The 72,089-nt window shown below is 38.2% G+C and overlaps 1 protein-coding gene across 1 annotated transcript; it reads right to left on the bottom strand.

Moving 5' to 3' along the window:
* Positions 1-3,575: 3,575 nt before the first annotated feature.
* Positions 3,576-31,218, bottom strand: LOC120530658. The gene is made up of 8 exons (XM_039755082.1): positions 31,200-31,218; positions 30,801-31,103; positions 28,651-28,938; positions 16,193-16,234; positions 12,162-12,200; positions 5,949-6,059; positions 5,787-5,858; positions 3,576-4,280 (listed from the first exon to the last, which is right to left on the bottom strand). Exons 1-8 carry the CDS (start codon positions 31,216-31,218, stop codon positions 4,108-4,110), a joined length of 1,047 nt encoding a protein of 348 aa, XP_039611016.1. The 3' UTR covers positions 3,576-4,107.
* Positions 31,219-72,089: the final 40,871 nt, after the last annotated feature.

Here is a 72,089-nt window from a genome sequence, read left to right on the forward strand (position 1 = left end):
GTTGTCTGCTGCCCCTCTATACTTCTTCATCCTCTGTGGAACCACCTAGGAAGGACAGCTCTGTTCTGTTTTTTTTTTTTTTTTTTTTCAAATTTTATTTTAAAAGGCAGAACATTACCATGGCACACTACTCAATCAAACAAATTAATAACAGATACAATCATTTACTTCAAAGTCAATACAGAGAAAACATGAGAAAAATAAATAAATACAAAGGGGAAAAATTGAGCCCCACTGTTGTAAGATCTGAACGATTCGTAGCACAGGCCCTGGGATGTCAGATAGCAACAGAAACTGATCTGAACACGTGAGCAATCAAACGCTTGGCACAATACATAGAGCTTGACATCAAAGAAACATTAATATGTCTTAAAGGCATTTCCTCTAATCATTATTGTTTTTTTAATTTCATCTTGATGTAGATCCTCATGTTGTTTTTGCAACACAGCACAGTAACGGTTTCTGTCAGTTTTTGACCACACTCATAGTAAAAGTTTCTTTTGTTGCAGGTTTACTGTAAAAGACACCACTATTCATTTCCTGTTTGCTTTAGCGGTTTAAAATAGAAATGTGACCTCCTTTTTGAAACCTTTGTTGTGTGTAAAAATGCAGAGAGAAACATTTCTGTTTTCTATTATTCATGATCATTCTGTTGTGTTTTACCTTGGAGTAAAAATTGTCCCTTTCCAGTCCATGGAGGTGCTCTGTAGAATTGTTCTTGTCTGCCACAAAGTAATCATGCTCCTTAGAATGCCTGATCCGTGATTAATTTGAAGTTTATTATCATTCAAGATGTACATAATTTAAAGACACTCACTATAGTACAATACCAACAGATCAAAAAAAGACAATACAACATATGAAGAATGAAACAAATAAGAGACAATCATATTGTTGTTGAATGTTGTCCTCAGTTTGTTTCAACTGTGCACATCTGGTCGTTTAACTGAGGCCAAATAATCTAAATGTATGGCTCAATAAAAGGTACATTTAGTAATTTCTAAGAATACCTATTAGTAGTAGTATAAAAACCCTATCTATAATGCCAAGTATTTTACTGCTTACAACAATGCAGAAGTAACTTAGTGAGGCCGATTGTGCATTATGCATTGGTTAAGAACAAAACACTTCTGAGTAACAAGCAAACATGACATTTTGTCAGACTTTGTGTAAATTGTCAGACTTCTATAGGTGTTAAAGCAGGCATACGACGGTCAAGCATCTAGTTGCAATACTGTGTTTGCTTGGAAGCAGTGATACAAAGAAGGAAGAGAAGCTCACTATATGGCAAAATGTTAAAAATGTGATGCTGTCATGTTGCTCAGAAGTACACATTTTTCACTTAGCTTATATACTGAGCGCACGCTTCTTTTAACTTCGTGAGCATTTGCGACTGACCAAATGCTTGGCCCCACAGATATATGATTTCATGTAACGTGCATCCACAAATTGCATAAAAGCGCAGCCATGTCACACAGTGACCACTCTTATGACATACTGACTGAACCCCAGAATTCAGCTTCTTTTCTGTCCTGCAGTTTATCTAACATGGGATCCTCTCACAGTTCTTTGAACTTATATAGGAGAGATCAGGTAGAATGTAGCTGGTTTTTTCTTTTCTTTTAGGTTTTTTAATTTTTTTTTTAGTATAAACATAAGTATAATTATACAGTATATAGGCACACACATCCATGTAGAATCATGAATCACCCAGTCTGCACTTATTTAGATTATGGAAGAAACAGCCCACAACCAGCCATCTATGAAAAGAAATAGCTAAAATGTTGTTTTTGCAGTAAGTTAATATGATTGTCACATCAGGTAATGACATTTTCATCTTAACTACTAGGGGACTTCACGTCTCTGCCACTCACATATGTGGATTTCACTTTCACCAAACACCAAATCTTTTAATTCTCGTGGATAGGCCTCTTCATTGGAAAGAAACACTACTTTTGCCTGATGGCAACACGAATTAGACGATCTACAAGTCTCTGACTTAACGTTTTTAAAGCTGAACAATATCTAAATATTTCTGTTATATCACCTATGTCCATATATTCAGTCTCTTTTCTCTGTTCCATTATTTCACAGAGTAATAATTTCCATTTGTTAGCGCTAATGCGATCTTTACTATGATTTTTTTTGAGGCTTTCGCATTTTAGTACTTTCATTAATGCCGTTCTACTTTGTCTTCTACTCTTTGTCTTTTCTTCTTCTACTGTTTGTCTTTTATTTCTGCCCCCACTTGGACCTGTTAGGTTTTCACTTCATCTCTTGGCACAAAGTCTCGCCTCGCAGGACTGGCAATTATCTCTCTGAAAAAGTCTTGTCTCGTCCCAAGATTTTTTTATATAATAGATAATATATCTACATATTCAAATATCTGTCATTTTCTATACTCTCTGAAGCTGTTTCTGTATAATGTATTCCTATTAAATGGATTGCATGCATATCTCTCTATTATTAAAAAAAAAAAAAAATCCTGGAAAGGAAAAACAGAGCGACAAGACGTGATCTTCTCATAAGTTCTTGGAAGACATTTAAAAGACCCGCGAGACAAATAAAGACTGGCCACTGAGTGTCTCGCGGGGAATGTAAACATGAGACTTGGTGCCAAGAGATTGTCCCAGGGCCATCTCGCGGGGATGTGGAACATGAGATTCTTACAAGACACGCCATTCTTATCAAATAAGAGCACAGACAGCCAGCAAAACACTCAGTCATGTAAAGGCACGTAGCACACACAGATCCTGTGCTCTCGGCAAAGAAGAAAGAGCAGCGCGGAGAAAGAGCTTTGGAGAGAAAAAAAAAACAGATAAGAGATTATGAAAGTAGTGGAATCTGAAAGGCTCAAACAAACGATGGCGTGATACATATGCAGAGAAAGGTACAGAATATGAAAGCAGTAAAATTAGAAAGTATTGTAGCGTCCCAGCCAAGCTGAGCCCTTTTTTGTTTTAAGTGACTGTTAGGTCTGATTGAGGGAGGGTGGAGTACAGCACGGAAGACTGATAGCGGGGTATTGATTGATGTGGTAAGGGGGAGGCGAGACCCGGTGGAAGAGGGGTTGGAGAGGGTGCTAGAAAATTGTGTTTGGGGTTACGAAGTTGGAGATTGTTCAAGTTGAACTTTTGTGACACTTTATTACGTCAGTCACTACAGTATCAAAAAAAAGATAGTAAATATTGCATTAACACAAACAAAAGGTAATTAATCATTAGAACCAGGTGTAATCGAAAAAATAGCAGGACAAATCGAGGTCAGAAATAAAAGGCAAAGAGTGGAAAACAAAGTCTTTTTCACCTTCGGATCATTCAATGCACAAAATGTGGATTTACACAATAATGGACAATTTGCTATGAGAATCTGTGGTCCCGCACCACAGCAACGATTCCAAAGAAGAAAGAAAAGCTTTTAAAATTGTATATCCAAATTAACCAAACTAAGGGGTTGGCGAGCAAAACAAGCAGGGGGCAGAGCCCCCTAGTATGTAAGATAACTAACTTGATCAAATTTAATATGGAGACATTCAAGCAATTTTCAAGTTTAATGCATATATAAACCCCCTGAGTTTACTTTTTTTCCCCTTTTTGTCTTTATATTCAATACAAATCTGCATCTATTAAAAAAAGGGGAGAGAAAGCAAAAGATTACTACCCTAGTGACTTGGCATGAGTGCAGTGCCATAACTGTGAAATGGAACGTACCCTGGTAGTCCTAAACATCATTGCCTGCACTGTTCAATGTGATATGGCAACAAAGGAGCAGAATATTACTATTTTAGAGATTAATTGACTTTAGGCTGTTGAGGAAATAGATGAGACTTCAGTCACACAGGCCAGCCCTCAGAGTGCCCAGGATGGATTTCAAAAATAAGGAAAAAGGTTTTAACTGAACTGCTGCAGACTCTTCCTTTTTTTCTTGAGTTGATCATTGTCCGTTTGGATGGGTTAGGTTTGCTTGATCATCTGCATTCAAATGTGTTTTTAACCATTCCTATAAAAACAACCCAAAGTTACAAAGAGCACAAGGAGCAGAAATAAAAATAATGAAGTTCAGGAGCCAATTGTGGTGCTCGTGAGGTGGAATAAAATGACAGCAGCATTATTTGTCATTAAAAAGCTTTACAGTTAAAGCATATGGGACCAATATATGTGTCTCCATCCTAGGAAGGTAAATGGCAGGTTTTACCTGATTAGCATAAATGAGCTCCTCTTCCACATGATAGTCAATGCTTCTCGTGTTACAGTAAAGTTCCTTATTGCACCTTTTATTACCTAGGATTAAATACAGAAATTTGAAAAAAAAAAACCAAAAAAGGATGTTTCTAAAGATTCAAGATGACACCTGCTAGCTACAGTAATATTTTTATTTCTCTGATTTTTCAACTATAGTTTGATACCTGTAAATGGCTTTTTCCTTTGATTAAGTAGATAACCTTTTAACTTGCTTATTCCAGTTAAGGGCAGCCTATACCAGCAGAACATGGCTCAAGGACAGAAACAACCATAGACATGATGCCAGTCCATCACAGGGCCCACACTTACATTGACTCACTAATCAACCAGCATGCAGGTCTTTAGAATTTTGAAGGAAAACTCACAACCAGTTTTGGGACTTTACCCAGGTTGTTGGATCTGTCAGGCAGCAGTACTTCTATGAGTAATATATTGCAGGAATAGCTAAAACATTTTACAAAATGTTTATAAAAGTTTTCTGCTGCAAATTAACATTTATTTTACATCATGTAAAGATATCTTCATTATAATATCTTGTCTTCAATTATCAATCCATTTTCTGTACCGCACAAGTTACTTTTTCCGTCTAAATATTACATATTATATAACTCTGTGACCCTTCACTTGATAAGCGGTTTTATAAAATGGATGGATAGATGAATATTTTATTTCAATCAAATGAATCACATGCATATAAATAAGACAATTAACTTGATACAATTTAATATAGTGCAGGAAATTAATAACAAATAATTGTTGACTTGACAAGTTGCATACCAGTTAGCACTGCTGCATGACAGTTCCGGGACTTGGGTTTGATTCCCATCCTGCTCAATTTTCGTGCAAACGTTGTGTGTCCTTGTTGTGTTTGTCTGTGACTTATCCATGTACTCTGCTGTTCTCATACATCCCATATGCCAAAGACATGCAGGAAAGGTTGATTAGTGTCACTAAACTGGCTCAGCATGTGTGAGTGTGTATCATTTGACAGACAGGCAATATGACAACTTGGTTCTTTGTCTTAATTCCATTCCTGTCAGGATCAGCTTTACTTCCTTTTAACCTTGCAATGGAAAAAGTAGGTTGATGGACAACATATTTGCACAACTATTTTAATAAAACATACTATTGTTTCACCTTTTGAATCAAAGTGTACTTTAACTTTAAACTCACACTCTGGCTTACAGCTATTCAATATATACGTAAAATCAACCTTTGCACTTGGCAAACCTAAAATGTCTGCTTTATTGAAAAAGACTGTGTAACCCTTCTTTCAGCTCCTATAGAATTCCACCAATGAAATGACTACCTTATGAATTCTGACTCGGCCTCCATTTCACTGTCTATTACCATTTTTGCTCATTATGGTAATGATAAAGTATATAACCTAATTGGTTTGTAATTGTTGCCACAGGCAGAAACAAAGTAACTGGTTGCACTGGCAAGTCCCTCTTTGTTTTTCAGGGTTCCCAGTAAGGTCAAACCAGCATATATTTTGCAAGTGCTCCCAGTGCTTGTTTTCACTTTGCAAATATTGTCACTTACATTTGTTGGAAGTGACAGCAATTCTTCTCCTTCCTGCAGCAGCAGCAACAATGGCAGCGTCACTATATTCAACTAAAACAGAAAAAAGTGTGTTCTAATTAAAGCAGTCTGTGTCACCAAACATTCTTGTAAAGTTTGCAATCAAAAATAAAATTCATTTACTGCTGTCAGGCCAGGTGTTTACTGGATGTGCAAAATGACGATATTGAAATAGGCCTCCAATCGCTAACAGAATGGCTGCAATACCTAGTCCAATTCCGACAGCCAAAGGAACTGCAGCAAGAAAAGAAGAGTAAATTATTAACATTTCTAAGTGGTTTGATTTGTATGTTTAACAATGAAAATCCGATGAGTTTAGTAAAACTACAGGTCCTTTTCAAAAGGAGATACCTGCTATGTTCTATCATGTCTGACCTCTCCATCTCCTGTCTGGTCTATCTAGCTCAAGAGTTCCCAAAGTGGTCGATATCGACCCCCTGGGGTCGATTTGAACTTTCTAGGGGTCGATTGTTTCAATAAAAAAATTGGGGGGTCGACGACAGCAAAAATAGACCCCCTTACTACTGCTATTTGTTTGTTACTTCAAAATAACTATGATTCCAATAGGTACCTAATTATGAAGCAAAATAATTCAAAAAAACACTTTTTTGATAAAAACACATTACATACCAAACTTGCGAACAAAAAGCTAAAATGTGTAATTAAAAGAATCACACGTACGAATGCATGAAAATACATGTAGTACAAACATGTCTGTGCATTGTCTTATCGAACGTATCAAAGCAAGTGCGGACATGGTGGGACGAGACGACGGATATTCGATATTAGCAAAATCTATCAGTCTTGTAGGTCATGCTTTCATAAAACACTATAAATTGGTTCATTTGATGTGACATGTACTTATTTGTGATTTGAACTTTGAATTATTTATAAATAATTATTCATTGAGGAGCAGTACTACGAAAAAGAAAATCGGAGGACACAGTTTATTTGAGTTTGAACAAAAATCTTCTGTTTCAAGTAAGTACATACTTTATTGTTTGTTTTGTTTTTTTATCACAGGAGCTGTCGAAATTGTTTGTTAATAAAAGTTTTTATTTCTTCAGATGATATGACTGAACCAAAAAAGAAATGCAGTCAGTACAGCTTGGACTATTTGTATTTATTTTGAATTTACATATTTATTTCATAAATGTCAAAAATGTAAAAAAAAAAACTCTGCTCATATTTTTTTGCTTTAATTTTCATTAGTGCAGGTTTCGATATTAAATGTTGCACAAGATAATGCCATATTCTGTAGTACTTTTATCTTTTTCAATCATTAATTACAAGTGATTAAAATGAAAAGTTTGATATCTCATGAAATATTTAATATCGAGTGCTGTACAAATTTATTAATTTGAGTAAGTAAAGTAAATGACTAGGGGGTTGACAGTTTTCAAAGTTTTTGGTAAAGGGGTCTGCGGCTGAAAAAAGTTTGGGAACTCTTGATCTAGCTCATCCTGTTCTCCAAACTCCACCCTGCTCTAAATGTGCTTATCACAGGATGAGCGGACTCTAATTGTAATCGTGCTGAATTCAGTTAGAGCTGTCATTTGGACATGTTTTCCACTCTTACTACAAGTGCCAAATGGCATCACAAGTGCAGATATTGGGTGAGAAATGCAGGTGCAAGTCTTGTCATCCACATGTGCAGAAGTCTGCCTATTCTGCTGGCTGTCAAAGTATTTCATTCTTTTTGAGTTATGCCTATTTAAGAAAGAGGAAAACCATCAATTGCTTCAGTGGTGAGCTAGACCTCTATCTGAATAGAAACGTTTCCAAAACTAGAACAAACCACTGCTATTGTGAAATATCTGTTTCACATTCCAGCTTGGACACCAGAAGTAGGAAAAGATGAGTTTTAATTTATGAACAAGGTTTAGAAAATGGCAAAGGTAAACACAAATCAGTCTTCTCTATCTGTGTTTGTAGTTGAAATGTAGTGATAGACTATTTTTCAACAAATTTCCTGCAATAAACATAAAACTGCAGTTTATTAATAACTTAAGGCTAATAAAAGATGGATTTTTGCAGACACATGTAGGTGCAGGAAATCAACAAAACACAAAAATATAAGATACAAATTAGCTTGGTTTTATTTCCTATAGAGGAAAACTTCCCAAAGGAAGCATTACTCATTTAGGACTGCTTTCATAAGAGATCTGGCCATTTAGTCAGCAAAATGAATCAGTCCTTGTTTAATTTCAAAGTTGTCAGCGTCCATGCATTGATTTTTGTCACAGCACATCTGCGAGGATGTTTGAGTGCTTGTATGTGTACTACAACTGTTTCAACTGTTTGAACCTGCTGCTTGCCTGACGTTGTTCAGAACTAATGAGACGTTTTTGTTTCTTCTGTTGATTTTTTATCTGTCTCATTTAGAAGAAGAAATTTATAAAAGATAAAGACTTGTTGTTCATTTACAATAATACTAATAACCAGAAATATGCAGGGTCATACATTTGCTGGCTTTACCCTAACTACAAAGTTATAAGCAATACAGTCTCCGCATCAAATTGCAAACTAGCAGTGTGCTTTTGGTTTGATTCATGTTGTGTCAAGTGATGAAGACGATGACTTGCCCTCATGTTTTCAGGGTTAATGGACAGTTTTTCTGTGATTTGCAAGGGATGATGTGGAGGGCCATTTTGCTTCCCCCCCCCACCTCTCTCAAGCTGATTTTCTCCCTCCTGGCTTTGGTCACACCCTGTGGTTGCTGTGAGGTTTCACATGCAGTGGTCTTCTTTTCTATTATGAAAATATGCAGGAAGTCAATGGTAAGACTACTCCTTCCTTCAGTGAGATGGATGTGTTGCTTTAAGTATGGCCTTGCTTGCTTGTGGACTTTGCTCTCCTTTAGAAAGGCTGTATTCCATGCAGCACCAACATCTAGCTCCATTATGGATGGTCTTCCACTCTCATGGTCCAGCACTAGGTTAGCCTTTGGACTTACAGGATTGTTCCAGCTTGTGCTAAGGCCACTCACTAGGCAGAAGCAGTTGTGCTATACAACAGAAGTTGAAGCCAAGTGGAGTGCAGGCAGTAAGCAGGTTCATAAGTGCTTAGACTACGTTATAAAGAACAGAGTGGACATTTTGCCATTGGTTTCATGGCTGCACATAAGCCCAACTGTTGCTTTATAATTGGTGCAAATTTTGTCCATCAAGTTTTCCAAAGGTTGAATTATGATCATTTTGCTCACTGAAAACAGTGGTAAATTATGCAAACCAAAGACATCTGTAAAGCTGTGACCGGTGCCATTCAGCTATATTGTTGCAGTCTTATTAGATTCAGAGCTTTAAAGAAAGGTCCAGTGTAGCATCTGCAAAACTCCTTCTTTAGCTTAAGTTAAGGGATAAGTGTCAGGGAAGGGTGCAAAAATGCATGTCTCATGTTCTCTGCCAAAGAAAAGAACGCAATACCTCTTAGTCCTACACTGTCAAGTACACATATGATATGAATACATACTCATTGTTATCTGTGAATGCAAGCAAGTTATTTGTTTAATATACTGTATGAATTAATTGAAAAGATAACATGAAAAGGTGTAAGGATGGCCATACGCTGTACGCTTTTTTTTTTTTTTTTCAAATGAGGACAACTGCTAATAATGTGTTCTTCTAAATACATTCATAAATTGTTCAGCATAACCCGATTTTCATTTTGCAATTCAATAAACTGAGTAAAAACGATAAGCCACAGAAACAAAGGTGACAGGATAAACCAACTAGTCCAGTCTGAAGTGTTTGATCCTACCAAATAATATCATGCTGAACACCAAGAGCCCTGCTCTACAGTCTGTCTCACCTTTTGATATTTTCTGGTGTTCTTACAGTTCTTAATGGTCTAACTAACATGTACTTCACACTTCCAGTAGTTTTTAAAGTAGTTCAATATATTTGAAATAGTGTTACAAGAAGGAATTCTTCCTCATCAAGGCATGCAAACATGATTTTGTGTTAAGTTTCAGATTTGGATTCACTGTATGCCTTTACTGCGGTGGGCTGGCGCCCTGTCTGGGATTTGTTTCTTGGCTGGGATTGGCTCCAAAAGACCCCCGTGACCCTGTAATTAGGATATAGCGGGTTGGATAATGGATGGATAAATGTATGCCTTTACAGTGAACACACAATGAGGCACCAACCAGTTGTTTATGGCCGCTGAAAGTGCATTTAGCATACAGCACTGCCATGATACTGCATTTAGACCCAACATGTTGACTCAAAACAGCCTGAAAATAGACACATCCTTGTGCCGCACCCATTCATAAATTCGGCATTTTATCCTGCCACCACACTCCATTTACCTCATAAGCTGGTCTACTTCATTCTCTTTTTTTAACCCCAACCTCAACAAATTCCTGTGCATATCGATACAGTTGATTATCTCAGTTTGATCATTTCATAGGTTGTGAAAGACGTGGTGGTGTCGTCATGGGGGAATATTTATCTTCTTGTATTTGTGTACCATAGAAACAACAGCTATATGTGGTACATCAACAACAACTTTTGCAGGTTATGTCTCAGACTGTATACTACCACAGTAAATAGTTTATCAAGTAGAGTGTGATGTATCACTCACATTCGAATTCATGTGTCTATAAACTTGCTTAATGTTACTAGAAATTATTTGGCAACCCATCACAAACATGTGCACAACCCAAAGTAAGTCCCTTAAGTGTAGAAACTCTGATCAAACACCTAAACACATTTTATTTGATCTAACTGTTTAATGAGCTTTTTTCCTAATGAGCTTTTTTATTCCTGCGAGCTGGAGTTGTTAACGACTGCACTCAAGCAACTCAAAAAGGAAAGAAAAAGGGTAATTTGGCTATAACTCTGACTTGCCTTGACTTTTGTGTTAGTGAAAGGCTTCTTGATGAGCATATGCCTGCCTTTTTTGCTTGCTTAATGAAAAATCTTTTAAACATTTCTAAAACACTAGGTCAGCCCTTAAAGCAGAATGCAGTCATGGTGTAAAGGATACACCTTATAAAGCAGAGATGACCACTTTCAGTGTACAGTATGTGTAGAAAAAGGCCTTTAGAACACCTCAAAATAATAAGTAATTGTATAGTCAATCTGAGATTTGAAATTACAGCCATCATAGAGAGACCATAATTCAATCTTGTTTTAATGTAGCTGTGTTTTTAAATTATTTGTTACATATGAAAGCCTCCGACACATCCACTCAATAGGAAGTACGCAATTCTAATTAATAACACTTCTTTAGGCACAGTGTCTCGTATGTCCTTTTACTGAAGCACAGCTAAAACATTCAGAGGCCATTCCTTTACTTGAGACTTCACCTGATGGTTTTACAGTTTATTTAAATAATGCAGAGCAGGTGGACCTGGAGTGATTTTTCTTAAGATGAATTCTGAATATTTAGAAAGTCTCTGTAATAGTACATCATATGTTGTCCTGATATTCAGCAATAATCAGGCAGTTATAATATTATTTTTTATCACCTGGCCCTTTATTCCACATTCTCAGTTGAAATTAGCAAGACTGTAACTTAGTAAGCTATCAGTTATGATAAAATAATCTTTTTGGGTGATTTTCATATTTATATAAATTCCACAAAGGTTTTCTTTCTCTAATTCTGAATAGTTCAATACACCCCAGTAACAATACCTTGGACTTAGTTAAATTAACATATTTAAGTCCACAGTTTTATTTAAAAGTATTTTAACCTAAGAGAGAAAAATCAGAAGTGTCTTACATACTCCTACTTATTATTAGTATCAGTATCTTTATGATATTTTAACAACCTACATAAGATTACAGATTGAATATGAAAGCTAATCACTATTATAACGTATATTTAAAAATAGATCAATTCTGGCGGCACGGTGGCGCAGTGGTAGCGCTGCTGCCTCGCAGTGAGGAGATCTGGGTTCGCTTTCCGGGTCCTCCCTGCGTGGAGTTTGCATGTGTCTGCGTGGATTTCCTCCCACAGTCCAAAGACATGCAGGTTAGGTGCATTGGTCATCCTAAATTGTCCTTTGTGTGTGCCCTGTAGTGTGCTGGCGCCCTGCCCAGGGTTTGTTCCTGCCTTGCGCCCTGTGTTGGCTGGGATTGGCTCCAGCAGACCCCCGTGACCCTGTGTTAGGATATAGCGGGTTGGATAATGGATGGATGGATGGATGGTTCAATTCTGGTCATAATGTGAACTTGGCTTAACAGGTGTTACAGGTAATATAATGAAATGATAAAGGTACTTTGAGATGGAATAAATACACATTACCATTTACTCAGTTAATAGTAACATAATTATAACTGTATTCCCTTAAGAATCTTGAACCTTTCATTCTTATTGATTTTTTTGTACCTGTTCCATGCCCAGCTTCATGATGGTTTAATGAAGAATCTAAAAAATCAAAACAAATTAATTAGATTTCTTACAAATGCCTTGATAAAAGTCATACTTTTCTACCTCTTTTTTGTATAGTTTGAGTGTTTGTGGAACTTAGTTACACAGAGAGAAACAGTCATATTCCTAGTAAGTCAAACTGAAAATATTCAAATGAAATGACTGCTTACTTACTGCATGCTGTGAAATAAAATGAGTTCCTCAGTTGTTTTTTTTAGTTTTTTTAAGATAGAAATATAAATGCAATGGTTATGACAAATGGGTGCTAGTAATATTAGTCAAAATTAGGGTGTCACAGTGACTAGCATTAACACCTCTAGTGTGTGGGGTTCTAATCCTGAAAGGCCACCATTGAATCTGCATGTAATTTTGGGGTCTGTTCAGGTCCTTCCAAAAAGTTTAGTTTAGCCTTACTGCCAAGTGTAACCTGACCTGACATGCACAAATGCGCTGAGCCGGCAACTGGCATTCTAACCCACACCGATCCTTATGGTTTTTCTGATGCTGCTGGAGTTGACTTTGCATTTGTTTTTTTGTTTGTTCCCAGATATAGGGTCCCTGTGGCCAAAGTATATACTAAAGGATGAATGGTCTATCTTTCCTAAGATTTCTAATGAACTTGGAGAAATATATTTGCTAAGATGGGTTAAAAACTAAAGTATTGCATATTGTAGATTTTGTTTGTTTTTAAGTTATAATTAGTTAACTGAGGGGGGTGTATGATGATTATATAGAAATGTATTGCCTATTGAAATAAGTGTATATAATATCAGCTATGGATGTAAATGACTGGCTAGTTAATTCATATTCTTGTTAACAATAAAATGAAGACAACTGAAAAAATCACATTTTTTAACCACGCTATTCATAATTTTAAACAATGATATTAGCAGCATGTTAAACATAATTAATGAATGCCAAGGAAAACTTTGCTAGTGATTCCTTATATTTATCATAACATGTGCTGTTGCCTCATTATTAACCACCTTCAGACTTGTTCAATTGACAGGAGACCAGTCATGATACTGGGAGTGATGGGAAAACATACCTGGAATAATCAACAGTGTAGATCTAATAATCACTGCTAGTGAGGGTGAAAACAGACATTTAAAACACACTAAACTTTACTTAGACCTAGGGAATGTTGCTAAACAATATTAATCCCAGGTTAATATTTGTTTTCTAAATAACATTTTTTTAAAATGTTCTAATTAAACAAAGCAGTCCATATAAGAATCCTAGCTTAAAAGAGGTTCAAAAGATGTCCAATTGGCAAATCCTCAGAATTTTTCCTACTTTGATTTTTCTCTTCTTTTTCTGTTCTTGTCAGTAGTTCTTAGGGATCTACGTTACTCTAAATGCTTATTAAGTTAGTAAATGTTACCGATTTTGTAATTTTGTATTCATTTGCAACAGTTAATTGTGGTTAGTTTTTCAGGAGTATGTTTTTCTTCATTGTAATCTCCCACCATCAGTTTTCTGTTGTTAAACGTACATATATTTGGTCATATAATGTTTGACAGAAATAAATAAAATAAAAACTCCAAGAGCAATTGTCCCAGACATGAGGCTTGAAAAGACTTGACTTTACACAGTAAAATACAAGGATTGCTTCAGTTAAACGAAACTGCAAAATTTGCAAGGACTGCAGTTATCTTCAAAGAACTTCTGCTTTTCAAGACCTTTGCTCCACTTGTTTGTTTAAAGTTGTTCATATTTTGTCCCACTCTCAGATTAAGCCTAGCCTGACATCACCTTTTTAACAAGGTGGTCTAATAGCTGGCTACTCTGTGGAGGATTGGGTTGAAGGCTTTTGGGTGAGTTAACAGTTTCTATTAGGACATGAAGACTGTCTGTAAAAGATAATCAAATGTGACTGTCATTCATAAACATTAGATCATTTGGAGTTAGGATTACTGATTACTACTTGATATCTTTGACATTCATATTTAGTGTTCAGTTGGCTATAAAGATTAGTATTGTTGGGTCTACACTAGAAAAGCAACTATAATACTATTATTTTGCTCTCCTTATCGACATGCTAGTCAATAAAGTACTCTGTGATTTGTTTGCCAACCTAAGGGTGAAGCTTGTTTCTTCTACACATGAAGCAGACTCATAAAATAATAAAATTTGCAAAAACTTAAACTCCATCCTAATTTAGCATTGTGGGGAGAGGAATCCTATCTGGAAAACAAACAACTAACCAATCAAAACTGAATTTGGTAGAATCCAGTGCAAGACAAGGAACAAGCTTGTTTAGCACACTAGTATATCACGGGATAACCTCACAAATATACTCAACACTTATGTACGGCAAGTTAGATTTAAATCATTCTAAAATAAATTTCTATGGGATGAGTGAGAGAAGTCTGTAAGGACTTTAAGAGAATGTGCAAACTCAATACAGAAAGTAACTGGGTCAGGATTTGAACCCAGAACAATGCACTGTAGCTATGGGGCAGCTACATTAACACCCCTCCACAACCCCAATTTCCCATCTCTTTATTTAAAACAGAGGGGAAAAAATAGGAAAAGCTACATATGTTATGGCAAACCATAGACATAAGAGTCCTGGGGCCTCATTTATAAAACTTTGCAAGGAGCTGTGCATGAAAATATGTGCAAAAATCAGATTAACCATTGATACCAATCACCTTTTAAGTTAGACATGCGTGACTGCAGCATGAACACTGCCCTGAAACATCCATACTGTATGTAGAACTTGCTATTCAACCTCATTCATTTGCAATCACAATGCGCAGAACTTCACTGGCTGGTAGAGCAACCACTTCTTCCTGGCATGTTGAGACCCTCCTACCTGCATTTAATAGTATCTGGCAGTGTTCCACAACTGGGAGCATAAGATCATGTATGGTATGTAGCACCTCTCCTCTGTTCTTTGTGGGTCCGAGAGGTTTAAGGCACCATCGTCTGACCAGCTAACAGCTATCGCTGATCACATGTAATGACATAATTGCTGTTAAAATGAATAATACAGGCTATGAGAAACACTTTAGGTAACAGCCGTAATGTAAAATACCACCATATTTGTCAAAACTACTTTGCCTCAAAATAAATTAAATCACAAGTTGACCCAGGCCATTCAGACAAGATGCTTGCTATTCACATCTTGGATGACTTCTGCATTAATGGAATAGAACTGCTTAGGTTAACAAAAGCAGCTTCAATCTCACCAGGAGCCCTTACTGCAAGATGAGTGGATTAAAGTGCTCTGATCATGTTAGGAGAACCGGATGCAGTTGCAAATTTTCTTTTTATGTTGGCAAAAGCATTTTTTTTTTAAATGTATATATACTGTACCCAGGACCATATGACAACTGGATTTAGTCCCTCACCATTGGCCTTCAGCACATCAGGTATGATGGGAGTGAAGCTTGATAGAGATATTCCTGACCTGTCTGCCACGTCTGTGAGAAGTGACAACAGGTAGCCAATATAAACTGATGAAAAACCAAAAAAAGATCTTCACCGCAAATACGTAACATTGACCTTTTTAAAAGGAAACTAAAATGGAGTTGATGCTTCATATTCAGCACTTCTGAGGTGTAATATGTTTGTCATGTCAACACACATCATAACAGCTCAATGATGTGAATTATTATGGATGCGAGTCATCATTTAACTGGTTTGGCTGCATTTCCCTGCTAAATCAAGGGTGTTATTTCTCAATTTCTCAGAAATGTTGTGTATGGGTGGATCAGATTTGGCATAAATAAATGCAAGCTTTTGTATCAACTTTTCTTTAATAAATCCCAATGTTTGCATGGAATGTTGCATATGCACATTAGGAGCCTCTTTTTATGCAAATGCAAGCTTAATAAGTGAGGCCCCTTGTTTTTTGCATAGCAACAAACCTAAGAAATGCATTTTGTTTCTCTCGCATTGAGAGAAATGTGTAATATTAGTGCAGTACTTACCAAATGACAATTCAGTATGAAGGGGATTAGAACATGAAAGAGATGTACCTGTTGTGTTTGGCTGCTGGGCTGTAGTGACTCCTTGAGATTCTGTAAACAAGCAAGTACATTTGTTAAGTTTTTCTGTTATGGTGTTTAGCATTGCTTGCTTAATGCTCTAAACATGTAAAATTTACCACAGGCTGGAGGTGGGAATAATTAGGGTACTTGGGTAAAAATTCAGAACCATTTTGCAGAGGTGAGACTAAGTCCTGCATAAGCAAGTTTTAAGTACGTTTCACGTCAGGACCTTCAAGTTAAGCTTTAAGTTATAATGGTTACATTCAAGCAAGCCAAATCAGACTTAAGAAGAATTTTGTACCACAATCAGCAATTAATCATCTTATAGTGTCTGATGTATACTAACATATACTCTAAGCTGCGAATAAACTTTGTCAATAAAAACTCTTAATAATTAAAAGATACATTTAATAAATTTACCAGTTTTACTTTGAAGTAATTTGAATATGTACATTTTACATGCTGATGCGTCTAAAACACGGTATATTTAAAGAAAATACATTTTGAAAAGCTATATAGTACTGTTGCTACATCATCAACTCTTATTTTAAAATAACTTCTTTACATAACTTGTTATATTATATTAATATTATAAATTAACAAAATATTTCAGCAATCCCCCATCGTTTAGAATGCATTGCGCGAGCAGAAAATTATGTTTGAGAGGAATTTGACTTATATTTAAATGATGTGGTCACATTATCCGCAATGCTTGACTAAACATTTGCTCAAGAAGAAAGCTGGACACAGGCAGTGCCAGCTTTCTCATTGACGCTTAGTGAGGGAAAGGTGGTGCCATTCTAGCCCAAAATCTAAGACTGTTTTGGCCATCAGATATCCAAGCAGTGCGGCAACTTTAAGATTTTCTTTTTATGACACGATCAAAACAGCCCTGATTCACTGCATCCCTCAATTGGGTTATGTTCTTCATGTAAATATACAGATGCTTACATTTAGAAAAAAAAAAAAATATATATATACAGAAATCCCAAAGGTAGTTATAAAAGATGTTAACAATACAGTATCAAACACCTAACATCTGTCCAAGAGCACACAACAATTTAATGACATGCCAACTGTACATTTTACTGTATACCTTTTAGCAGTATTAAGCTTGTGTAGTGTTTGTTTTTAGTAGACAATATTTTTTCGATCTTCCATGAAACAAATCAAAGTGTTCACATTACTATGAAACTACATGAGAGTGGTGAGTGTGAGCTGTCCTCACTGCCATGCAGCCAGTAAGCTAAAGCAATCTTAACTCTGATATCACTCGTAGTTTATGTGTAGCATCTAAATGTTTTAGCCATCTAAACATTTAATTCTTATTTTCCATGACTTGGGTAGCATAACAGAGGTGGAATACTGTGACATCCGACTCTTCTAGAAAAAACGTCTTAACAGCTGCAAGCTACAGGAGAGGACTGAGATGTTGATCATAACAGTACCCTTGTGTAGCACTTTGAAAGCAGCATTTGCAGGACATCACTAACTTTATGATAAAACACTTATGATGCTCTCCTCCACAGCATCCTATGGATCGACTTTGGGGTGGTACAGGTCCTCATTTGAATCAGCAGTTCATGGAGATGGGAAAACAAGTGGACTGTGTGCCACACACCATGTGGACAGCGAGAGACTCAATCAGCTTGATTGTGCAGTGTCAAATGGGGTGAGCAAAGTTAGCATGCAGCTTAGAAGATACACTGAAGTGGTACTTTAGTTGGAACGATGACACATCAGTCACAGTATTTGGGGTGATCACTCTAGTTAGCATACCTATCTTTGTGAATATTGAAATGACAAAATGTAAAGGTTTTGTTGTGTCAATAATATATATATATATAATTTTTTGATCTGCAAGTCTTGCTGATGGCCATTCCATTCTTTGCAGTGTGTAATCTGCAGTAAATTCGGAACATTCAAAATTGGTAATCCTCTGTGCTGACATTTTGTCCTCCAACATGCTGATAAGTCCTTATCACTTGTACAGGTATGGAGCCGAAGTGCAAATAATTGGAATGTAAATTAAAGTAATGCAATTTGAAATAATAATAATTGTGTTGATAGAACAGAAGTTATTGAGTTTGAATTAAGTTGCAAGTCTAAGTCAAGTCTGTTTTTAAATCGGGTAAGTCAAAAGTCATTCATTATTCCTTTTTTATATGACGTTTTGTCTATTGAAATATGATTGGAATTTTAATGTTAAACCAAATAAGAACCACCCTTCACTCAAGCCATCATGCTTAATTTTTTGTTTATTAGTGGAAAAATTAATTTCAAGTATCTCAATCAGCTTAGCCTTACTCAGACTGGTTGTACTTGGTTATGGTACATACTACGTAACATACATCGTTCTATGACCCTGGTCCTGCCAGATTCTTTGTAATATAACCCCTTATTGATTGTAGTAATGCCGTCAAGTGATAATTTGCATTAAAATATCTGTTACCATGAGGTATATGGTCTATCAATTGTTAGTATGCTATTCTCACAGTAAAGTACTAAACTTACATACACAAGCCACACTAAACAATAAAACTATAAATGTTCAAAATTAATTAAAAAAGAGCAAAGACATCTTTTGATGCTTCAACACCTAGAAAATATCTAAACTCTGTATACATTTGTCATCAGCCACTTCTGTCAGTTGGAGGGGAGAGAGAGTCTTGGTCTGTAGTGTCCGTGTGTATTATCAGATTTAGTCTCCACTACCAAAAGTTTCAAACAAAGTCAGAAATCGGTGGTGTTTCACAATCGCCATGCACTCTGAAATAACCACATGAGTATATGTATTTCTGCAAATGGATGTAAGGTCCAAGCTACAGTCTGTTAAAATGTACTCAGCTTTTTTTTTTTTTTTAAAAAAGCCTGAATTTCAAAAAGAGTGAATATGCACATTTTTTTATGGTTCACTAACAGATTTTACATTCTCTTAAAAAGAAAGTGAAAGCATGTGCCCTTGAGTGGAGTAACCTCCTTTGGAATCACAAAAAATGTATTATTCTATTAATTCAGAGTTCAGAAATTGGGCAAATGATCATACAGTCATACCCCTGTACATGAACTCCAACAAAAAGAAAGCCTTTTTTTGACTTGTAAGACCTCATTTATATCTGTGACGAAGACAGATGTATGTCATGCAAAAGGAGGTGATTAATATATCATTATCTCTTCATGTTCCTAAATCAGATCTGCTCACTTGCCAGTCTACACATCTGTTCAAGGTGTGTCATTCATGCTTTACGACATGTTAAAATACCTCATAACTTTTTTCCGCAATAATTATATTTCTGCACAAGTTCTAGCAAATGCTTTTCAATTGCACAGTTTTACTTGCTATGAGCTAGAGGATCATATTACTGTGTATAAAATCTAACTTGTGTCAGTACAGGATTTCTCCATCAAGAAAATTTATATTTAACAAGCTTTCTGTTGCTGCAATAGCTTTTACCATGTGGCAACAAGAAAAAAGGCGCTCTACCTCATGGTTTAAGCTAAAAAATATAAGATTGGCCAAAAAATAACAGACACCTCACCAGGAACTCCTGTCGTCCTCCTGTGGCACAAAGAAAAAAAAAAAATATTCTGGTCTTTATATATTTCAGCAAATCATGAAAACTAATCCAGTATTAAGGTGTTGTCCTGAAAATCTATCAGAATGGGTTGAGGACAAAATCAAAAGTTTAAATTCGAACCAAACAACTAACATCTAATAAACTAAACAAAAATCAGAGTTTTTTTACACTAAATCCTAACTACCAGAAATTCAGAAGCACTAACTACCTCTAAAAGAGTTGTTTTTTTTAACTATCTTGAAATTTGGATGAGATAGAGGGTGCACCACCATCTTATATAGTGACTACCTGGTCTTGTCATGTATTGCAGCTTTAAATGGTTGCAACAGACACCTTTATTAAAAATGAAAGGAAACAAATTTAATATATGAATATACAATAAATAAAAGACATTAGTTCTAAACAAAACAATAGCAATTACAAAGGACAAAATATAAGCACAGAAATAAATTATCCATACTCCTACAACACCTAAAATCGAAACAGCCCCACATAGTCCTTAGTATTTCCCTTGGTCTCAGTGATGCTGAGTGTGACAGTGGGTATCAGAAGTGATGGATCGACCTTGCTCACATTACTGGAAAACATTGTATTACTCTTGTAATGGTGTGCTGTTACTGCGGTGGGCTGGTGCCCTGCCCAGGTTTGTTCCTGCCTTGCGCTCAGTGTTGGCTGGGATTGGCTCCAGCAGACCCCCGTGACCCTGTGTTATAGGATATAGTGGGTTGGACAATGACTGACTGACTGGTGTGCTGTTAGTTAATTAGAGATGCAGTGTCAGTCTTTGTCAGGACATACAACTACTGTACCTCAGTCCACATGTAATATCCATTTTAGCATTGCACACACAGAATCCAAGTGACTACGTCATGTTTCATGAATAGTGGCTATTCTGTGTGATGCTGAGTTTATACTCTGTACTTGTCTCTTTAATTTATGTGTATCCTAACATAATATTCTACAGAGCTAATTTATTGTATACTCCATAGTCCCAGAGTTAAGAGTTTAGTGTTCTGGCACATGATGGAAGAATAGTGGGTCACAAGGTCTAGTTGTAAAGGACCAGTAGATGAATTGTAAACCAAGGACATGCAGCTTCAGAGCCAGAAAATCAATAACCAAAATGATTAAACCCAAACGTATTTCAAAAATCAAAGTCAAAGAGTGAAAAGTGAAGGTCAAAACCCTAAATGAGTACTGAATATAAATGTGCATGTAAAAAAAGTCTTATGCTGCCATCTTATGATTGATGATGGCATACTGCATGAATTCAACACAACAATGGTCTGTTGTGTTGTAGTATTTAGGCTGCAAAATGGTGGTGGCCACAAAAAAAAAGGCTATTACAGGTGTAGTAGGATCCCGTTGTTCTGCAATAACAGGAAGCTATCTTTAACATATGAGTTATTATTTAAAAGTACTAAATAACAAAAAAAATGTTCAATTACTTTCTGATTTTTCTTCCAGTCGTAGTTTGTTTTACCACCCCTAACTTCCCCCGTTATTAATGTAAAAGCCATTATGTTTTTGTTACACTGACATTGTAACACTCTGCATCTTCTGTTAACCCAAACAACAAAAAATAAAGAAAGAAAAGCACAAGTAAAAATAGAACAATACAGCAGGTAAAGAACTGAGGTAAGGAGTAGCAGTCCGCTGAATACAATAGCTGAGCAACTATTTCATGTTGGTGTAGCAAAGGAAAGGGGCAAGTGAGTGAGTCATTTCCAAGAATGCCTAATTTATCCTTCTCCCCATCACTAACCTCATTCACTCTTGTCCAGTGCAGCTAGCGGCTACCACTTATTAATATGTGGACTAGTTTCAATCCCTTTATCCCTGTTCTTTTTTGATTTAAATTTAGCTAGGCAAGCTCATACTGGTAAACATATCATACAATTTGTAGAACACCACTCATAAGTCTGGTATATTTATCATTCATTCCATATACTGTATGTTTGTGTATATATATATTATACTGTATAATTCTCAGTAGTTAGAATTTTCCAATGACAGAAAATATAATCTGGGTTAACCAAAAATTTAAATCATTGGTGTGTGGATTAACAGGGTTCTCCTGTATCTTCAAAAATAATGTGAATAAAAATTGACAGTCAAATCAATATACACAAAGCAAACAATAATATCAGAATATTCTCTGATCTTAAAAACTTAAATGTAAATGCTAATAAGTCAGAAGAAATTTTATATAGAACAAAAAAAATTGACAAAAACAGAACTTGACATATCGTAACAAGGAGCACTAGCTGATCACCACAAGGTATTTTGCACACTGGTTTAAAGTCTGTGTGGGTGAGACATCAGACGTGGACTCCTCTGCTGGGTGTGCAGGTTTATTAAAAAAAAAAATTAGAAATGAATGGATGGAGCTGAAGCTGTTAATAAACATATGTTTTGTTTATTGGTATTTATTAGTAATAAAATTTTAAATATGTCAACTTGATGTTAGAAGCAATTTATTAGAAGAAAATCTATAAGCTTCCAATTTTTATTCATATTATTATTCTTTTTTTTTTATTATTAATTTTATTACAATCCATACATAGTAATCAAGTTTTTACAAAAAAAAATTATGTTAACAGATCGATTCCCTCCCCTGAGAGAGAGAGAGAGAGCAAGCCAAACGTGTAAAATTTAAGGCTTGTAAAATACCTAAATTAATAAATTCTCTGTGCTTTATAAACTTATTTTAAAATATTACTGATTAGATCCTGCCATGTTTTGAAAAAAGTCTGTACGGATCCTCTAACTGAGTATTTGATTTTTTCCAATTTTAAATAATATAACACATCAGTTTCCCACTGACTTAAAGAGGAGAGTTTGGGTTCTTCCAGTTTATCAGAATAAGTCTGCGTGCCAACAGTGTAGTGAATGCAATCACAATTTGTTTGTCTTTCTCCACTTTAAGACCCTCTGGAAGAACCCCAAACACAGCTGTTAATGGGTTAGGAGGGATTGTGAGTCCAAGGCTGTCTGAGAGGTAATTAAAAATTTTTGTCCAGAATAATGTTAATTTGGTGCAGGCCCAGAACATGTGACCCAGTGAGGCTGGGGCTTGGTTGCAACGTTCGCAGGTTGGATCATGCCCTGGAAACATTTTGGAGAGTTTTAGTCGAGACAGATGTGCTCGATATATAATTTTGAGTTGTATAATTGTATGCTTTGCATATGGAGCTTGAGTGAATTCTCTGCATTGCTACTTTCCACTCCTTTTCTGATATATTAATTGAGAGATCATTTTCCCAGTGTCCTCTTGGATCTTTGAAAGGAAGGGATTGTAAAATGATTTTATATATTGTAGAGATGGAGTCTAACTCCTTGAAATTGAGCAATATTTTTCCAGCGTGGATGAGGGTGCAAGATGAGGAAAATCTGGAAGGTTCTGTTTAACAAAGTTCCTGATTTGAAGATAGTGAAAGAAATTGTAGCTGGAATGTTAAATTTGGAATGTAATTGTTCATAGGATGCAAAGACGTTGTCTATATAAAGATCTCTAAGCAAGTTAATTCCAAATTTTTCCAGATATTAAAACTGCATATGTTTGTGAAGGTTGAAAGAGGTGGTTCTTTGCAGGGTGCCACAGAAGAAGCTTCTCCGTCTTAAAATGCTTTCTACATTGGTTCCAGATTCTAAGTGAGTGGAGCACAATTGGGTTATTAGTGTATTGCCGATAACGTGTGTTTATTGGAGCACAGAGCAAGGAATACAAAGAAGTACTGCAGGATTTTACTTCTATTGCGGTCCATGCCTGTGTATGTTCTTCTATTTGTGTCCAGGTTCTTATCGCCTGTATATTTGCTGCCCAGTAATAAAACTGGAAGTTAGGTAGAGCCATGCCGCCTTCTGCCTTTTGTCTTTGTAGGGTCGCTCTTTTGATGCGTGGATGTTTTGAATTCCAAATAAATGAGGTTATTGTTGAATCTAATTGCTTAAAGAATGATTTATTAATGTATATTGGTATGTTTTGAAATAAAAAGGAGCTTAGGAAGAATATTCATCTTAACAGTGTTAATTCTTCCAGCTAGTGTGAGATGAAGGGTTGACCATCTATGCAAGTCTTGTTTAATTTTTTCCATGCAGACGCCGAAATTTTGTTGATAAAGAGCTTTATGTTTACTTGTGATGTTTACCCCGAGGTATTTAAACTGTTCTGCAATGATAAAAGGTAGGGTGTCTAATCTAATATTATATGCTTGAGAATTCACGGAAAGAGTACACTTTTATTCAGATTAATTCTGAGACCAGAGAGCTTTTGAAATTCTGTGAGTGCTGCTAAGACTGCAGGCACAGAATTTTCTGGGTCCGATATATACAGTACCATGTCATCTGCATATAATGAGATTTTCTGTTCCAGTCCTTCTCTGCTAATCCCCTTTATCTGATCAGTATTTCGACAATGTATTGCCAGTGGTTCAATGGCAATTGCAAACAGCAGTGGTGACAAAGGGCATCCTTGTCTTGTGCCACGTTCTAGTTTAAAGTAGTCTGAGCAAATGTTATTGATGCAAACTGAAGCTTCTGGGTTAGTATACAGTAATTTAATCCATGCACAAATGTTGGGCCAAACCCAAACTTCTCCAAAATAGTAAAAGGTATTTCCATTCAATCATGTCGAATGCTTTTCTGCATCCAATGATAATAATATTTCTGGGGTGTTTGATTTAGTTGGTGAGTATATTACATTAAACAGGCGTGAAGATTTGAAGATAAGTGTCGGCCCCTAATAAATCCAGTTTGGTCTTGTGATATTACGAGGGAGCACTTTCTCCATCCTTCTAGCTATGATTTTAGAGAGTATTTTAACGTCGTTATTCAGAAGTGAAATTGGTCTGTATGATGCACATTGTAATAAGTCCTTATTTTGTTTTGGAAAGACAGTGATTAGTGCTTGGAAAGGTTTGTGGAAGAGATTGGTTATCTCTGGCTTCTGTAAATGTTGCTAATAGGAGGGAGCTAGCTGAGCGGAGAATTTCTTGTAAAACTCTGCAGGGTAGCCGTCAGGGCCTGCTGCTTTTCCACCTTGGAGTGACTTTATAGCATCCAGTAATTCTGATAATGACAGAGGTTTATCAAGTTCCTCCACACTAAAAGCGTCAATTTGTGGTATCTGTAATTTATCCAGAAATGCATTAGATTGTATATTGTCTTCTTTAAACTCAGTAGTATATAGGGATTTATAGTAGTCTCTAAAAGTGTACATTATATTTTTGTGTTCGATGATTTTATCTCTGTTTGTGTTAGTGATTACGAGATTGCGTTGCATACATCTTGCTTGTGAATTTGTTGCTAAAAGCTTATTAGCTTTCTCTCCATGTTCATAATAATGATGTCTGGATTTGTAAATTAGTTGTTCAGTTTCTTTAGTTGTCAAGAGGTTTAATTCTGAATGTAGAGCCTGCCTCCTCTATGTAGAGTCTCTTTGGTAGTCTGGCATGTTCTTCATCTATTTTAGTAATTTCGCTTTTTATCTCTGCTACTTTCTTGCTTCGGATTTATTTCTGTGGGAAAGATATGAGATAATCTGTCCTCTTAAGAAGGCCTTAAGAGTTTCCCAGAGTATTCCTGCAGAGATCTCAGGGGATGTATTTGTCTCTAGAAAGAATTTGATTTGTTTGGATATAAATTCAGTACAATTCTCGTCAGCTAATAGAAGCGGTTGAGGCGCATCTGCGGGTGAGTGTATGGGGCTTAGTAATTTCAGCTCCAAGATCATAGGTGCATGGTCTGAAATAACAATAGCATCGTATTTACAAGATTTAATCTTAGGCAAGAAGTTATTATCTATAAAGAAGTAATCAATCCTTGAGTAGCAATGATGTACTGGTGAGTAGAAAGAATATGTTCTTGAATTTGGGTTTAAAACCTCCAGGGATCTGATAAGTTGTGATCAGTTATAAACTTTGTAATTATCTTTGCGGTGTTAGTTGCGTTCCCCTGTGGAGGAAGTCTTATCTAAAAGTGGATTTAGAACACAATTAAAGTCCCCAGCCATTATAAGTTTATGAGTGTTCAGATTGGGAATGGATGCAAATAAATTTTGTATAAATTCCTTATCATCAACATTAGGTGCATAAACATTTATCAAAATCATTTTACAGTTAGATAAGTCTCCCATGACCATCACATATCTCCCTTCAGGATCCAATACTACATCTGATGCTACAAATGGTACTGTTCTATGTATGAGAATTCCCACCCTCTAGTTTTCTTTGTAAAACTAGAATGGAACATTTGGCCAGTCCAGTCTTTTGCAGCCGGAACTGATCCTTACTTAGTAAGTGGGTTTCCTGTAAAAATACTATTTTAGCATTTAGACCTGTTAGGTGAGAAAGTACTTTCTTTCTCTTTAATTCGTGATTCAGGCCTTTAACATTCCAGCTTACGAAGTTAACTGTCCCATCATGGAGACACTGATTCTGAGTTTTTGATGTCATTTTATAGTCTTAACTGGAAGTGAAATAGTTTAGGTCTTAATTTCCTATTCCCCAAGAGTTGTTGCCATGCAGCTTATTATTACGTTGATAGTTATAATTATAAAGATTGAGATGATAGATTAGATATAGATCAAGCCTGCTCTCTTTCTCTCCCCCCCTTAACCCCCCACCCTCCCTTTTTGCCTCCCCAAGTGAGGCTAAAACCCACTTCACGCAGTCCCAGTCCTCTGACATACCCAGAGACAGAGCACGTCCAAAGCACAACAAGCCCCCATGCAGTGGCGCTTTAGGGTTAAAAGATAGAGATATCTGTTACCAATATAGTCTTTAAAAAGAAAAAAAAAAAAGAATTTTGCACTTAAAATATATATATAGTCTTCAGCAATTTTAGTGCATTAAGATGATACCCCCAGATAATAAACCTGGGTGATGGTGTTAAAGATGTGTCCAAAATAAGCATAACAAGTCTTAATGCAGTAATAGCAATAACAGTAAACCAAGGGTATGATATTGAACAGTCTCGTTTAGGGTAGAGATGAGATAATTAGCAAAGAAAAAGAGAGAAAAAAAAAGAAAATAATTAGGATTCATATTATTATTCTACTTTTGTTTTCACAGTAAAATGTCTGCAAAACTTTTCCAAAACATATTATTAGATAGACTGAAAAAAATGTTATTTGAGTTTTACTATTTTATATTATTTTGTTCTGCTTGGGGATATGAATAAGAAAAAATACATACTTTGCCATTAATGCAATTTTTCTCCCTTTGAAATAAAAAAGTATATCATTCGCCTCTCATTTATCTAAAAATCAGCCTATGATAAACACATAAAAGCACAAAGAACAAAACATTACCTGCCAAGGCCCATCTGCTGAAACAATTTTTAAAATAAAAAAGAAGTAAAGACCACTTTTAATTTTTAAAAGAGAAGACTAAACAAAAATTTTATTTTTACTAGCACAGCAAAATACCCGTTTAGTGAAATGGACATAATGGTACAATGGTAAGTCTGTCTGTTTCGATCACGTTGTTCATTTAGGAACCTCTGTTCATAGGTCATTCCAGCCCTTACATCCCTCTTTCTTTGTAATTCTTGTTACCTTTGTCCATCTGACATTCGAGCCAACATTTTTAACCCACAAATTACAGTGTACTTTGAAAGTGCATATTATTCTAGCTAATAGTAAGCTGTAAAATATGTATGTGTGTTCATTTCTGACTGCAGGCCATTTGTAAAATTAGGCAAAGAATGTAGGTTGGAACTTGTGGTGATTCACAGAAACATTACTTCTTTGGAAAACTGACTTCACATTTAGCTTTGTGGTGAAGGGATCAAACTGTGTTGCTTAATTTTCATATGACAACGCGGATTTCATATTAAGCACTTTCTTCTCTCTAACTTTGTTAAATTCAATTGAACCTTAGGTGGACATGTTGAAATGCAAGCACTAACTTAATGCTTTGCTGCTACTTTACAATAGATGTAGATTAATATCAAAAAACACTCACCCTCAGGTTACCAATGATACATTATGACAAAAATAATGAAGTACCCTATTTTTCCTCCATTTCTTTAAAGTATTGTATGTGTACTTCTATTTTTATAGTTTACCCAAATTCAGTCTATAAACCAAACATCCCTCCCCCATGTCATTCTACTATTTCAATACTAGAAAAAGATGAAGGTACATTTTATAATTCATGGTATTATGTCTGTGGGACTGACAACGTATATACACAAGTGGTATGTGTTCAGTTAAGCTACACCTCTAAGAAAACCTGCTACTGATTCGCTTGCTTTTTCTCTGTGTTATGTACAGCTCTTTCCTAGCTAGCAGAATGTCAAAAATTAGAGTCATAAAGCACTAGCCAAACAATCATTACCCTCAACTCTATTCAAGAATACACTTAAATTATCAAAATATTGTTTTCAGTTAAATCCAAAGCGTGGACACCAGCAGCACACTGACATCTTGCATTCTAAACCAGTGATGCTCTCATAATGAGATGCATGGGTGGTGTGATAATCGCATGGTAACCACAATTTCACCAGGACACTGGGAAACGCCCTACTCTTTTCAAAAGGTGCCCAGGGATTTTTATGACCACAGAGTGTTGAGACCTTGGTTTTACATCTGATCTAAAGGACGGCACCATTTTTATCACAGTTTCTTTATTACTCTGTGGCATTGAAATCTACACACAATCCACAGAGGACATGCCCCTTGATGACCTCACTAACACACCTTCCAGCAGCAAGCCAACCTTTCCTGGTTGGTCTCCAATCCAAGAACTGGCTAGGTCCTAACATGCTGAGATTCACATGACCTGTTCCGAACTGCGGGTACCGTAGCTGCCTTAAAAGTATATAGAACCCATCAAAGATCACATTTGCTGCTAGGGTACTTGCCTCTCTCTGGATAGTAGAAGGGTGCGCTGAGCTTCAGTGATTCCAGGTCATTGTGGTTCTTCCCAAATCCACACCTGTACTTCCCATGTTCTGCAGTTTCTTCTTGTAAGGTAAAGACTGCTACATAATTTACTTTCTTGTCAGGCATTTTTTTAACGAGGATGCCATCTCTGTAGAGATAGAAGTTTTCATTCATCTGCCTCTTTGAGGTAACTCTGGATAGAATGCATTGAAATGTTATCTTCATTTTGTCCCTTGAAAGTGCAATTTTTATGGCATTTGGTAAACCTGTGGAACAGCAGAAAGAACACATAAGAGTTTTCTTTGGAAATTCGAACCCAACTGGTTATCGCCTTGTTTTTGGGAAAGTAAAGGTTATTGTTTAGCTGCACTTTTTTTGTTTTATTTGGTTTTCTGTTTGTTTTAATTGTAATTAGAATTCCCCTTTTTAAGAATTGAGCAGAAAGAAGTGAGGCCTTCAGTTATCACCAATTACTTAGATTGTTATGGCCGCTACATTAGGCCTGAAGAAAGGAACATAAGTTCTTTGCTGAGGTATTGTGTGTTTTGTAGTTAACCCATTCCCAGCAGCTCTTTTATTGAGCCCTCTGCAATGAACTGACAGTAGAGTGCCTGCAGGAGTTCAACCTATGGTTAGTATACAAACCACATTATGGTGTACTGATCAAATCTCCACCACATGTCCCACTTCTGCCTATTACAAAATATCTCTCTATTATAATAAAAAAAATCCTGGGACGAGACAAGTCTTTTTAGCCTGGGACGAGATGTGACTTTTTCAGAGAGATACTTTCACGTTCCTTGAGGTGAGACTGAGATTTAACCACACCCAGGGCTGGAAATAAAAGGCAAAGAGTAGATGACAAAGTAGAACGTCGTAAAGAGGTTCAAAAATGTTGGCATGATACACATGCAGAGCAGGTTAGAGATAATGAAAGTACTAAAATTTGAAAGTCTCAAAAAAAGTTATAGTAAAGATCACATCATCGCAAAGAAACGGAAATTATTACTCTGTGAAATAATGGAACAGCAAAAAGAGATTGAATATATTGTTTGTCTTTAAACTTCGGAGACTTGTAGATCGTCTAATTTGTGTTGCACTCAGGGAAAAGTAGTGTTTCTTCCCAATGAAGAGGCGTATCTGCGAGAATTAAAAAATGTGGTGTTTGGTGAAAGTGAAATCCACATACACAAGCGGCAGAGACATGAAGTGGGTGGCGCGTAGCACATGCCTTTGGGAGGGTTGGCAAGTGAAGCAAGCTGGTGGCAAAGCCCCCTAGTTTGAAAAACAAAAATTTGATATCTGTCTCATTGAAGCAAATAAACAACTGAAAATACTCCAGCTTTCAAATCAGTTAAGTAAGTCACACCCAAATGTTATACTAAGCGTATACATTTTTAACTTGTTGATAGTAAGAAAGTTATTATTCCGTCACAATTAAAATATGTAGACAAAGTTAAAAATCAGTTTTCTGTCATTCAAATATTGTTAATGGTATCTGTGCACTTTTTCATAATTCCAAACTTTTAAGTGTGTGAAAAATATGAGACTTCATATTGTAAGTTTATACAGTATTACAATTTATCATGTGTTCCATGAGATGTGATGTTAATATATAGCGGCACAACTGAGACATAAAAAGTGATTATTTCTTATGATTTGTTTGCTACCCCATAACTACACCCCCACCTAAATGTCCAAATCCACCCAGGATTAAAAGCAGACAATGGTTGCGATGAAAACCTGCGGCCACAGTGGGCTGTCAGGACTGAAAATGACCGAAATGTGGGATGTTGATTAAGACAATTCTTAATGTTTGTAAACTTTGTACACACCTTTCTGTTAAATAGAATTTTAAAATTGATTTGGAACAAATCAAGTATATTGTGAACTCTGACAGAATTAACTAATTACTTCAGCTATTCATTCTCTAAACCTGTTGCTATCTGGACATGAATTTGCTCATCATTCATGCTCTGTGATCGAAATGTACAATTCATTGGACAGAAAATGTAACGAGTTTTGAAAGCTGCTAATTCATTTTTAATATAGCAGGAGAACTCGTGATTTCTATGTCTGGGTAGCAGGTCCAAAACAAACAACTACGTGTAAACTTAAAATACCTTACCCGTCACTTTCAGTTGCACAGGATTGCTTTTTAAAGATATCTGGTATTGATCGTTTATCTTCACCCAATATTTACATGTGTAATTCCCACCATTTGACTTCAGGACATCTTTAATAATGTATGAAATAGCTGGAATTGGAATCTCCTTTTTATATACGACATCTCCATTTTTATAGACAAAAAATATATTCTCTGTGTGATGCCGTTGATCTTGTGGAATAAGGCACTTCAGTTCAGCTGTGGCTCCTTCCTCCAATGTATCATTTGTTGATAAAAATATTGGTGCTGGCAGTGGTGGCAACTCTGAAACAGATTTTAGGAGATGTTTATTTACACATGATACTTGACTGTGGCATCATTCATTTGAGATGCTTGTGAATACTACTTTTTATTAAATACCCCCACCCTGCTGAGTCATTCTGGGGACTTATTCTTTTCTGTCATCTGCGCCATGCTGTCACGGGTCACATGACATGTGCATGATGGACAGGTTGACAGATGAGATTAGACAGGAGTCCCCGTGGACTATGATGTTTGCTGATGACATTGTGATCTGTAGTGATAGTAGGGAGCAGGTTGAGGAGACCCTAGAGAGGTAAAGAGATATGCTCTAAAGAGGAGAGGAATGAAGGTCCGTAGGAACAAGACAGAATACATGTGTGTAAATGAGAGGGAGGTCAGTGGAATGGTGAGGATGCAAGGAGTAGAGTTGGCGAAGGTGGATGAGTTTAAGTACTTGGGATCAACAGTACAGAGTAATAGGGTTTGTGGAAGGGAGGTGAAAAAGAGTGCAGGCAGGGTGGAATGGGTGGAGAAGAGTGTCAGGAGTAATTTGTGACAGACGGGTATTAGCAACAGTGAAAGGGAAGATCTACAGGACGGTAGCGAGACCAGCTATGTTATGTGGGTTGGAGACGGTGGCACTGACCAGAAAGCAGGAGACAGAGCTGGAGGTGGCAGAGTTAAAGATGCTAAGATTTGCACTGGGTGTGACGAGGATGGATAAGATTAGAAATAAGTACATTAGAGTGTCAGCTCAGGTTGGACGGTTGGGAAACAAAGGTCAGAGAGGTGAGATTGCGTTGGTTTAGATATGTGTAGAGGAGTGATGTTGAGTATATTGGGAAAAGGATGTTAAAGATAGAGTTGCCGGAAAAAAGGAAGGCCTAAGAGAAGGTTTATTGATGTGGTGATAGAGGACATGCAGATGATGGGTGTGACAGAGCAAAATGTAGAGGACAGAAAGATATGGAACAAGATTATCTGCTGTAGCAACCTCTAACTAACGGGAACAGCCAAAAGAAGAAGTATATATTAAATAGATTTAACTATATACCTCAATGGTTAATTTCTTTAAACCTTTTTATTATTCTTTTAGTAGCTCATATTATTCTCTTTTTGGGAGAAAATAGAAAACAAAATATTCTGCAACTGTCTGCCAGTAAAACAGAAACTCTCACTATAGAAATGGGCAAGCATGATCAGGTATTTGTTCTGTTTTATTACATTCAAAGGTATGTTTGACATTTTGTTTTCAGCATCCCTGCATGATCATCACCATTTTGAAGTTACTGGTATGTGATATTATATAAACTACATTTATCCAAAGTTTTATTATTGAGAGTACATAATGTTCTTAAGTCTTCCCAAACGTCAAGTGCATAAAACTGCACATAGGTGCGAATGATAGCACCTCCAAATTTATTTTAGGCCACCTGTGTAGACCGCACATTGTTTCATAACATAAATTTAGAGATAAATTCACTGATGTATGTTGAATTGTATTGTGTCATCGGTCATTCTGGTAGAATGCCTTCCACCAATAGCAAAAGGTACAACTTTCTTTTTGGTTGCTAAATGTGCAGCTTATGTTTGCACATAAATGCACATTCTAGTAATTCTGAAGTATGTTCTCCAGTTCAGTTTTAACATTGCTCACACTGCTATTTCATACATAATTGTCTGATACATGGTATTCTCAAACTAGGTATCTTTACAATAAAACCTGTCAAGCTGGAGGAAAACTTTTTAGGTGTGATAGCATAATGTGAAAAGCACTTACACTCTTAAAAATAAATGTTCCAGACTGGTCCTTAAGAGTAATGCCATAATGTTTAAGAAAGAGCTTTTAAGTAACCAGCCCCATAAATAACCATGAATAGATAACCGATTCATAAAATACCAATAGGTTCCTAAAAGAACTCTTGCTGCATACAATAACAGAGACTAAATTCGGGATTTATTCATCTGTCAGTATAGTAGCCTACAATACATTAAACAATTCTTATTTTTCCACATATTGCAAACCTTTACCAAGTCCAAAAAATCAATCTGACGATTTTAAAAACATTCACAGAATTAAGTGGTCCTTTGTCTGACAATGGTTCTGCTAGGAACTACACAATCCCAATAAAGTGTCATGAAAGAACTGTATTTTCAGCGGGCTGTCTGTCTTCATGAAACACCTTGGCTCCTGGTGGACTGCTTTTTTTCACACTTATTCTTAATGGAAAAATTTGTAGGGAAAGTTCAGTTTTCGCGGAGATATCTCAAATACTGTGCACTGCCACAAACTTGAAATGCCTAAACCTCCCTTTACGAAGCACTAGCAGATTGTCAGACTCATCTGGAAAACATTCTGTCCAACTTCAATGAAAGATTAGGTTATATTTTCCTCTTTTACTTGTTCGACAGACACGCCTGACTGCAAAACAGAAACCCTCGCAGTTGTGCGCGCAAAATGAAGCGCCCCCATGCTGCAGGACACTTGTTAAGACGGGGCTGGATGACAGAATGTTGCGATATACAAGGTATCGTTTGATGTGTATATACAGTATTTAATCAAATCGCTATACTGTAATTATTAAATACGGTAGTAATGATTATTTTTATATATTAATCACTGTACACTTAAGTACTGCCCTTACACTACCGGAATGCAGTGTAAGGTGGGGTCTCATTATATGCTAACAGTCTGGATTGCGCCTCCAGACGTGAAAATCAATTTAGCGGCTTATTTCTCATACACCTTGAAATTGGAGCATGAATTTAACGTGATGTTCGTGACCGTAGAAGTTCTTTTTGACAGCGATCTACACTCCATACATCCGCTTCACTCTTAATGTCCCATGTTCTATATGATGTTGCACTCTGGCTCTTCTTTTTTGAGCTCTGATGGATTTTCTCCATGGTCAGGCTGCATAAATTTCGCTCGTGCGCGCATAATCGTGGACCATTTAAGCAAGTCTTGAGTTAATCAGAAGCACTTAAAGTTCACGAACTTGACTGAGCTTATTATTTAAAAAAAAAAAAAGTATTTAGCTACAGCAAATCTAGTTTTCATACGCCTGCTTCAAGCAGTGCCCCCAGAACTTAATAAGTAATCCGCCCCCTGCCAGCCAGTCAGTCCTGTTGCGGTTCGGTGTGTATCATGCGTGAGATCAGCCTGGTGACTCGTCATCAGCGGGGCACAGGTAATGAATGACGTGCCGCTATGCAAACCCTTACATTTAAACAGGCACAGCAACCCCCTTACCCATTAATCAGCCACATGAAACAGTTGGAAAATATTATGTAAATGTTCCATTCGTATCGCACATATCTTGACAAACTGCATTAAATAATTTTCACACCACTGTAGCTGCAATGATTTTTGTAAAGATTAACTTTTTAATCTAGGAATATACAATTCTATTTTCAGCAAGTCCTGAATTAAAACAAATGAAAAGGAACATGCAGAGAGTAATAACATGACAATAATTTGGAAACGTATTTACATGTTGTTTGAATTACATCTTAAGCATCACTGACTCTTTCATTTTCTCTTTATTTTAATTTGTACAGGACGGCGATTTGTCAAGCGTCGACTTCACCAACATTCCTGCAAATCTCTAATTTTCATGTTTTGTCAGGCATGCGCTCAGCTTATTCTAATAATTAAGTCCACACTCCACGTCGTGGGAAATTCAAAATCGGATCTGGAAGGCACCTGAACAGATGCTTTCATAGCCAGGGCCGTTTCTGACCACTGTAGTGCTTTAGACAGGACGTCCATTGACGCTTCTTTACCAACTATCGGAAACGTACACACACACAAAACAAGGCACAGCCGCCATTATGCATCGTTGCAGTGTACATTAACACATGCAGCGATTCTTAAAAAATATAGCTTTTTATGAGTACACTTAAATATCAATATTACGTTGTAGCAGATAGATGCACAATATAAGTAAACAACCATAAAAATCAATCCAAACGTAACATAAGTGAAATTGTATTAAATAAATTAATCCACATTGCAGCAAATGGGTCAATAAAATAAACATGTTAAAGTATATTGTACACGAATTGACACAATAGTTGCACTCATTATCTTTATTATAACAAAGACGCATGCCTTGTTGCCATGGGTTTCCCTTCACCTGCTGCATATTTAATGAGTCACGGACAACCACTTGAATAATTCTTATACGTGACTTATTATCATTAACGGCAGTTTACAGTTCTGCAAATATTATGAAAACCATAAGAAAAAAAACATAGGATTGCAAAGGAAACTACATTGGTAAGGTCAGCCGCAGCACTGACACTTGCACTCCCCAAAGGTGCATCAGTAAAGTTTGCGATGGCATCATAGATAATTTAGTGAGCAGAAAAAGTTCAGGGCTGCTGTTTTAAGGTTTGTAATGTTCAGGGTGACTTTGACACGTGGTGAGTTATCTTGGTTGTTGTGCACAGTAAAAGCGCTGATTTTGTGTTCGTTGTTTGCTCACAGGCTTGATGTATGGACGCACACACAGCGCTCCGTGCTCTGAGCTAGAGCAGCGACCTGTCAAGCAGCATCTTTTTCATTAAATTCAATGCAAATGTATTGCTGAATAATTCTGAATAACGTTTACTTAATAATTAAAGGGTTCCTGACGGATATCTTTGTGGTGGACCAGTTTTTTTTTTTACCCACGCCGCACGGACGGCATGACAATATTAATCTATTGCATATTCCAGCTAAATGCTGATGATTATAACATTGTTTTATCTAGCGCAGTCAGTTTGATGCTTGGGAACGTGTTACTATCTGATTATAAAGTATTTTTTTAAAATATATTTATAAGGTTTGTGTGCTGGTGTAGATTGTGGTAAATATTTTTATTTGGGATATACTTTAGTTCATTTTCCATCATGTGGGCAATCTCAGACTACAAAGTTTTTCCATGACTGATGTAAACTTTTATTCAGCTATAGTGATGAGTTTTGTTGTTGTTTTTTTTTTTTTTGAATTTCTGTACTTCTGACATGCCCTGTGGTGGGCTGGCGCCCTGCCCAGGGTTTGTTTCTTGCCTTGCGCCCTGTGTTGGCTGGGATTGGCTCCAGCAGACCCCCGTGACCCTGTGGTGAGGATATAGCGGGTTGGATAATGGATGGATGGATAGTGCTGACATCATAATCGATATAACGCGTATCTTAGAGTCCGCGTGCCATAGAAAAAGCGGCAAGCAGAGACGTACGACAAAGCAGAACCTTTTTTTTTTTTTTTTCTTACCACCTTGGCGCTCTATATTTTGTACCGCGCTTGTCACTTCTTCAGGAGATACCACTGTATACCTTGAACCAAACTAAGACTCTTTTCCTCATCTTCTTTCCTCCGTTGCCTGAATTGTGGTCCTGAGAGCTTCGTTCTTTTCTGTAATTTCACTGCCCTTTTTGAACTTTGCTTCGCTTCACTTACCCATACGCAAACCCCCATCATCGGGTGTAGATTTTCGAGATGATATGTACAAAATTGTTCAGGGTGTATGGTTTAAGTCTGCAACATTGGCTTATCAGTAACGAAATGTGCACCGTGAATGCAGCATTAACAAAAACATTAACGGACTAAGTGGGTGCTACGGAAGCGTATTAGGGCCACGGGTGAAAAAAAAAATACGGACACAGTGAAGAAAAAAAATCTAAATGTCGAGATTAAAGTCGACATTTATACTTTATTCTATTGTTTATTTTGTCAGTAGAATGTCGCAAACTAAACATCTTAAAATGAATGTTCAATTTACTAGATTTTCTCAAACCCCTTCATTAATTAATGTAGCACATTAAATGCTTTATATTAAGTGTTCCCCGACCCAGTTTTTAATCTCTATGCGCTTCTTCAACTGACTTCCTCTTGCACTGTGAGGCGCAGACAGCGATCGCCGCACATTGACTTCATGATGTTCCTGCTGTAAGAACATTCAGAATACTAAGAGAAATACTTGATATCTTCTTCACGATGAAATGCAGTAAAGCATGTATTAAACATGGGTGGCGGGGGGCACGGTGGCGTGGCTATAGAGCTGCTCCCTTGCATTAAGGGGTTCCCAGTTGTATGTTCTGTGTAGTGAACTTTATGGCAAGTGTGACGAGGCTCCAAAAAACTGGATATATAAATGGGTATCGCACAGGTTTATCTGCAATATCGTGTAAATGTTGGGTTCGTGATGTGGTGGTCAGAGACACGAACGCAGAATTCAATGGATGTTCTTCTGAGCGGGCTTTCTTTATTACATGCGCGCTGTCTCTATCTAACGTACTTAACTTCCAGTTCCAATCCTTGTTTTTTCTTTCTGCACATAACCAATCACCACACGATAAACGTCTTTGTGAAATTAAAACAAGTTATAAACCTAGACCCCAGAGTTTTCAAAACTTAAAATGTACAGAACTTAAAATGTATCAAAGCATATGGGGGCACGGTGGCGTGGTGGTTGCACTGCTGCTTCGCAGCAAGGGGGTCCCGGGTGTTCCCTGCCTTGAGTTTGCATGTTTTTCTGGTGGGCCTACTCGGCGTGTTTCAGTTTCCTTTCAAAGACATGTAGGATGTGGGGGTTTTGTTATGTATTATTGACCCTGCTACTTTATATGTTGCACGTATTCACCCTGCGATGTGTTGGCGTCTCATTCAGGATTTACTCCTGCCTCGCACAAGATGCTTGCTGGGATAGGCGCAACTCTGAATGGATGGCATAATTAAGCATGTATAATGAAGATTTTTTTTTAATTTCTGAAAACTCCATCCCAGCAAGCACCGTGCCCCCACATGCTTTAATAATTTAAAGTTCTGAAAACTCCGAGGTCTAGGTTTATAACTTGTTTTAATTTCACAAAGACGTTTATCTTGTGGTGATTGGTTATGTGCAGAAAGAAAAACCAATATTAGAAACTGGAGGTTTAGTACGTCAGATATACAGCACGCATGCAATAAAGAAAGCCCGCTCAGAAGAACATCCATTTAATCCTGTGTTCGTGTCTCCGACCCACCAAGCCCAATATTTACACAATATTTAAGTTAAACCTGTGCGATACCCATTCTTATATCCAGTTTTTTGGGACTTTGTACTACACTGAACATACAACTGGGGACCCCTTAATGCAAGGGAGCAGCTCTGTAGCCACGCCACCGTGCCCCCCGCCACCCATGTTTAATACATGCTTTAGTGCATTTCATCGTGAAGAAGATATTAAGTATTTCTCTTAGTATTCTGTATGTTCTTACAGCAGGAACATCATGAAGTGAACGTGTGGCAATCGCTGTCTGCGCCTCTCAGTGCAAGAGGAAGTCAGTTGAAGAAGCGCATAGAGATTAAAAACTGGGTCGGGGAACACTTAATATAAAGCATTTAATGTGCTACATTAATTAATGAAGGGGTTTGAGAAAATCTAGTAAATTGAACATTCATTTTAAGATGTTTAGTTTGCGACATTCTACTGACAAAATAAACAATAGAATAAAGTATAAATGTCGACTTTAATCTCGACATTTAGACTTTTTTTTTCTTCGCTGTGTCCGTATTTTTTTCACCGTGGCCCTAATACGCTTCCGTAGGGTGCGCATTAAGTAAGTTAAAAAAAAAAATATTGTCCTCTGCTATCCTTTAAATGTGTCTTTGTTATACTTCGTTAATTTCACAGTACATCTTTATATAAACATATTCATCGAATGGGACAAAATGTACAGTATTTATTTCACTTTTAATTATTTACTTAAGTAATTGCTTTCACGCTGAAAATTAACCTTTTAACAATACTTGAAGACATCAGTGATATCAATTTTTATTATATACACACACATTATATATATATATATATATATATATATATATATATATATATATATATATATATATATATATATATATATATATATACACACACACACACAAACACAGACTTCACATTATTACTACTGGTTACTTATTTCAATTAAAAAATACACTTTCCTGTAAAATTGTGTTTTGCAAGGACCAGAAGCAAAAGGCATGTCACTAGAAAAAGCAGGAATTGATGTAATGCTGGAATTTTTTTTACTCATGAGCAATCAACTATACCATGTTCAAGAGTAATCTGCTCCAATGACCTAATTATTATTTAGTTGATGCCTTTATCCAAAGTCAAGTTACAGTATTTGAGGTCAAATGTATACAATGTACAAAAGTACTAAGTTAGTTATATAATACTTTTTATATACCTGATTAACTGACGACATTTTAACCGAGGTGCATTGTCTTACAAAATATCCCAGGTGAGGCTGGGTAGCACAGCTAGTGTAATAATGACATGCAATGGCTTTTTTCATTCCAAATAAAGGTCGCACCTCAAACATTGGCCCTGTTACTCCTTTAGCAAATGCCGTGTATTTGTCCATCCAGCAGTTACACCTGGCCAGGCGTATTTGGCATGAATGTTTATGATTCATCATCAGTTGGAATGTATTTGTACATGTCACATATACATGCAATAATGCATTGCACTTTTAGCTTTGTCCTATACAATGATTAGAAATTTATGTGCAAGATTCAGATTTGTGAAATCTAAAGTAATACCCTTCAGCCGTTCAGAGAAAGATGTAAGTGTTATGGATACTAATATTGTCATGACATTTCAAAATGGTTATGAGCTTGCTTTCTAATCATTATTTGTGCTGCTAGTTTAAAAGCTGTACATTTTTGCTGGTCAGTTGTGGTGGTGTTTAGTATTTTAATTGATCCTGAACCACTTTTTTTTTATTTTTTTATTTATAACTCTGCATACGTATATTGGCTTTGGTTGGGTCTGCAGAGGGCTGAGGTGTGAATTCTTGTTTTTTTTTATTCCATAAGTTCACAGGGTCAGCATTGTCATACGCACAGAGGACAGTGAAATTCTCATTTGTATTTGCTAATCAATATTACAATTCACATTACAAAGAAACTGAATCTTTTGTTTTGTGTGTTTATATTGAGGTTTTTTTTTTTCCAGTGTTTAGTTCTAATGCTTGAAATTTTATTCACATTATATGTATGTTTTTGTTATTTGATGCTTACAATCCATTCTAAGTTTTTGTTGATTGTTACTCATTTGCATTGTATAAACTTTAAACTGTTTTCAATTATTTACAATAAAAGAAAATTTATTCACATTGATTTGGGCATCCCCCTAGCCCTGTATGAAGCTTTTTGGGAATGGCACATCACAAAACATCTGCATGTAGTGAGTGGCTGCCACATGTACATCTCTGAAATTTCAATCTTGTCAGCTTTTTACACTTACCGTAGCTGGTGGTGTATATTGTTTATCTAATGGCAAAGCATAGAGAAAGGAGTGACTATGAACCAGAATGACTTACAGCAGCAGCTTACTAGCTCCATTAAACATTAATAAATAAATAAATAAACAGACCAAGATGTTGGTGATTCAAACCACACTTTTACTGTCATGACTATTACCAGTGAGACAAAAGTTTGACATACCAGTCCAGACAAACTCTTTTGTTGATTCATGACTTGGAGTCTCTTCAGCTGCCATTTGTTTCCTTCCTGCTATCAAAACTAGAAAAAAAGTCGCATTATATGCCTACATATTAGTATTGCTATTCAAGTATGAACAAACAAGATAGCAGAAATATTGACTTGTGTGTCTTTTTAAGTGATGCTCCATGTAAAGTCAAGAATAAACTTAAGTGAGCCATCACATCTTACGTTGCTACAGTATCAATAGCATTAGAGTCTCTGCAGGACTCCATAACACCCCATTGATTTTCCTTTCATTGAGCTTCATGGCTTATCATACTTTACCAGCTGGGCATTTGAGCGTCAATGATCATTTGTCTGAATCTGCTATGTAGAGCTTATCCTCCCACCCCTGGGCACTCAAGAACCAACCTGTATGAGTGACCAATCAATTTCACGTCACATTCATGTGCTTGCTTACAGTCACTCATCCAGAGTCGATTTAGAATCGGCAGCATAAGAAGACATTTGACCGATTAGAGGAGACCGCTTAGTCGGTCAAGCTTATACACTTTGCCAATAGCTCACTTGTCCCAATATCTCATTCAAATTGTTTTACATTGTTAATTAATCTTAGTTAATTGTCATTACTGGGATATAATTAATGAAGTAAACTCCACAGAAAAAGATGAGTTAAGGAAAATTACAAGAGAGAGTTAAGAACTGAAACTTTCACAAAAATACAAATATTTCTACATTTCTAATGAATATAATTCTCGCGCTACATTTGCTCCCTAAATGCAGAATAAGATACAGGTACCTAAACAATAAAGGTACTTAAACAATAAAAACTTACAGGAAAAATGACTGACTGATTTATAAACTAGCTGGAACAAAAATGAAAGGAACAAGGGCTTCCCCCAGGGCACTGGTTGGGCACCGATGCCCTGTGCCAGTTTAATCTTCGGGGGGGGCCCCCTGTGACTGCAGGTTTTTGTCTCAACCATTTTCAGTGTCATTCTTGCCTTTAACAGCTAATCAAACAATTAGATCAATAATTTTTATTTTTTTCTCTATTTTTATTTTACTTTCAGAAAAGTACATCAAGGTTGAATTTACATTTATTAAAAACAAAAAAGAAATGAAAAGTATTTTTTCTATGTCTTTAGATGACTTGCTCTGTTATTTTCTTTTTAGTTCAGGTTTTTCTTTGACCTTTGAGTGTATGTGGTAAATTAAAAAATCATAACCAGTTTGTAGTTTCTCAACTGATACAAAAAATACTCCAGGAAGTAATAGTTTGCTTAATTAATATAAGAGTTTGGTTAAAAGAAGAAACTGGTAGCAATGAAAACTAGCAGGCACAAGGACTAAACTGAGTGCCACTGCTCTGTGAGGTGCAAATCAGCCATAGGCTCCAGCTTTCAATGATGTTTTTGCCTCTGATGTTAAGGACTACATACATTTATTCAAAATTAAACAAATGTGCCGTTTTCTGCCAATTTTCTTCTATATTACAATCAATGCTATGCAAGTCTTAAAAGCACAGGAAAAGGGACTCCAGCTTGTGTGAAGTCTGTATATGTGTAATCTAAAGCTGTTAATAAATAAAGGCAAGTCCGGAAATGAAGCTCAGGGCTGCCATAACCAGCCATTATTTAACTGACTGCACACACTTAAAAAAAGCACACATTGACACCGTGCAGTCTAAATGTTTAATTTATTTAGAAAATCTGTTCCATATAGCAGTGTTTTATTCTCTACTCCAAAACTAGCAATGCTGACCGTGCCTATGTAGATGGAACAATTTCTCTTTTTTTTATTCATTCCACATTTTTCACCAAATTTAAATTCACGTTCAGGAGATATTTGTCAACTGAACACTTTTTCAAACAATTGTTGTCATTTTTAAACATTGTGGTATAATGATAATACAGTCATCTTCATAGCTGAATAGCAGGGCTTGTGTAGGAATGGCCTCTGTAGTGCAATCTGATTTAAATGAATATAGGAGCCTCTTCTCTCTGCTGTTTGAAAGGAACGTGACATGAATTAAAAGCAGAGGAGTGAGCAGAGTAAGTCTAAGTAGTGAGTGTCTGAGCAAAGTGGGTGATGGACTGATGTCCCGTCTTGGATTTGTTTCTGCTTTGCTGCCAGTCCTAACAGGATGGGCTGTTATTCTCAATGCTTAAAAAGAAGGGAGAACGGATGAATATCGTCTGAATGCTCTGTAGTAAGCCCGGTGACCTTTCATAATGTTGCTGTTGTCGTTATTGAAGCAGTTACGCTGTGCCATTGTCATTCAATTGCAAATCAATCAATAAAGCAGAGCAAGGAAATTTCAACCTAAACGCATCATTTGCACTACATAAATGCTACGTCTGTCACATAATTCACTTCCCAATAAAAGTAACTTCATTTTTTAAATCACTATCAATTTTTATACATTTATAATGCATTCCGGACAGCCAAATGTTTCCATTAGTCTTTATCTCTCCGTTTTAATGCTTCATACCCACATTTCTCATTTTCTGAGCAGATGCCACTGTTACCTTCAAACATTTCCCGATCTACACACACTTTCTAAAATACCCTTCCATTTGCAGTCCTATAGCCTTAACTGAAGAAACTTCCAAGGATACCCCCCAAATAAGAGCACCTACCGAGCAAGATGAAAAGAGCTCGTTCTTCTCTGGATCTCATCCTCCAAAGGCTGGGCTCTCTAAGCAGTTCAACCTCAACAATGTCAGGTTACACTGAAGGCTCTTTGTCTGTTGCAACAGTATGTATATATCATATCTCCTGCATGTATTTTTAGTTCATAACACGTAACAAGTCAAAGCAACATGACTTGCGCCTGACAAGAATAGTACCATTGGGTACATGTGGAGTGAGTGATCTTTCTTATTTTCTGTTCTGCTTATTATAGTCATTCATATAACAGAAAAACACAATCGCATACTGCGGGTCTAGTTAACTGACTGATCCTTCTGACTGACCTACTGGCTTTCTTTCCTGGTCCCATGAAAAATGTTGCAGCGTGAATACTGGGAACATCCCATTCACAGGTGCAATCCCCCTGTTACTTTATATGTTGAGGACAGTCCGGACCACCTTTGAAGCAGCAGTCTTCTTGCTGTGCGTTACTGTGTCTGACCACAACACTATTCATTAGTCTTGGCTAAAATAGTCTGTCCAGTGTGTGAAAGTGTAATGTACAGTGAATTGACAAAATAAAGGGAGCACTTAAATAATGACATATGGTATATTAAATTCATCAACCCTCGACAAAGACCAGAACCAATCCTTGACAAAATGCCTTTCCATTTCTAGATCCATCCATGCACACACTCGCAGAGAACTGATTTAAAGTGGTCCATTAACTTGACACTTGTGTCTTCTACATGTGAGATGAAAACTCTTCTAGTAATTGGGAGAACATGCAATCAGTGTGGGATTCATACCCACGACTCTAAACTCCTAAGTCCATTTGAGTAGATTTACTTCTTCACCAGGGTGATTATTCAAAAGCTGCAGTTGCTCATTATCGTGGCAGACTTGAAGCGATCATCTGATCATTTAAACACTGTTGGATGGAGCTTCACAAAAAACTCTCAGCCTGCTGGTAACTGCTGAGGAATATTGGCCAGGATCACTTTGACATGGAACTTTTTTTTCTCTTCAGTTTTTAAACGCTCGTGGTTTTATTTGAGAGTTTACGTAGACATTGAAAAAAACAAATATAAAACTAAATTATTATTTTAATTACAGTGGTCTTCTCTTTAATTTGCTAGTAGTGCTATTAAATGATCATTGCAATAGCCCAAACATGAAAGTCGTTTTGCTGAGGAAACTTAAAGATGTGATTAGTTAATCCAGGCAGCACAGTGTCGCAAAGGGCAAACTAATGTTTTATCTCCAGGTGTATTTTTTCTGTATTAAATTTTTTATTGATGGCAAAAAGGAAAAAGACATTTTAATGTATGAATTTTGAAGAAGGCACCCACCCAAACCCCACACCACCCCAGAGCTATTTAAGAAAATGGATAAAGATACCGTTGATAAAACACGCAGGTCACTTGATAAGTTTCATAAGCCCACATGCCAGACTGAGCAAAGAAATCGAATAGAATTGTGTCAAACTGAAATTGGGAGTATGCTGTCAGCCAGGATTTGATCAGGGAGATAGTGTTTTACTGATAGTATACTTATAATGATATTGTAATACACTAATGTATTTACTAATAGTATATGCAGGTACCCCATTAATCCACGCAGTTTACAATTCTAGTAAAGCAATATTGTTAAAAGAAGATGACGTCCAGACCGAGAAAGTAGGAAACTTTAAACTTTTAGCTGCTATTCTGGCCAATGAGATATCTAACAGAAACAGAGTAGTAGGAGAGGAAGGAATAAAGATAGATGAGATGGAGTAGAAGGAAGTTGAAGTCCAAAGAACAGCAACAGTGGGACATTCCCAGAATGTGTGGAGAAAGGTGCCCTGTACATTAAGGACGCACTGATGGCAGAGTGGATCAGGGGTTGACAACAACAACAACATTTATTTATGTAGCACATTTTCATGCAAAAAAGTAGCTCAAAGTGCTTTACATAATGAAGAAAAATAAAAGACAAAATAAAAAAATTAAAATAAGACAAGACAACATTAGTTAACACAGAAAAAGAGTAAGGGCCGATGGCCAAGGAGGACAGAAAAAACAAACAAAAAAAAAAAACTCCAGACGGGTGGGGAAAAAAATAAAATCTGCAGGGGTTCCAGGCCACGAGACCACCCAGTCCCCTCTGGGCATTCTACCTCACATAAATGAAGCAGTCCTCTTTGTAGTTAGGGTTCTCACGGACACTCTTGATGATGATGATGATGGTCATGCAGACTTCTGGCTTTTAATCCATCACTGTTGGAACATCACGGTTAAACCCATCAGGAAATGCTTTCTAGGGTAATAATAAACTCTATGGCCAATTTTATATTGGATGTGTTGATGGTTTGAATTCCTAGAGGAATTTTTAAAGTTTCAAGAATTGAATTCCAACACAGTGGTGTTGATTAGGAAAGATCAATCATCCATTTTTGAGTGACTGGGGTAAGTGTAGTTATGGAATCAAAAAGGTGGGCATACAAAGAGGAAACATGTTTAGTGGAACAGTAGGGCGAAAAAAAGTAGACAGGTAACGGGTAGTTGGGAAAGGGGGTGGAAAAACGTATGCCACACGTCCTGAGGATGGATTTAACCTGTAAACAGGAAAAAAAAGGAAGAGGGAGATATTGAATAGTCTTTCAGAAACTCAAAAGAGGCAAACCCAGTTCTGCCAAACAAATCTCCGAGTATGCTGATACCACATGAAGCCCAAAATGGAGAAAAAATGGGTTACCTACCAATGTTGAGAAACAATAGTGTGAGGGAGGGCCAGCATGGTGTAGAGCCAAGGTGCTTTTCTGCTTTGTGACAGACACGCAGAACACAATTTATAGAAGGGGATTATATCAATCTGTTCCCTTTTTGTTTTGAATCTGATAGTAGGAGTTGCAGAGAGTGGGGGGAAACCAGATTTGTTTCTATAAGTAGCCAGAGCTGATTGGAGTGGGGAGTTCAGCCATAGGGATAACTGGTGAAGAACATACTGTATGCCCAATGGTACAGTTCAAAATCTGGAAGGGAGATACCTATGCCCACGCATTAAAAAGGAGGGTTTGATAGCAGGTCTTTTACCACTCCATAAAAAGAGCCGAGTGCATGTGAATCCAAAAGGAGGAAGATGAAGGAATAGGGGGCATTAAGCTAACAAAATTTTTGAATGATGAACAATATTCATTGTTATGATTGCCAAATGCCTGTGTAAGGTTAGAGTGATTTTGAGGAGTACATTGTACTTCATTAAGTATGGTGTAAAAATTTCACTGTACATCAGTAATGAAAGGAGTAATCTGAAAGAGCTAACAACTGGAATGAAGGAAGGAAAAGAGAGAAATTGACGGGCATAATTTATAGGGAGCAGCACTGATTTGCTCTAGTTGGTTTTATGGCCTGATAGGCATTTGTATGTACAAAATAACGTTCATATGTGAGGAATGTCGGAAGCGGCACTTCCTAGAAACAGAAGAATGTTGTCAGAATATAAAAGATACCTTGTGGACTGTGTTATGAGTCAGAATAGGCATAAAAGCGTCTAATGCACACAGGGCGATGGTTAAAGACTTCAGCGAGATAATAAAAAGAGTAGGAGATAATGGACAGCCCTCCCTGTTGCCCCTGAACACAGGAAAAGAGCATGCCAGATCTGAGTTTATTAAAACCTGAGCCGCAGAACAAGCATACAGTGATTTTAATCATGTTGATATATAAAGTATTAAACCCCTCATGACATTTCACTCATGACTCTCCACAAAAACTTCCAGTCCATCCTGTCAAAGGCATTTTCTGCATCAAGTGAGAAGAGCACTGTCAGGGCTAAAAACGAAGGGGCCATGCTTATAATGTTCAAGAGTCGGTGTGTGCTGTCAAATGAATAATGACACCATGAAGCTGGTCTGGTCAGAGTGAATCAGTTTTGGAGTCATGGATATGTGCCAGAGAGCCAGAACTTTGGCTAATAGCTTAGCATCTGAATTCATAAGTGACATTGGGCGTTACCTGGAGCACAACATGGGATCTTTGCCTTTTTTAAGGAGTGACATAATGGAGGAAATTAAAGTAGAAGTTAAATGAGGAGAGAGACGTTTTTATTTTTCATTTGAAACAGTGAGCTTAATGCAGAATACACTTGTGGTTGTATACCGTCAGGACCAGGGCTTTGCTTTTAGCAAATGAGTTTAAGGCAGTTTTGATTTCTTCAGCTGAGACCAGGGCTGCCAAATGGGTTGCATCAGTTTGAAAGAGGTTTGGCAAATCAATAGATTTGAAAAAAACATCCGTTGCATCTGACAATGGAGGTTCAGCAGAAGTGAAACGTTCAAAGAAAAAGTCAATTTGCAAGGAGTGGTTCGTGATAGTTCCATATTTTGACTTAACTTGGGAAGTAGAGGCTAATGAGTCACATCTCTGTAATCTAAATGCTAACAACTTGGCTTGGCAGCAGAGAGACAGCAACGGGTGCGTGTGCAATGAACTTTAAACTCCACACACCTCAAAAGGAGGTTGTTTCACTCAAAGCATAACAAAACACTACCCTTCAAATCACCTCCAGAACCAAAAAAATTAGGATGCAATGCACAGGGAACTGATACCAAAGCTCAGCGTTTCTTACTTGTGGCATGGTAGGATGCCGCCATGCAATATCGCTTGGAGGCAGCCTTGTGAACGTCTTTGGTCAACAGGTGGCATTCTTGCAAATGGGTGATATTTACCTTATTGCGGGATAATAAATCAACATTCAACCACTTGCAAGTGGAAGAGAGTGACCCTATATTCTAGGAAAAGACCATTAGATTAGCTATCAGAGAGGAGAAGGAAAAGATGGTAGTAAAGGGGAGCTGTAAAGAAAGCACAGTAAAGAATAACAAACGTGTTTGTCCCGTTGACCCACCAGAGACTATATATAATGTAGACAACAGTGCCGGAATCCCAACCCCAAAACCCTTGGTATGCATTTAACAGAAACATCACAACAAAATGAATCAAGGTCTCTTAAACAGGTTGTGCCCAGAAATGGACATATATGGAGAGAGCTTGGCGAACAATCCCACCCAAACTCCCACATCACAAAGATTGATGTAAAATATTCAAAAGAGAATACAGTGGTGTGAAAAACTATTTGCCCCCTTCCTGATTTCTTATTCTTTTGCATGTTTGTCACACAAAATGTTTCTGATCATCAAACACATTTAACCATTAGTCAAATATAACACAAGTAAACACAAAATGCAGTTTTTAAATGATGGTTTTTATTATTTAGGGAGGAAAAAAATCCAAACCTACATGGCCCTGTGTGATAAAGTAATTGCCCCCTTGTTAAAAAAATAACCTAACTGTGGTGTATCACACCCGAGTTCAATTTCCGTAGCCACCCCAGGCCTGATTACTGCCACACCTGTTTCAATCAAGAAATCACTTAAATAGGAGCTGCCTGACACAGAGAAGTAGGCCAAAAGCACCTCAAAAGCTAGACATCATGCCAAGATCCAAAGAAATTCAGGAACAAATGAGAACAGAAGTAATTGAGATCTATCAGTCTGGTAAAGGTTATAAAGCCATTTCTAAAGCTTTGGGACTCCAGCGAACCACAGTGAGAGCCATTATCCACAAATGGCAAAAACATGGAACAGTGGTGAACCTTCCCAGGAGTGGCCGGCCGACCAAAATTACCCCAAGAGCGCAGAGACGACTCATCCGAGAGGTCACAAAGACCCCAGGACAACGTCTAAAGAACTGCAGGCCTCACTTGCCTCAATTAAGGTCAGTGTTCACGACTCCACCATAAGAAAGAGACTGGGCAAAACGGCCTGCATGGCAGATTTCCAAGACGAAACCACTTTTAAGCAAAAAGAGCATTAGGGCTCGTCTCAATTTTGCTAAGAAACATCTCAATGATTGCCAAGACTTTTGGGAACATACCTTGTGGACTGAGGAGACAAAAGTTGAACTTTTTAGAAGGCAAATGTCCCGTTACATCTGGCGTAAAAGGAACACAGCATTTCAGAAAAAGAACATCATACCAACAGTAAAATATGGTGGTGGTAGTGTGATGGTCTGGGGTTGTTTTGCTGCTTCAGGACCTGGAAGGCTTGCTGTGATAGATGGAACCATGAATTCTACTGTCTACCAAAAAATCCTGAAGGAGAATGTCCGGCCATCTGTTCGTCAACTCAAGCTGAAGCGATCTTGGGTGCTGCAACATGACAATGACCCAAAACACACCAGCAAATCCACCTCTGAATGGCTGAAGAAAAACAAAAAGAAGACTTTGGAGTGGCCTAGTCAAAGTCCTGACCTGAATCCAATTGAGATGCTATGGCATGACCTTAAAAAGGCGGTACATGCTAGAAAACCCTCAAATAAAGCTGAATTACAACAATTCTGCAAAGATGAGTGGGCCACAATTCCTCCAGAGCGCTGTAAAAGACTCATTGCAAGTTCTCGCAAACGCTTGATTGCTGTTATTGCTGCTAAGGGTGGCCCAACCAGTTATTAGGTTCAGGGGGCAATTACGTTTTCACACAGGGCCATGTAGGTTTGGATTTTTTTTTCTCCCTAAATAATAAAAACCATCATTTAAAAACTGCATTTTGTGTTTACTTGTGTTATATTTGACTAATGGTTAAATGTGTTTGATGATCAGAAACATTTTGTGTGACAAACATGCAAAAGAATAAGAAATCAGGAAGGGGGCAAATAGTTTTTCACACCACTGTAAATCTTGGGATAAATTTAACACAGAGATAGATATTACACAACTGTGGAGTGAGAGAAACCCCCCAGCATGTGGCGCACTGTCACTGGAGCATAGTACGCATGCATCCTTATCTCTCCCAACCCCTGCAACTCTCAGGCGCACTGAGGTCTCCTTGTGTTTGCGCATCTTTGCCCGTTGTTTCTCATTTGATATAATGAAAGCTCTGTGCAAAATACTGCCCTGTCCGTCCGTTAACGTGCACGCTTAGCCGCCTGCCCACTGTTTTCTCACACACAGCGATGTCATGAAGTCTGCGTTCCAAGGTTGCAGGTGTGTTGCATGTTATTGTTGTTTTACCAGAGTGCTTTGTGATTGACTGTGGACAGTAAATTTTGTTAAAATGCTATTGAAAAAGGTCACCTTTCAGTTGCATTTTCAGTCAATCTGAAATGCACACTATATGTTCTATTACCAATACATTCTTCAACAGTAGCTCATCAACACAGAAAAATGGAAAACAAGATTTAGGAAAATACTACTACTAATGATAATTCATTACTCGACACCCAATAACTCTGTTCAAAGATATTTAAAAGACAAATTGTTAAATGTATTAATCCCCTTTCCTGCTATAAGTTATCACTTACTCTTAAACACGTAGTTGTTGCTGGGGATAAAAAAAGGAAGAAAAAAAAAGTATTGTTAAGAGGGATGAGACAGGATGCATGAGTCAAGTGGAGAACTTTGAGAATTGTCTGCCACTTAACATTAGCAAAACCAAGGAACTGCTTTTGACTTTCACCACACCAAAGAGCCTCCATGCCTGGTCACAATTCAGGGAATGGATATTGAGGTGGTCCACTCCTACAAGTACTTGGGGATTCCTATCAAAGACAGGTTGGACTGGTCTTGTAATCTTGTAATACAGAGGAACTATATAAGAAAGGGAAGTGTAAAATCTTTTTTCTTAGTAGACTGTTCTCCTTTAATGTGGGTAATGACATCCTTTATATGATGTGTAACACTGTGATGGCCAGTGTGATTTGCTATGCTGTGATGTCAAAAGAGGCCCACCAAACAAGCAAGCTGATTAAAAAGGTGGGCTCAATTATGGGAGACACTCTGGACCCCCTGGAGGTAGTAGCAAAGGAGAAAATGAAAGATATTCTGAACAATGCTGCACATCCTCTCTATGACACACTAACAGTGACTTTTAGACAATGAAACTTTTAGCTAACGTATGTAAAGAAACATGCAGCATTATGCCTCACTATGACTTTTTAACTTAATCAGAAGTTGTTGTTTTTTTTCTTTTTTGTGTAATCCCTGTGTGTATTTATGGTGAGTTGTTCTCTATTATATTTATTGAGCTTCTGTATAAATATAGATTTCTCATTCAGACATATGAAGTACTATACAAAAATAATGACCAAAATACACTATAAAAGCACAAAGTAAAGACAACATCATCTAAAACATGCAGTATTCTCATTAAAGAAAGCTTTGCATTTTTTCTTTCATTTTACTGGTGTGTATTTCTGATGGGGTTTGCTGTTTGATTGGGTTTTGTCATTATATAATAATTATTAATTTATAGGGAACAAATAAAAGCATTATTTAAACCCGGGGTACTGAATCTGTGAAGCACCAGCACTAACTACTGCACTATATGACAGCATTTAAAACATAAAAATAAAACTAAAATATATGAGGCTTTGAAATATTAATTTTTTTAACAAAAAAATCCAACAAACTATCTAATGAAATACACATTTGTATGAGAAGTCAATTAAAGATCCCAATTAAAGACAGACAGCAATGTTAAACATTTTATTGAATATTATAGTAATTTAATTAAAAGTAATGATTAGAATGACCAGAAGACTTACTTACCTCTTTTTAATGTCAATATACTGTGCAAACCAGGCCAAGAATATCTTTGTGAGATAATATCTGTAGTTTTACAAATTCCACAATGAGCACCATTAGCCCTGACATGAAATTCTTTGGAAATATCCTTTGCCTCCTTAACTGAACAAAGAACTTTTAAGTTCCTCTCCTGCCCTGCTTGTCCATTTTGATGTAATAAAGTATACTAGCCAACCCGCGGCGTACCATACACCGCATAATCAGGCCGGTTTTTTAATAATTTTTAAGCACAGGGAGAAAATTTAACATTTGCAAAATTGGTAATGTAATAAATCAGCAAGAAAAGCAACATTGTAACAATGCACGGAACGAACCAACACACAATCGTCCGTGCGGCGTAGCGAGGTGGGAGGGGGGTGTGTACAAAGTGCAAGAGCATCTAAGAAGACGCATGTTTGTCGCGGATGCGAATTGCTGTATGTAGCGTGTACAACACTTTGCTATGGTTCACGCGGTCGTGCGTCGTAACCAAAAACTCGTTTTTTTAAAGACTGCTCACTTCATTGTGTTTTAACCTCAGTTGTAAAGGAATGTTTTAATGATCCCATGAGATACCCCTCGCAAACCGTTTTACATGCTGCATATGGCGATTCACCTCCGCGAGAAACATGCCTCTATGAACAGTCAACGTGTGGGAGAGGGGTGTGTACAAAGGGTAGGGACGAAAACAGTGGGAGCGTATGAGTCACACTTAGTGGCAATTCCACGGTTTGCATGCATAATTGCCGTGCATGCATAATTATTTATTGAATGGTAAACACTTCTGGAAAGACACGTTGTCTAAAACAGGTTAGTGTGAGAATATAACAGTAAGTGAATGAAAAGATGGAACTCTGGAGAGAGCAAAATACAACACAATAGTGAACCCGTGGCATAACAAACGCCGCATAATTTTTTATTGATGGTTGAACACTTCTGGAAAGACACGGGGGACACCCCTTGCAAACTGTTTTACACACTGCATACAGCGAATCACATCCGCGACATGATTTTTCCTAGATGGTCCTGTCGTGTCCACCCTCGCACTCGAAGCATACACACTGCCTGCTCATGTGCCCGGTCGCAAGCCGCGTCCACCCTCGTTCTCGAAGCAAACACACTGCCTGGTCATGTGTCCACTCGCAAGAGAAACTCACGGAGAGCCGCCCACCAGCTGCCTGTGTGTGTGCTTCTGTCTGTCTCTGGCGCGACTTTCTCTTGCACTGCCTCTGTGTGAACCGGTCAGGCACAGAGAAGGTCAGCTGCTGACAAAGCGTCTCGACTGTTGCAGGGCCTGCATTGGTGAAGCAGGTGAGACGGTAATGAAACAGAGGCACAGGGCTTATTGGTTTTTAAAGACTGATTCATTCATTGTGCTTTAACCTCAGTTTTAAAGGATTGTTTTAAGGATCCCATGGGATACCCCTTGCAAACCGTTTCACACGTTGCATATGGCGATTCACCTCCGCGAGAAACATGCCTCTATGAACAGTCAACGTAGCTCGGAGGTACATGACATTAACCTGACCTGCACTGCATGTGGCCTTTACGACAGACGACCATAAATGACGCCATTTTTTCTGTGTTGTCGCGTCTGAGTTGGTGGGCGTGGCCCTGCGAGTTGTCGTCGTATCCAATGGTCTTGGAGTTGGTGGGCGTGGCTCCTCCCTGTGTGCACCATAGGTGTCTCACTTGTCGGCGGCTTAGTGAATCCACGCCCCTTCCGGCGTGCTTTTCATGGTTGTTTTGCCTTAGTGAATTATATATATAGATTTACACAGCAATTAATAATACAATAAAATGTAAAACACTGCAGACAAACACCCAAAATTAACCTTTTCTTTATTTAAATTGACTTGCTCGAGGGGTCCAACTGTTATGACATCAGACACTACAGACCACATACAAAACATCTATTAAAATACCTTTTAAATTGGTAAATGTTTCAGATAAGTATTAAAACCCAGAAAATGCTATAAGGAATGCAAGGAATATTTAAAAAGACTGACCAATTTGGGAATTGATGTCAAGTCTCTAATTCTAAGAAAAACATAATGTGTTTTAAAAATTTCATTATAAACGCTACCAGTAATCCTCAAAAGATAAATAATTTATTCAAAAATAAAGAAATTGCTGAATTGGTTGTCTCATGATCTGTTTGGTCAATTAATGATATTATTATAACAAAAAAGATTAACTTTACCTTTTAAATCAAATTTTGTTGCCCATCGACAAATGCTGAATTTTACTCTTTTAATCCTCCTAGACTTACAGGGTATTCCCCACTTAATTTTGTAATTTTTAATTTTGGAAATATGTTTTTTGTCCATTTTTCCAAATGAAAGATCTGTTTGGTAAAAGGTCTACTGGTATATGCACAAAATATATACAAAATGGTAAAAAAGTAGCTTTTCTACAGTTCTAATAACTTCTAAATTTCTAATGCAATTTTAATCTCATGTACCGCAGTATATACTGTAATTAGCAATGTAAACTTTAACTATAAGATCTATGTTATGTACTAATGGTTTTATAACTTAAAATAAAAAAGAACAGTGAAACAGAGAATGTAGATCAGAGTATTACATGCATATGTCTGATCGTGATCACAGTCTGATCTACATTCTGTCAAATAATTGAACCAGCTGCCATGGTGCAATGTCTAGGGGAAGTAAAAGTGCATATACCTGATGAGCCTCAAATACAGCAAAACATGTGTCACCTACTCTTTGTGTTACTTGGCAGGTACTATATAACATGTCTCAACTGAGTGGACATGGCGAATATTTGTTGACTTGTCGATCAACCACAACTGTTGCCTAGCAGGTAACCATCCAAATTTCAGAGTGTGATCACAATCAGACATATGCCTAAATCTCTCTATTATATAAAAAAAATCTTGTGACGAGATGAGACTTTTTTGAGAGATTTTTTTCAAGTCCCGCAAGATGAGACTTTTGACATGAAGTTGTTTCAAGTCACGCCCTTCTCAACCATATTCAAACACGTACATGGTCCACTCACATCTCATTCGTGTGAATGCTTTTGACAGACACATTTCCTGCTCTCTCAGCTCTTATATATTTTTATGTTTTCCTCACTTTAAGTTCCCAATTAAAGAAGACTTATGTCCAAATCTTATTGAAAAATTTCATTCCGAAGGGATATGAACAGAAGAAATGAGTACACAGGCAATCCTAGTATGGAGAAACAATGAAGTCAAATAAATTACCGCGAAAATTGTTGATCAGTTACACAGCAAATTGGTTAAATGCATATAAATAGACAATGCTGAGACAGCTGGTGGTGATCATGTGGAAGATGAAAACATCAACTTACAATACAGTAATCCCTCCTGGATCGCGGGGGTTGCGTTCAAGACCCCCATCCCACAAATCCCCCGCCGCGATAGGTGAAAATCCGCGAAGTAGAAACCATATGTTTGTATGATTATTTTTCTATATTTTAAGCCCTTAGAAACTCTCCCACACTGTTAACATTATTAGAGCCCTCTAGACATGAAATAACACCCTTTAGTCAGACGTTTAAACTGTGCTTCATTACAAGACAGAGATGGCAGTTCTTTCTCACAATTAAAAGAATGCAAACATATCTTATCTTCAAAGGAGCACCGTGAAGAGCAGATAATGTCAGAGAGAGAGCTCGCTAAGAAAAGCAAACAATCAAAAAATCAATACCTGCTTTTAAGTATACAGAAGCACCGCGATAAAGCGGCATTTTGTAGAGGAGCGTCCTATCTTCTAGGCAAACAGCCACTGTGTAAACAGCCCCCTCTGCTCACACCCCCTCCGTCAGGCAGAGAGAAGCAAACAAAACAAGCGCCACGCGGGAAGCATATCTTATAGCATTGAGGAGTTTTAGTTAATATGTAATACATGCTCTGATTGGGTAGCTTCTAAGCCATCCGCCAATAGCGTCCCTTGTATGAAATCAACTGGGCAATCAAACTGAGGAAGCATGTAACCTAAATTAAAAGACCCATTGTCCGAAGAAAGCGGCGAACCAGCAAAAAATCCGTGATATATATTTAGATGTGCTTACATTTAAAATCCGCGATAGAGTGAAGCCGCGAAAGTCGAAGCGCGATATAGCGAGGGATTACTGTATTCCGAAGAATAACTACAACCGTTAACACCGTCCAGTCTTCCACTGCCCAAATTACTGTTGAAAGAAGGATGTATCCAAGAAAGGTAATGTAGTACATCTTCCCCGATAACATTAGACAACGAAGGAGATCTTGATATGTCATTCGTATTAAGATGTTAACCATTTCCTGTTAGAATAGATTTTGCAAACACAATTAACAAATCACAGAGACAGACATTCAAAAAAGTCGGTTTATTTATTAGAGAGAAAGTAACGATATTCTCTGACGGGCAGTTATACATTGTGTTGTCATGATGCAAGTCCAAACTCAGAATCAAAATTCAATGCAATTTTGAGGAAAATGTAATTAAAAAAAATGTTTTTACTGAAACTTTACAGTAAAAGTGTACGTTTAAAAAAGATTTGCATGTTAATTTCAAAGCCAAACAGAATGAAATTGTATAACGTAACGAAAAACTCGAACACAACATGAAACATAATTTACTTTCAAATTATTACGTTTTACTATTAATATGGTTAATTACTCACTGTAATGTAAAGTAGTTAGTTCTGTTATGCATATGTAACAATTCCCATGAAAATAACAATCTGTTTAAATTGTACATCCACTTCCCCATACGTGAGCGGTAGAACCACAAAGTGGTTTGCGCATAGCACCGACCTGGGAGTTGGCGAGTGAAGCGAGCAGGGGGAAAAGCCCCCTAGTACATAAACAAAAAAACTCCTAGACTTTGACATCTAGTCATTGATATGAGATATCAGTGGGGAGTGAAAAATTTCAGAAACATCAATGTGAAAACTTCTTAGAGAGGGAAGCTAAGGTTGTGGCAAAGGCACACTTTATTAGACATAGAAAAGCTTTTTTGTGGGTAAAGTGGTGCAAACAATGCAAACACTGACTGCCTGAGCAGTGGCAAAAAGTCATCTGGTTATCTGATTCATCCGTCATCTTGATTTTAACAATGTGTACAAGTACATGGAAAGCACAGCAGAAGAAGTCCGTTAGCCTGACCGCTCCTCTCCTATATAGTGAATGGTATTAGTGAGGGGTAAATTTCCCTAGAATGTTTCAGGTTCTGTAATTCTTTTAGGGGGCCAATAAATGCAAAGCAATTCTGTGTGATCATTTTTATCTTGTGGTGAAGCATGTCCATTTTTGTTGCACTGGAATATTCAGGACAATGTAAACCTTATACCATCACTGTCTCAGTCATTCTGTTTTAACACTGATGGATCTGCACATAGAAAACATTTCTCATCTGTTGTTAAAACACAGAATGGATTTTCTAATTTAAGTTATAACAATTGTAGGTATTTGTCAAAACCATGTAAATGTACGATCAGACAGTACTGAGAGAATTTCCAAAGCTTCGTGTTTTATTTGATTAATAACATAAAGGTGTAAATAGTGATTTGAGTTATTGAGTCGGGAGGCTTAAGGACACAGGGGCACACGGTCATGCAAGGGGACACGCCAGTTATAACAACAATAAAAGTAAGAAAATGTATGCATGGTGTAAAACTCTGGACATTGTTAGCATTTTAAATTTTTCTAGTCGCTTCATCAGAGTTTATCACAATTTTGTTTAATACTTATTTTTTTAAGATTAAAGTATGTCAAAAATAACAGTAATAATAGAATGCAATTTACATGTACTAGTAGTGTACATAAAGTTATGGAACAATACGATCCGCTGTGGAAACCCCTAATGGGAGCAGCCGAAAGAAGTAGTAGTGTACATGAAATATGTTTTAAATACCATTTTACAGTATCGTGGCTGAAATTACTTGCAATGACAGATTCCAATATGAGTGAAGTATTCATGTTATTTGTTGAATGTGGGGGTCTGTGACTATTTGGAGTTCAGATTCCTTTAACATAAAACATTTCAAAGAAATACCTAATGGAGATGTAAAGTCTGTGCTGAAGTCTCGAGCGAACATGATGGATAGCAGATCACTTTCTGTTTTGCTGGTAAATTACAGTGTCACAGAAATATTGAATCCTTTTAAGCTGTGAGTTTGTTTTTTAGTGTAACAGAATCGCTGAGTGCATGTTTAGTCACTTAAGCAAAGTGTCACTGAGCCATTTTTCAAGCATTTCTACATCCGTTAAGCTGCTTTTACTTTTTTGCATTTATGGGCGTGAACATCATGTCACCCACTTCAATTTCAATGAGCAGGAAAAGTGAGCTACTCTAGGTTAGATTCATGCAAGATGCCGTGCATCTGCAAAGATGAGCACAGAATGGGAGCGCAGGCAGAAGCAAGGCGGTTAGCAGGTGGTGAGAACTGCCCTTATACAGTATGGGACAGTACGGAGGTGGAAGATGATAAATAAATAATGAATTATTGCTACCATATTAAATAAATAAAGAATATTACTATTATTAGTGACTATGGTGACATTCAGCCATCTAAACCTGCCTACACCTGCCCCTGCTTCATCCTTTGAACTGCAGTGAGGTGCATTTGCTTGCATGCAACTGCAGGTTTAGTATGGTGGCCAAGAAGTACAAAGAGACTACGCACTTATTATAGACCATAAATGCTTTCTGTCACATGGGAAAGTTTTGCAATCAGAAGTACAGTATGTGTTGCAAGAGTAAAAGAAAAAAAAAACATACAAGCTGAAGGTAACCACTCTCAAGGTAAAATTGAAATGGTGCATTATTTGCTGATCCTCAGAGGGAAAGACGGGAGATGAGACGTGATCTTCACGGAAGACACTTAAAAGACCAGCGAGATGAAAGAGAATAGCCATGGACCGTCGTCTCGCAAGACGCACCCTACTTACAATCGATATCAAATAAGACCACAGGCAGCAAAACTCTCAGTCGTGTAAACTAAGGCTTTGTGCACACACAGATTCAGGGCTCTCAGCACATATAAAGCATATGAGGACAATACGTTATAGATGAAACGTCGACGACTAAGCAAAGAAAAGAGATTCAAAAGTGTTGGAAAGAAAAAAAAATGCAAAAAAGAAAAAGAACAATCAAGGTGCAAATTCAGAAAATAAGGAAAGTAATTATCAGCCCGGAACAAGTGGAATTGAAAAAAGCACGTCCAATCGGGCTCAGAATTAAAAGACAAAGTAGAACTTCATAAAGACGTTCACAAACGTTGGCGCTATACATATGTAGAGCAGGTTAGAGATTATGAAAGTATATAAAAAAAAAAAAAGAAAGTAAAGATTGCAGTAGCACAAACAAACAAATTATTCGAAAAAGGGAAAATAATCACCACGGACCAGGTGTCATTGGAAAAAAAAGCAGGACGAAGTCAGGTCAGAAATAAAAGAGTAGAAAACAAAGTAAAATGTCATAAAGAGGGGCCAAACACATGCAGAGCAGGTTAGAGATAAAGAACACTGGAATTCAAAAGACTCGTAGAAACACACGCAGAGCAAGATACAGAATATGAAAGCAGAAAAAAAATGGCAGTGTCAAAACAAAGAAATGAAACATTGCATTAGTGCAAAGAAAGAGATATTATTACTCTGAGAAATAACGAAAAGGCGAATAGAGATCGAATATATGAACATAGGTGATATGTCAGAAGTATGGAAATATTGTAAGGCTTTGAAGTTTAAGTCAAGAGAATTAAAAAAACTGAGTTTACCTCACATGCATTTATTGGTTACTTCGTAAAAAAAAAAAATGATTAACTGTTGATGATGTCGATCGTTTTGTCTGTGCTGAAATTCCAAACAGAGAAACCTATTCTGAATTATGGTACAAAGTCATTAAACACATGTCTCACTGACCCCATTTAAAAGATTCAGTACATTGGGACTTGAAAGATTCCAAATATTGTTTTTACAGAAGTTCTGAAATAAAAGTGCAACTAATGAAATAGCAAAAAATCTTAAAAGTGTGTATCCAGAAAACCAAACACGGGGGTTGGCGAGCGAAGCCCCCTAGTTTTTAAAATAAACAAGTTCAGAAATTCGCCAATTCGTTTCAATGGGAGATTTTGAAATTTCTAAAATATGTACAGCATGCTCTATTCAAAATATCTTACCAAAAACTGAACTCTTCCAATACGTTTCCTCGAAAAACTGTGCCAAATTTTCAACAAAATCGTTCCAGTAGGTGCTTTTTGCATTATATGTGAATGCACCTATAAAGTAACAGGTTTAAAAAAAAAAAAAAGGTCAAAACCCAGATTGCATGAAAATCATTAGGCATGTTCTTAAAAGGTCCAACATAAAAAAACAGCACAATAAAGTAGAGACACTGGGCTGACTTCGCTTAGTGATGGCGTGGCTGTGTGATTAAGGGTTAAAACGGGAGCATGACACGTTTGTGGTGAATGACCCTAAACTCTTCTTATCCTTCAGTCATCTTATTCCTGTGTAAATGTTTTTGCTCAAGTGTAGTGTTTATAAAACTCATCATGGCTGAGTGCTATTGCTTGTCACAAAGGTGAACAGCTTCTCTTTATGGCTTGTCTTTGTTCTGTTGCAGCTCACCCCAATGATGTCACGAGACTGAGTCTCACAAAGGAAAAATGTATTGTTTAACTTTTTCATCTTTTAACTTTATCTGACTATTTTTACTCCTCTTTTCTACTTTCCCTTGCCTAATTTTTAATGATGATTGCCTGAAAATCTGTCTGATTCTGATTGTAGTCTTCCGTGTGAGAATATACTTTACATGTGATTGAGTCCTCCTTCAACTGCTCCATGGGAGACCAAGAATGTATCTTATTGCTGAAGAGCACAGGTTTCATTATGACCAGACCTTCCAGACCTTCAATCAAACATGTAAAGTTCCCTGAGAATGTTTGTTGGTGCTTTTAAAAAGTGAGTGAAAATATGCAACTGGTTCTCCCATCATGGCCAACAAGTGTTTCTGTTAGTCCTCTTTCAATCTGTATCAGCCTTCTTCATTGATTATGTTGTGATTTCCTTTGCTATTACTCATCCTGAAAGAAAGAAAAACGGTGTACACAGCAGTTTAGACAGGTTGGACGCTGCAAGGTAGCTACTGTATATGCCTTTTTTTTTTCCCTGTATTTCTTCTTTCAATTCTCACACTAATTCTTCTTTTTTTATCATGGAAGAGTCTACTTGTGGACCTATCCTCACCTTTCTATGTGGACCAGAATATCTCAAACCTTTGACTCTGGCCTCATCATAATTATACCTAACCAGTCTGTCATGGAGATACAGATGCAATCTGCAGCTCAACTTGTGGTCATCATCAGCATAAACCAGGGTTGGCTGCACCAGTGGTTAAAATACTTCTTTCTCTTATCTTTGTAACCCTTGTGGTTTAGAAAGAGCACAGAATGAGCAGAGAAGTGAGTTCATACTTTTATGCACTAAATATAGATTAACACTCTGTAAATGAAGACCCCTAATGTACATCAAGCAGAAGTAAAGCAGAACTATGAGTGCAACAACTCCCAGTATTACTTCCTGGATGGGTAGCAGCAATTCTTGTTAGAAGTCTAGAGGGTTAGGTGTCTCTTCAATCTTGTATTGTGCTTATGAGCTGATCAGTCTTCATACTGGTGGAGTTTCTAGATAGTTGATGGAATAAGAGATGCAGAGCTTCTTGAGAGCCTGTATTTATACTCCTAAACCAATAAAGCATCATAGTTCAGGGACAAACTCCCCTCTCATGTACAGGCCTCCTGACCTACCACTACAAGAAGGCCAGTAAAACAGCATGTCACATGATGAAAGCTGATGCACCAAACAAAAGTTCAAAGTCTATAAAGTCCATTCTCATAACAGGCTTGGAAAAGTCAAGTGACCATAACACTGCTTTGGTTAGTATGCCCCTCCAGGAAATGTCATCTATATTTTCACTAACAGTTACCGTATGAATGTGGCTTTGCTTTCTTCGTTGCAGTTGAGTGACAGAGAAACATAAGGAGCTCCTTGCAGCCCAAGCAAAAAGAAGAGCGCCAAACTTCCAGTAAAATCAAATCAAGGTACAGCTCTGTATTGTTTAAGTTAAACAGGTTTTAAATATATAAAGTGCCGTACAGGTTGAAATGAAGCCCCGTTTGGGTAACATTTGAGATACTTGGTGTTGAAGTGACACTTTAGGGTTATGCAGAGAGCCATGGTCAGGTTTGAACCATTTTTAACTCATTTTTTATTTTCATTTTGGAAGAGCTCATTTTATATTACAGTAACAGCTGGCATCAGCTCTGTGAATTCCCTTCATAATTTTAAACACTCCTTTCATGTCACTTTTTAAGCCTGGTTTATACTTGCCACGTGAAGCCGGTACATGGATTACGAAGCAAAGCATGTGTGTAGTGAGCAACCAAAACACATTTATATTTGTGACGGCCCATTCAATCTGCTCTTTAATAGTCTCCTAGTCAGTAAGCGACAGTGTTTGGTCAATGTCACAGCAAGAGGATGTGAGACTCTGCTGATGGGAGAGGGGTTCTGCCTGCTACTAGTAACTTTAAGATGAAGAAAAGGAGAAGGTGGAGTGTCAGACCAATTGACCGAAAGTGATAAAGGAGGGGCAAGTGTAACATCCTCTTGAGTGTGGGGTCTACATGATGAGCAGATACATTTAAAATGTCTTTTCATATCTTCCTTGGTTTTTGATGATCTGTTGCATCATATTCACCTCCTCGTTTATCCTTCTGGCACCCAATAACCAGCCACTACTGAAAACTGACCATTTTGAATACATATCTCCACATATTTCCATTTTCACTGTGCGGCCCTTGTACCCAGTGTAAACACATCAAGTATAAATCAGCTTTTAACCTTTGATTGTTCAGAGTCCTTCAGCCTTTTCTTATAGCTTACTAGGAGTCTTCACCCCTGCCACCAAGTGCAGTGTGTCATTGTGAAAGGGAATCTGAGCGCACCCCAAGGAGAAGCGGCTGGTCCACCAAAACCCCTCTTAAATTGTGATGCATTGGGAAACAAATTCTTTTTTTTTTTTTTTTTAAACCTCCTCTTTCGTCGATCAGCTGCTGGCTTGCTGCTTCTGCCATGCCGCGTGATCTGCACTTTGCTGGTCTACCCCTTCCCCCCCCACCAGCACTACGCGCCGTTGTGAAGAGGGGGGCTGAATACACCCCAAGGAGACGTGGTCGCTCCTCTGAAACCCCTCTTTAACGGTGATACGACGGGAAGCAAATAACAGTTGTTTTTTACCTCCTCTTTGCTCGATCAGCTGCTGGATTGCTGCTGTTCGGCATGATCTGCATTTCGTTCGGTGATTTAAACGTTTTAAAGTCACTGCCTTGTCTCTCTTCTCCCCCAGACATCCTCAAACACTATTCGGTCTCTTTTCGCCGTTCTGTTAATTTAACCGAGTAAAATTCGTAAAACCGAGTGTGTTTGCGCTAATGTGAGCTTTACTCTCATTTTCTTGAGACATTCAAATTTTCCTACTTCCATTATCTCTAACCTGCTCTGCATGTGTATCACGGGACTTGCCACCAAAGGTTGTAAGTATGACATGACTTGCCCGTCTCACAGAAAATGTCTCTGTCTCGCAAAGATTTCTCTTCAAAAGATTACGTCTCGTCACAAGTTTTTTTTTTTTATAATAGAGAGATATCTTATAGTCCTGGATTCAGTCTGGTCTCCCAAAGTTATGCATTCTATGTAACCTTAAAACCTAGTTAGTCTTCGTAATCACTAACCCCCAAATTCTTTTTTTGAGGCATATTTTTAAGTTATAAAGATAAAAGTGTGAAACAGCGGACATTTCTAATACTAACAATAGGAATATTAACAAAATGAAACAATGCAATCAAAAATGAATTGTTGTAATAAAACAAAACCAGCAACAGTCAATTTAATTTGTTCATCCCAACCATTTTTGACTTTGCTCATCCATTTCAGGGTGGTGGAAGACCAGAGCCTTGTAGACTAGTTACTTTTAAGTCCATTATTGATCTGTCTGTCCATTTTTTAATGTACCTATCCATCTGTACTACAAGCCTTATCCAGCACGTTTGGGTACAAGATGGGAAACAACCCTTAAAGAGCCACGACAGCTCATCACATTCACTCACACTGGGAAAATTCAGGATTTCCAATCAACCTAACGTACATATCTTTGGAGTTCATTCCATTATTCATCTACTTTCTGACACTTATTCCAGTGAGTTATAGTGTGTTGCCGTCTAGTGGGCATTTTTGGAAGTGCTTTGGGACTCCCAATCATACCAGGCATGAAGTGTACACACAATGCACACTGTTCTCCTTTCATGCTTGCCACACGTTTTGCACCTAAATATCTCTACTGCTCCTTGAAAGTGTTCCTGTGTGTTTTTTGTAATACTGTGGACATGTCTATGTGGACAAAAAATGGAGGTGTGTGGACAGCTCTGTAGATGAGTGCACTGTGAAGCAATAATGTTAATATGGTAGCATTATTTCCACACTCATGAATGCCAGTCCCTATACACATGAAGTATGAATTGGCCTCAACTCTGTTGCCTGCTGATGATCATGTCTTGTACAGTATCTCTCTGGTCACTTAAAACAAAATATGTAACAATTGGGTGACATTTTGAGTTTGTATTTAATTCTGTGCAATTCAGTTTGATAAAAACATAAAAATAACAAAACTGTTTTTTTTTTTTTTTTGTAATTCTACCAGTTAGTGAACCAAAAACCTAGCCTTTTTGATTCCAGTTATGTTTCTGGTCCAGTATTTCAAGAGCTGTCACACGTCTGCAGTTGCACATATTATGTAATAATTCCAAAGTATTAACTCTGAGATATCTGTTTTTCCAGTTAACAAATAAATATTTTAACCTGGCATCAAGATGCAATTTATTTTTCACTTGTTGTATCTCTCCACTTTATTAAAAAAATATCCCTGACACCACTAGAGGGCACCTTACAAAGCAGCTGATGGAACTCCAAGAACAACACGTTTGTGTTAAGTGTTTCAGACACCAGTTTAATGACTGAAAGATTGCAGAAGCCTAAATGAAGTATACTTTTTCATGCTTCTAAGTGTAAAACCTCACAATCGGAAAAGAGGATACAATAAATCCCTGTTCTCTTCTTTATGTACAGGGCCAATAAAAAGTCTTTTTTTAATGTTACTAATAGTCAGTTGAAATAATGGTGTAGACTAGTATGTGCTGGCAATCTGATCACCAACTAAATATTCTAGGACAGGGGTTGCCAACTCCGGTCCCGGAGGACCACCATGGCTGCAGGTTTTCATTCTAATCCTTTTCTTAATGAGTGACCTGTTTTTGCTGCTAATTAATTTCTTTTGAAGTAATTTTAATTGACTTGCTCTTGAAGACTCAGGCCCCTTAATTGTTTCTTTTTCCATAATTAGCAGCCAAACAATAATGAGATACAAAATGCGCCAAAACAACTGGTTGTCCATCACACAATATCTGAAAATAAAGAAAGGTGAAGGTCTCAGGAATGTCGATCTGCTCAGGTCCCCAAAACATTTTATCAGTGTTAGAAAAGAGAAAATCAATAATTTTGGAAATGTCTGGTAATGCACCATGAGAGCAGCAACAAGCTACAAAATTAAAGAACGAGTTTATCCATCCATCCATCCATCCATCCTCTTCCGCTTATCCGAGATCGGGTCGCGGGGGCAGCAGCTTAAAGCAGAGAGGCCCAGACTTCCCTCTCCCCGGCCACTTCTTCCAGCTCTTCCGGGAGAATCCCAAGGCGTTCCCAGGCCAGCCGGGAGACATAGTCCCTCCAGCGTGTCCTGGGTCTTCCCCGGGGCCTCCTCCCGGTTGGACGTGCCCGGAACACTTCACCAGGGAGGTGTCCAGGAGGCATCCCGATCAGATGCCCAAGCCACCTCATCTGACTCCTCTCGATGCGGAGCAGCAGCGGCTCTACTCTGAGCCCCTCCCGGATGACTGAGCTTCTCACCCTATCTTTAAGGGAAAGCCCAGACACCCTGCAGAGGAAACTCATTTCAGCCATTTGCATTCGCGATCTCGTTCTTTCGGTCACTACCCATAGCTCATGACCATAGGTGAGGGTAGGAGCGTAGATCGACTGGTAAATTGAGAGCTTTGCCTTACGGCTCAGCTCCTTTCTCACCACGACAGACCGATGCAGAGCCCGCATCACTGCGTATGCCGTACCGATCCGCCTGTCATCTCACGTCCATTCTTCCCTCACTTGTGAACAAGACCCCGAGATACTCCTCCACTTGGGGCAGGATCTCTTCCCCCAAACCTGAGAGGGCACTCCACCCTTTTCCGGCTGAGGACCATGCTCTCGGATTTGGAGGTGCTGATTCTCATCCCAGCCGCTTCACACTCAGCTGCGAACCATCCAGAGAGAGCTGAAGATCACGGCCTGATGAAGCAAACAGGACAACATCATCTGCAAAAGCAGTGACCCAATCCTGAGTCCACCAAACCGACCCCTTCAACACCCTGGCTGCCCTAGAAATTCTGTCCATAAAAGTTATGAACAGAATCGGTGACAAAGGGCAGCCCTGGCGGAGTCCAACTCTCACTGGAAACGGGCTCGACTTACTGCGGCAATGCGGACCAAGCTCTGACACCGTTGTACAGAGACCGAACAGCTCTTATCAGGGGTCCGGTACCCCATACTCCCGAGCACCCCCACAGGATTCCCGAGGGACACGGTCGAATGCCTTTTCCAAGTCCACAAAACACATGTAGACTGGTCGGGCAAACTCCCATGCACCCTCCAGGACTCTGCTAAGGGTGAAGAGCTGGTCCACTGTTCAGCGACCAGGACGAAAACCACACTGTTCCTCCTGAATCCGAGGTTCGACTATCCGACGGACCCTCCTCTCCAGAACCCCCGAATAGACTTTTCCAGGGAGGCTGAGGAGTGTGATCCCTCTATAGTTGGAACACACCCTCCGGTCCCCCTTTTTAAAGAGGGGGACCACCACCCCGTCTGCCAATCCAGAGGCACTGTCCCGATGTCCATGCGATGTTGCAGAGACGTGTCAACCAAGACAGTCCTACAACATCCAGAGCCTTAAGGAACTCGGGTATCTCATCCACCCCGGGGCCCTGCCACCAAGGAGTTTTTTGACCACCTCGGTGACTTCAGTCCCAGAGATGGGAGAGCCCACCTCAGAGTCCCCAGGCTCTGCTTCCTCATTGGAAGGCATGTTAGTGGGATTGAGGAGGTCTTCGAAGTACTCCTCCCACCGACCCATAGCGTCCCGAGTCGAGGTCAGCAGCGCACCATCCCCACCATATACGGTGTTGACACTGCACTGCTTCCCCCTCCTGAGACGCCGGACGGTGGACCAGACTCTCCTCGAAGCCGTATGAAAGTCTTCTCCATGGCCTCTCCAAACTCCTCCCATGCCCGAGTTTTGCCTCAGCAACAACCAAGCCGCGTTCGCTTGGCCTGCCGGTACCTATCAGCTGCCTCCAGAGACCCACAGGACAAAAAAGTCCTATAGGACTCCTTCTTCAGCTTGACGGCATCCCTCACGCGGTGTCCACCAACGGGTTGGGGATTGCCGCCACGACAGGCACCGACCACCTTGCAGCCACAGCTCCGGTCAGCCGCCTCAACAATAGAGGCACGGAACATGGCCCATTCGGACTCAATGTCCCCACCTCCCTCGGGACGTGGTTGAAGTTCTGCTGGAGGTGGGAGTTGAAGCTACTTCTGACAGGGGACTCTGCCAGCCGTTCTCAGCAGTCCCTCACAACACGTTTGGGCCTACCAGGTCTGACCGGCATCTTCCCCCACCATCGAAGCCAACTCACCACCAGGTGGTGATCAGTTGACAGCTCCGCCCCTCTCTTCACCCAGGTGTCCAAGACATATGGCGCAAGTCCGGACACGACCACAAAGTCGATCATCGACCTGAGGCCTAGGGTGTCCTGGTGCCAAGTGCACATATGAACACCCTTATGCTTGAACATGGTGTTCGTTATGGACAATCCGTGGCGAGCACAGAAGTCCAATAACAAAACACTGCTCGGGTTCAGATCGGGGGGCCATTCCTCCCAATCACGCCCTTCCAGGTCTCACTGTCATTGCCCACGTGAGCATTGAAGTCTCCCAGCAAATCGAGGGAATCCCCCCTCCTTGAACCGTCACCTTATCGTGGTGGAGGGGTTTGCGCTCCTCCTTGAACCGTCACCTTATCGTGGTGGAGGGGTTTGCGTGTCCCAATGATCCTAGGAGCTATGTTGTCCGGGGCTTTATGCTCCTGGTAGGGCCACCCAAGGCAAACTGGTCCTAGGTGAGGGATGAGACAAAGAGCGGTTCAACAAACCTCTGATGAAGAATAAAACTTTGGACGACGTTTTCCCTTGCCCGGACGCGGGTCACCGGGGCCCCCCCTCTGGAGCCAGGCCTGGAGGTGGGGCTCGATGGCGGCCTGGTGGCCGGGCCTGCACCCATGGAGCTCGGCCGGGCACAGCCCGAAGAGGTAACGTGGGTCCTCCTCCCCATAGGCTCACCACCTATGGGAGGGGCCAAGGAGGTCGGGTGCAGTGTGAGTTGTGTGGTGGCCGAAGGCGGGGACCTTGGCGGTCTGATCCTCGGCTACAGAAACTGGCTCTTGGGAGAACGAGTTTATTTAACGACAAGATTCGGCACCTCATTAAGCAGCTGGCTGGAGTTTGAAGCCCTGACTTAGTTGGTCTTCTGTTAGCTCACTCACATTTCGTTTCTCTTTGGGTGCCATTTAAGGAAAGGAATGAAGAAATTCAGGGGAATAAATCTTAAAAGAGAAATCAATTAAAATGAATTTACAAGAAGTTAATTAGCAGCACAAACAGGGTACTCATTAAAAAAAGGGTTAGAATGAACACCTGCAGCCACAGTGGTCCTCCAGGACTGGAGTTGGCAACCCCTGCTCTAGGACAGCACTGTTAAATCAACTTTATTGTTGTGTGTGCATTGTACATAGGGTCTTAGACACACACACACACCCCCCATACTGCTGTTAGTCCAATATACTGTATATGATAGATGGAAAAGCCCCATGGAGTTTTTGTGCAGTCATCCATGAACATCACAATGCGGGTTTGGATGGTCTCTCAAACATTTGGGGCTAGATACCTAAATCTATGGGATAGGGTAGGGGGCTATCAAAGATCAGGGGCTAAAGCGTTGGAAGACCCCCTAATGCAGCGTTTCTCAACCTTTAAGTATTTGCAACCCGATTTTTCATAACAGTTTTAATCGCACCCCCCCTAACATTTTTTTGAAATGTAGATGCATATTTTATTATACCTACTTAACTTTTATCGACATTTACCTAACTCTATATTTATTGTTCTAGTATCAGAATGTAGTTTATGTTCATTTGTTTTGGTTTCAACAGATGTTTTTTTTCATATTTTTGAGTCTTGTTTTCTTTTTTTCACATCTTCGCGTCCCCCTATAGGGGTTGAGAACCACTGCCCTAATGACAAAACTGATTGTACATTGAAATTCTTACTGACATGTCTTCTCAGAACAGCTGATAAAAATACAATAAATAATAAATGAGTAGCATACATAGCATGCAACATGTGCAGTTTTTATATATACTGTAATATATACTGCTGACCAACCACAAGCATTACCTGATAGGTAACCAGATTGTGATTCAGACCTATGAATGTAATACTCCGACCTTCACCCTGGCAAGTAGGCAAACCAGCCGCTGTGGCGCAGCATCAGAAAATTACTCGGGTGCTGAGGGTGGATCCCTGTAAGTGGAAGCAAAGGTGAGTACACCAAAGTAACATCATTTTCAAAATAATGAATACTTTTTGTTGGCCCAAACAAACATTCATATAATATAATGTTTAATGAATTTTGTTTTAATGAAATGTAAATTTCAGTATAATAAATATTTTTTTCCAACCAAAAATGCCCACTGAAGAAAATAATGCAATGCAAAAAATACTTAATGCTACATCTATACTTTTGCTGAGTGTCGGGAACCCTGCAGTAGTGAACCCAGTCACAATAATATTCGTATTTTCCCCATATTTATTATGGCGAAATTTCTGTTACAACAAAATATTTTTATGGTCCCATGAATTTTGTTAAAATGGGATTTCACCTTTATATACTAATGTATATAATACAATACACACACTAATAACTGTATTTGCAAGTACTATATTTCTATACAATGTTTGTTACATTACATTTGTTCTTCTGATTGACTGTTCAACAACCTTACCACTTTTGGGTAGAAACTGTTCCAGCATCAACTGGTACCAGTGCCAATTACCAGGAGCCGGGATTCCCAGACATTTTTATTCCTGTATTCCTGCAAACTTGGCTGTTCCCGAGAATTACAGCAGTTTCATTCCCAGGAACGTCCAAGTTTGCATATTAGCGTGTAAAAGTGTAAAAACTGATCAAGAAATAACAGAGTTATAGTTGAAAATAATTAAGTGGCACTGTTTTTTGCCCCACGGTGTAGTGTGTTGCCGATTAATTCAGTCAACAACAGACCAGCAGCAGTCCGCGTCCTGGCTCTAGCTAAGACTAAGCACAGTGGACTGGAAGGAGTGCCAGGAGGGGGCAGACTTCATTGACGTCTTTCGGACAACAGCTTTTAACAGCAACTTCAAATTGCAATGCGTCAGTCTGTTGCATCCGTATTATCTGTGCCAAGAAACTTGCCATCACAGAATGATGACAAGAAACTGGATGCATCAGTAACAGCTGAAATGGCGGTGTTTCACAGCAACGGCAAGCGCGGGCGTTGTTTAGAACAAGTGTATCTGTATCTGATGACTGTGCTGCCTACTTCAGTGGAGGCAAAGCGTGCTTTCTCAGCAGCTGGCGTACTCTGCACGAAGTACTCTCGCCTGGACGACTGCACGCTGGACAAGTTATGCTTTCTACGCTTTTATTACCGCAACTAACTAGATACATGTACTTATATGACAGCATGAACTGCTTGTAGATAAGGTTAGTCTTTTATTGGTGTCAACATATTGCAGTAGTTTTATTAAAAATAAGTGTCAGTTGTTCTAAAACTGTTCACATGTGAGATGCCCATGCACTGTGTCATCCCCGGGATTCCCGAGAATGGATTCCTTAGTGCCAATAGTCCTGTACTGTTTGCTAGAAGGAAAGAGTAAGAAAACCAGCTGTATAGGATAGCTGAGGTCTTTTATTATATTATTTTCCTTTTTAAGGAGTAAATGTTGTATATGTTCTTGAAATGGAAGCAGTGGATTAACAGTGGGACAGTGTTTGAAAATGGTATAAGTTAAAGGACAAGTCACATTAGATGACCAGCAATTTTGAGTTGTAGCCTTCAATTACATAATCTTAGCCAGTCGGCAGCAAGTCCCTGTGACATACCCAATGACTTGGCCTAACTATTCCATGACTCACTCCAATAAAATCTTTTTGTGTTTAGTTGCAGGGGAGGACTCTGTGTGCATGAAAGCTGACAACCAATGAATGTTCATCTGGAGATACGATGCATAGAATACAATGACAAGGAATTAGGAACACGGGTGTTTTGGACCTCACAAACAAAGTTCATCTGTCTTATGTCTCATGTTTTACATGCCATGGAAAAGAGATAAAAGTAAAAGGGGGGGGGTAATTGGTTGAACTTGCCATAATTGTTAACCCTTAGTATAGTAATGGCTTCATAAGGCAACATGTCACGAAAAAACTGTGCTGGAAAGCTGGCATGTAGCCACTAAATTTGACCTATCTAGCCATTTTTCTGATATGTACATCGTCATGTTTTGGGGACAAGATCAACAACTGTGGTCTACTTCATATTAATGATCTAAGCTGTTGTATGTGTTTCAGTTTGACCTAGTGTTTTACTTAGAAAGAGATTTCATGGCCTTCTCAGGACTTCACTCACCACTGGGGTATAGACCATCAGTAGCACCCTGTTAGTCTTAACGAGGCTTGGACCTGACTTTTGGTTTGCATCCAGGGCCAATTTTGTATGGAAGTGATCTTGGACAGCTGAGGCTTTACTTGTCCTTGACCTACAACACATTGCAAATACTTTACTTGTACCTGCCTGAAAAAAAACATTTGTTTGGTTAACATGTAAGCCTTCTTGCTTGAGGGACATTAGTACAGCCTCTAGGTGGCATAAATGGTCTTCTCAAATGCTGGAATAGATGATAGTTTTGTTAAGGTAGGCAGCTCTATGTGACTGTAGCAGTCTATCCATCAGACACTGGAATGTCAGTAGAGCCTGATGCGACCAAAAAAGGAGCA

Source organism: Polypterus senegalus, chromosome 6 (assembly GCF_016835505.1).
Source record: "Polypterus senegalus isolate Bchr_013 chromosome 6, ASM1683550v1, whole genome shotgun sequence".
Taxonomy (NCBI): domain Eukaryota; kingdom Metazoa; phylum Chordata; class Cladistia; order Polypteriformes; family Polypteridae; genus Polypterus; species Polypterus senegalus.

Bases quoted from the DNA above. Each gene is read 5' to 3' on its own strand.
- LOC120530658 (XM_039755082.1), bottom strand. The intron at 16,235-28,650 runs GCAAGTACCCTA...GCTTGTTTACAG, and splicing joins CTTCTACTATCCAGAGAGAG to AATCTCAAGGAGTCACTACA. The intron at 6,060-12,161 runs GTACAAAAAAAT...TTCTTGCTGCAG, and splicing joins TGAAGCTGGGCATGGAACAG to TTCCTTTGGCTGTCGGAATT.